This window comes from Zootermopsis nevadensis, unplaced genomic scaffold (assembly GCF_977971745.1).
Source record: "Zootermopsis nevadensis isolate Lab colony 2312 unplaced genomic scaffold, Znev_1.0 Znev_ptg000096l, whole genome shotgun sequence".
In the NCBI taxonomy this organism is placed as follows: domain Eukaryota; kingdom Metazoa; phylum Arthropoda; class Insecta; order Blattodea; family Termopsidae; genus Zootermopsis; species Zootermopsis nevadensis.
The window spans coordinates 1-56,695 of NW_028259227.1; the positions used below are offsets into that span (position 1 = coordinate 1).

Here is a 56,695-nt window from a genome sequence, read left to right on the forward strand (position 1 = left end):
CCAACGTTTCAGAGGTCATACTGCCTCCATCATCAGGGCGATGAGTATGAAGATTTCTGTCTTCTGGGTTGTTGCGCTGTGTAGTCTGGTCGATGTTAACCAACGTTTCAGAGGTCATACTGCCTCCATCATCAGGGCGATGAGTATGAAGATTTCTGTCTTCTGGGTTGTTGCGCTGTGTAGTCTGGTAGATGTTAACCAACGTTTCAGAGGTCATACTGCCTCCATCATCAGGGCGATGAGTATGAAGATTTCTGTCTTCTGGGTTGTTGCGCTGTGTAGTCTGGTCGATGTTAACCAACGTTTCAGAGGTCATACTGCCTCCATCATCAGGGCGATGAGTATGAAGATTTCTGTCTTCTGGGTTGTTGCGCTGTGTAGTCTGGTCGATGTTTACCAACGTTTCGGAGGTCATACTGCCTCCATCATCAGGGCGATGAGTATGAAGATTTCTGTCTTCTGGGTTGTTGCGCTGTGTAGTCTGGTCGATGTTTACCAACGTTTCGGAGGTCATACTGCCTCCATCATCAGGGCGATGAGTATGAAGATTTCTGTCTTCTGGGTTGTTGCGCTGTGTAGTCTGGTCGATGTTTACCAACGTTTCGGAGGTCATACTGCCTCCATCATCAGGGCGATGAGTATGAAGATTTCTGTCTTCTGGGTTGTTGCGCTGTGTAGTCTGGTCGATGTTTACCAACGTTTCGGAGGTCATACTGCCTCCATCATCAGGGCGATGAGTATGAAGATTTCTGTCTTCTGGGTTGTTGCGCTGTGTAGTCTGGTCGATGTTTACCAACGTTTCGGAGGTCATACTGCCTCCATCATCAGGGCGATGAGTATGAAGATTTCTGTCTTCTGGGTTGTTGCGCTGTGTAGTCTGGTCGATGTTTACCAACGTTTCGGAGGTCATACTGCCTCCATCATCAGGGCGATGAGTATGAAGATTTCTGTCTTCTGGGTTGTTGCGCTGTGTAGTCTGGTCGATGTTTACCAACGTTTCGGAGGTCATACTGCCTCCATCATCAGGGCGATGAGTATGAAGATTTCTGTCTTCTGGGTTGTTGCGCTGTGTAGTCTGGTCGATGTTTACCAACGTTTCGGAGGTCATACTGCCTCCATCATCAGGGCGATGAGTATGAAGATTTCTGTCTTCTGGGTTGTTGCGCTGTGTAGTCTGGTCGATGTTTACCAACGTTTCGGAGGTCATACTGCCTCCATCATCAGGGCGATGAGTATGAAGATTTCTGTCTTCTGGGTTGTTGCGCTGTGTAGTCTGGTCGATGTTAACCAACGTTTCAGAGGTCATACTGCCTCCATCATCAGGGCGATGAGTATGAAGATTTCTGTCTTCTGGGTTGTTGCGCTGTGTAGTCTGGTCGATGTTAACCAACGTTTCAGAGGTCATACTGCCTCCATCATCAGGGCGATGAGTATGAAGATTTCTGTCTTCTGGGTTGTTGCGCTGTGTAGTCTGGTCGATGTTAACCAACGTTTCAGAGGTCATACTGCCTCCATCATCAGGGCGATGAGTATGAAGATTTCTGTCTTCTGGGTTGTTGCGCTGTGTAGTCTGGTCGATGTTTACCAACGTTTCAGAGGTCATACTGCCTCCATCATCAGGGCGATGAGTATGAAGATTTCTGTCTTCTGGGTTGTTGCGCTGTGTAGTCTGGTCGATGTTTACCAACGTTTCAGAGGTCATACTGCCTCCATCATCAGGGCGATGAGTATGAAGATTTCTGTCTTCTGGGTTGTTGCGCTGTGTAGTCTGGTCGATGTTTACCAACGTTTCAGAGGTCATACTGCCTCCATCATCAGGGCGATGAGTATGAAGATTTCTGTCTTCTGGGTTGTTGCGCTGTGTAGTCTGGTCGATGTTTACCAACGTTTCAGAGGTCATACTGCCTCCATCATCAGGGCGATGAGTATGAAGATTTCTGTCTTCTGGGTTGTTGCGCTGTGTAGTCTGGTCGATGTTAACCAACGTTTCAGAGGTCATACTGCCTCCATCATCAGGGCGATGAGTATGAAGATTTCTGTCTTCTGGGTTGTTGCGCTGTGTAGTCTGGTCGATGTTTACCAACGTTTCAGAGGTCATACTGCCTCCATCATCAGGGCGATGAGTATGAAGATTTCTGTCTTCTGGGTTGTTGCGCTGTGTAGTCTGGTCGATGTTTACCAACGTTTCAGAGGTCATACTGCCTCCATCATCAGGGCGATGAGTATGAAGATTTCTGTCTTCTGGGTTGTTGCGCTGTGTAGTCTGGTCGATGTTAACCAACGTTTCAGAGGTCATACTGCCTCCATCATCAGGGCGATGAGTATGAAGATTTCTGTCTTCTGGGTCGTTGCGCTGTGTAGTCTGGTCGATGTTTACCAACGTTTCAGAGGTCATACTGCCTCCATCATCAGGGCGATGAGTATGAAGATTTCTGTCTTCTGGGTTGTTGCGCTGTGTAGTCTGGTCGATGTTAACCAACGTTTCAGAGGTCATACTGCCTCCATCATCAGGGCGATGAGTATGAAGATTTCTGTCTTCTGGGTTGTTGCGCTGTGTAGTCTGGTAGATGTTAACCAACGTTTCAGAGGTCATACTGCCTCCATCATCAGGGCGATGAGTATGAAGATTTCTGTCTTCTGGGTTGTTGCGCTGTGTAGTCTGGTAGATGTTAACCAACGTTTCAGAGGTCATACTGCCTCCATCATCAGGGCGATGAGTATGAAGATTTCTGTCTTCTGGGTTGTTGCGCTGTGTAGTCTGGTAGATGTTAACCAACGTTTCAGAGGTCATACTGCCTCCATCATCAGGGCGATGAGTATGAAGATTTCTGTCTTCTGGGTTGTTGCGCTGTGTAGTCTGGTAGATGTTAACCAACGTTTCAGAGGTCATACTGCCTCCATCATCAGGGCGATGAGTATGAAGATTTCTGTCTTCTGGGTTGTTGCGCTGTGTAGTCTGGTAGATGTTAACCAACGTTTCAGAGGTCATACTGCCTCCATCATCAGGGCGATGAGTATGAAGATTTCTGTCTTCTGGGTTGTTGCGCTGTGTAGTCTGGTCGATGTTAACCAACGTTTCAGAGGTCATACTGCCTCCATCATCAGGGCGATGAGTATGAAGATTTCTGTCTTCTGGGTTGTTGCGCTGTGTAGTCTGGTCGATGTTTACCAACGTTTCAGAGGTCATACTGCCTCCATCATCAGGGCGATGAGTATGAAGATTTCTGTCTTCTGGGTTGTTGCGCTGTGTAGTCTGGTCGATGTTAACCAACGTTTCAGAGGTCATACTGCCTCCATCATCAGGGCGATGAGTATGAAGATTTCTGTCTTCTGGTTCGTTGCGCTGTGTAGTCTGGTCGATGTTTACCAACGTTTCAGAGGTCATACTGCCTCCATCATCAGGGCGATGAGTATGAAGATTTCTGTCTTCTGGGTTGTTGCGCTGTGTAGTCTGGTCGATGTTTACCAACGTTTCAGAGGTCATACTGCCTCCATCATCAGGGCGATGAGTATGAAGATTTCTGTCTTCTGGGTTGTTGCGCTGTGTAGTCTGGTCGATGTTTACCAACGTTTCAGAGGTCATACTGCCTCCATCATCAGGGCGATGAGTATGAAGATTTCTGTCTTCTGGGTTGTTGCGCTGTGTAGTCTGGTCGATGTTTACCAACGTTTCAGAGGTCATACTGCCTCCATCATCAGGGCGATGAGTATGAAGATTTCTGTCTTCTGGGTTGTTGCGCTGTGTAGTCTGGTCGATGTTTACCAACGTTTCAGAGGTCATACTGCCTCCATCATCAGGGCGATGAGTATGAAGATTTCTGTCTTCTGGGTTGTTGCGCTGTGTAGTCTGGTCGATGTTTACCAACGTTTCAGAGGTCATACTGCCTCCATCATCAGGGCGATGAGTATGAAGATTTCTGTCTTCTGGGTTGTTGCGCTGTGTAGTCTGGTCGATGTTTACCAACGTTTCAGAGGTCATACTGCCTCCATCATCAGGGCGATGAGTATGAAGATTTCTGTCTTCTGGGTTGTTGCGCTGTGTAGTCTGGTCGATGTTTACCAACGTTTCAGAGGTCATACTGCCTCCATCATCAGGGCGATGAGTATGAAGATTTCTGTCTTCTGGGTTGTTGCGCTGTGTAGTCTGGTCGATGTTTACCAACGTTTCAGAGGTCATACTGCCTCCATCATCAGGGCGATGAGTATGAAGATTTCTGTCTTCTGGGTTGTTGCGCTGTGTAGTCTGGTCGATGTTAACCAACGTTTCAGAGGTCATACTGCCTCCATCATCAGGGCGATGAGTATGAAGATTTCTGTCTTCTGGGTTGTTGCGCTGTATAGTCTGGTAGATGTTTACCAACGTTTCAGAGGTCATACTGCCTCCATCATCAGGGCGATGAGTATGAAGATTTCTGTCTTCTGGGTTTGCGCTGTATAGTCTGGTAGATGTTTACCAACGTTTCAGAGGTCATACTGCCTCCATCATCAGGGCGATGAGTATGAAGATTTCTGTCTTCTGGGTTGTTGCGCTGTGTAGTCTGGTAGATGTTTACCAACGTTTCAGAGGTCATACTGCCTCCATCATCAGGGCGATGAGTATGAAGATTTCTGTCTTCTGGGTTGTTGCGCTGTGTAGTCTGGTAGATGTTTACCAACGTTTCAGAGGTCATACTGCCTCCATCATCAGGGCGATGAGTATGAAGATTTCTGTCTTCTGGGTTGTTGCGCTGTGTAGTCTGGTCGATGTTAACCAACGTTTCAGAGGTCATACTGCCTCCATCATCAGGGCGATGAGTATGAAGATTTCTGTCTTCTGGGTTGTTGCGCTGTGTAGTCTGGTAGATGTTAACCAACGTTTCAGAGGTCATACTGCCTCCATCATCAGGGCGATGAGTATGAAGATTTCTGTCTTCTGGGTTGTTGCGCTGTATAGTCTGGTCGATGTTAACCAACGTTTCAGAGGTCATACTGCCTCCATCATCAGGGCGATGAGTATGAAGATTTCTGTCTTCTGGGTTGTTGCGCTGTGTAGTCTGGTAGATGTTTAATAACGTTTCAGAGGTCATACTGCCTCCGCCATCAGAGTATGAAGATTTCTGTCATCTGGGTTGTTGCGCTGTGTAGTCTGGTAGATGTTTAATAACGTTTCAGAGGTCATACTGCCTCCGCCATCAGAGTATGAAGATTTCTGTCTTCTGGGTTGTTGCGCTGTGTAGTCTGGTAGATGTTTAATAACGTTTCAGAGGTCATACTGCCTCCGCCATCAGAGTATGAAGATTTCTGTCTTCTGGGTTGTTGCGCTGTGTAGTCTGGTAGATGTTTAATAACGTTTCAGAGGTCATACTGCCTCCGCCATCAGAGTATGAAGATTTCTGTCTTCTGGGTTGTTGCGCTGTGTAGTCTGGTAGATGTTAACCAACGTTTCAGAGGTCATACTGCCTCCATCATCAGGGCGATGAGTATGAAGATTTCTGTCTTCTGGGTTGTTGCGCTGTATAGTCTGGTCGATGTTAACCAACGTTTCAGAGGTCATACTGCCTCCATCATCAGGGCGATGAGTATGAAGATTTCTGTCTTCTGGGTTGTTGCGCTGTATAGTCTGGTAGATGTTAACCAACGTTTCAGAGGTCATACTGCCTCCATCATCAGGGCGATGAGTATGAAGATTTCTGTCTTCTGGGTTGTTGCGCTGTGTAGTCTGGTAGATGTTTACCAACGTTTCAGAGGTCATACTGCCTCCATCATCAGGGCGATGAGTATGAAGATTTCTGTCTTCTGGGTTGTTGCGCTGTGTAGTCTGGTCGATGTTAACCAACGTTTCAGAGGTCATACTGCCTCCATCATCAGGGCGATGAGTATGAAGATTTCTGTCTTCTGGGTTGTTGCGCTGTGTAGTCTGGTAGATGTTAACCAACGTTTCAGAGGTCATACTGCCTCCATCATCAGGGCGATGAGTATGAAGATTTCTGTCTTCTGGGTTGTTGCGCTGTGTAGTCTGGTAGATGTTAACCAACGTTTCAGAGGTCATACTGCCTCCATCATCAGGGCGATGAGTATGAAGATTTCTGTCTTCTGGGTTGTTGCGCTGTGTAGTCTGGTAGATGTTAACCAACGTTTCAGAGGTCATACTGCCTCCATCATCAGGGCGATGAGTATGAAGATTTCTGTCTTCTGGGTTGTTGCGCTGTGTAGTCTGGTAGATGTTAACCAACGTTTCAGAGGTCATACTGCCTCCATCATCAGGGCGATGAGTATGAAGATTTCTGTCTTCTGGGTTGTTGCGCTGTGTAGTCTGGTCGATGTTAACCAACGTTTCAGAGGTCATACTGCCTCCATCATCAGGGCGATGAGTATGAAGATTTCTGTCTTCTGGGTTGTTGCGCTGTGTAGTCTGGTCGATGTTTACCAACGTTTCAGAGGTCATACTGCCTCCATCATCAGGGCGATGAGTATGAAGATTTCTGTCTTCTGGGTTGTTGCGCTGTGTAGTCTGGTCGATGTTTACCAACGTTTCAGAGGTCATACTGCCTCCATCATCAGGGCGATGAGTATGAAGATTTCTGTCTTCTGGGTTGTTGCGCTGTGTAGTCTGGTCGATGTTAACCAACGTTTCAGAGGTCATACTGCCTCCATCATCAGGGCGATGAGTATGAAGATTTCTGTCTTCTGGGTCGTTGCGCTGTGTAGTCTGGTCGATGTTTACCAACGTTTCAGAGGTCATACTGCCTCCATCATCAGGGCGATGAGTATGAAGATTTCTGTCTTCTGGGTTGTTGCGCTGTGTAGTCTGGTCGATGTTTACCAACGTTTCAGAGGTCATACTGCCTCCATCATCAGGGCGATGAGTATGAAGATTTCTGTCTTCTGGGTTGTTGCGCTGTGTAGTCTGGTCGATGTTAACCAACGTTTCAGAGGTCATACTGCCTCCATCATCAGGGCGATGAGTATGAAGATTTCTGTCTTCTGGGTTGTTGCGCTGTGTAGTCTGGTCGATGTTAACCAACGTTTCAGAGGTCATACTGCCTCCATCATCAGGGCGATGAGTATGAAGATTTCTGTCTTCTGGGTTGTTGCGCTGTGTAGTCTGGTCGATGTTAACCAACGTTTCAGAGGTCATACTGCCTCCATCATCAGGGCGATGAGTATGAAGATTTCTGTCTTCTGGGTTGTTGCGCTGTGTAGTCTGGTCGATGTTAACCAACGTTTCAGAGGTCATACTGCCTCCATCATCAGGGCGATGAGTATGAAGATTTCTGTCTTCTGGGTTGTTGCGCTGTGTAGTCTGGTCGATGTTAACCAACGTTTCAGAGGTCATACTGCCTCCATCATCAGGGCGATGAGTATGAAGATTTCTGTCTTCTGGGTTGTTGCGCTGTGTAGTCTGGTCGATGTTAACCAACGTTTCAGAGGTCATACTGCCTCCATCATCAGGGCGATGAGTATGAAGATTTCTGTCTTCTGGGTTGTTGCGCTGTGTAGTCTGGTCGATGTTTACCAACGTTTCAGAGGTCATACTGCCTCCATCATCAGGGCGATGAGTATGAAGATTTCTGTCTTCTGGGTTGTTGCGCTGTGTAGTCTGGTCGATGTTTACCAACGTTTCAGAGGTCATACTGCCTCCATCATCAGGGCGATGAGTATGAAGATTTCTGTCTTCTGGGTTGTTGCGCTGTGTAGTCTGGTCGATGTTTACCAACGTTTCAGAGGTCATACTGCCTCCATCATCAGGGCGATGAGTATGAAGATTTCTGTCTTCTGGGTTGTTGCGCTGTGTAGTCTGGTCGATGTTTACCAACGTTTCAGAGGTCATACTGCCTCCATCATCAGGGCGATGAGTATGAAGATTTCTGTCTTCTGGGTTGTTGCGCTGTGTAGTCTGGTCGATGTTTACCAACGTTTCAGAGGTCATACTGCCTCCATCATCAGGGCGATGAGTATGAAGATTTCTGTCTTCTGGGTTGTTGCGCTGTGTAGTCTGGTCGATGTTTACCAACGTTTCAGAGGTCATACTGCCTCCATCATCAGGGCGATGAGTATGAAGATTTCTGTCTTCTGGGTTGTTGCGCTGTGTAGTCTGGTCGATGTTTACCAACGTTTCAGAGGTCATACTGCCTCCATCATCAGGGCGATGAGTATGAAGATTTCTGTCTTCTGGGTTGTTGCGCTGTGTAGTCTGGTCGATGTTTACCAACGTTTCAGAGGTCATACTGCCTCCATCATCAGGGCGATGAGTATGAAGATTTCTGTCTTCTGGGTTGTTGCGCTGTGTAGTCTGGTCGATGTTTACCAACGTTTCAGAGGTCATACTGCCTCCATCATCAGGGCGATGAGTATGAAGATTTCTGTCTTCTGGGTTGTTGCGCTGTGTAGTCTGGTAGATGTTTACCAACGTTTCAGAGGTCATACTGCCTCCATCATCAGGGCGATGAGTATGAAGATTTCTGTCTTCTGGGTTGTTGCGCTGTGTAGTCTGGTCGATGTTTACCAACGTTTCAGAGGTCATACTGCCTCCATCATCAGGGCGATGAGTATGAAGATTTCTGTCTTCTGGGTTGTTGCGCTGTATAGTCTGGTAGATGTTTACCAACGTTTCAGAGGTCATACTGCCTCCATCATCAGGGCGATGAGTATGAAGATTTCTGTCTTCTGGGTTGTTGCGCTGTGTAGTCTGGTCGATGTTTACCAACGTTTCAGAGGTCATACTGCCTCCATCATCAGGGCGATGAGTATGAAGATTTCTGTCTTCTGGGTTGTTGCGCTGTGTAGTCTGGTCGATGTTTACCAACGTTTCAGAGGTCATACTGCCTCCATCATCAGGGCGATGAGTATGAAGATTTCTGTCTTCTGGGTTGTTGCGCTGTGTAGTCTGGTCGATGTTTACCAACGTTTCAGAGGTCATACTGCCTCCATCATCAGGGCGATGAGTATGAAGATTTCTGTCTTCTGGGTTGTTGCGCTGTATAGTCTGGTCGATGTTTACCAACGTTTCAGAGGTCATACTGCCTCCATCATCAGGGCGATGAGTATGAAGATTTCTGTCTTCTGGGTTGTTGCGCTGTGTAGTCTGGTCGATGTTAACCAACGTTTCAGAGGTCATACTGCCTCCATCATCAGGGCGATGAGTATGAAGATTTCTGTCTTCTGGGTTGTTGCGCTGTGTAGTCTGGTCGATGTTTACCAACGTTTCAGAGGTCATACTGCCTCCATCATCAGGGCGATGAGTATGAAGATTTCTGTCTTCTGGGTTGTTGCGCTGTGTAGTCTGGTCGATGTTTACCAACGTTTCAGAGGTCATACTGCCTCCATCATCAGGGCGATGAGTATGAAGATTTCTGTCTTCTGGGTTGTTGCGCTGTGTAGTCTGGTCGATGTTTACCAACGTTTCAGAGGTCATACTGCCTCCATCATCAGGGCGATGAGTATGAAGATTTCTGTCTTCTGGGTTGTTGCGCTGTGTAGTCTGGTAGATGTTTACCAACGTTTCAGAGGTCATACTGCCTCCATCATCAGGGCGATGAGTATGAAGATTTCTGTCTTCTGGGTTGTTGCGCTGTGTAGTCTGGTCGATGTTTACCAACGTTTCAGAGGTCATACTGCCTCCATCATCAGGGCGATGAGTATGAAGATTTCTGTCTTCTGGGTTGTTGCGCTGTGTAGTCTGGTCGATGTTTACCAACGTTTCAGAGGTCATACTGCCTCCATCATCAGGGCGATGAGTATGAAGATTTCTGTCTTCTGGGTTGTTGCGCTGTATAGTCTGGTCGATGTTTACCAACGTTTCAGAGGTCATACTGCCTCCATCATCAGGGCGATGAGTATGAAGATTTCTGTCTTCTGGGTTGTTGCGCTGTGTAGTCTGGTCGATGTTTACCAACGTTTCAGAGGTCATACTGCCTCCATCATCAGGGCGATGAGTATGAAGATTTCTGTCTTCTGGGTTGTTGCGCTGTATAGTCTGGTCGATGTTTACCAACGTTTCAGAGGTCATACTGCCTCCATCATCAGGGCGATGAGTATGAAGATTTCTGTCTTCTGGGTTGTTGCGCTGTGTAGTCTGGTCGATGTTAACCAACGTTTCAGAGGTCATACTGCCTCCGTCATCAGAGTATGAAGATTTCTGTCTTCTGGGTTGTTGCGCTGTGTAGTCTGGTCGATGTTAACCAACGTTTCAGAGGTCATACTGCCTCCGTCATCAGAGTATGAAGATTTCTGTCTTCTGGGTTGTTGCGCTGTGTAGTCTGGTCGATGTTAACCAACGTTTCAGAGGTCATACTGCCTCCGTCATCAGAGTATGAAGATTTCTGTCTTCTGGGTTGTTGCGCTGTGTAGTCTGGTCGATGTTTACCAACGTTTCAGAGGTCATACTGCCTCCATCATCAGGGCGATGAGTATGAAGATTTCTGTCTTCTGGGTTGTTGCGCTGTGTAGTCTGGTCGATGTTTACCAACGTTTCAGAGGTCATACTGCCTCCATCATCAGGGCGATGAGTATGAAGATTTCTGTCTTCTGGGTTGTTGCGCTGTATAGTCTGGTCGATGTTTACCAACGTTTCAGAGGTCATACTGCCTCCATCATCAGGGCGATGAGTATGAAGATTTCTGTCTTCTGGGTTGTTGCGCTGTGTAGTCTGGTCGATGTTTACCAACGTTTCAGAGGTCATACTGCCTCCATCATCAGGGCGATGAGTATGAAGATTTCTGTCTTCTGGGTTGTTGCGCTGTATAGTCTGGTCGATGTTTACCAACGTTTCAGAGGTCATACTGCCTCCATCATCAGGGCGATGAGTATGAAGATTTCTGTCTTCTGGGTTGTTGCGCTGTGTAGTCTGGTCGATGTTAACCAACGTTTCAGAGGTCATACTGCCTCCGTCATCAGAGTATGAAGATTTCTGTCTTCTGGGTTGTTGCGCTGTATAGTCTGGTCGATGTTTACCAACGTTTCAGAGGTCATACTGCCTCCATCATCAGGGCGATGAGTATGAAGATTTCTGTCTTCTGGGTTGTTGCGCTGTGTAGTCTGGTCGATGTTAACCAACGTTTCAGAGGTCATACTGCCTCCATCATCAGGGCGATGAGTATGAAGATTTCTGTCTTCTGGGTCGTTGCGCTCTGTAGTCTGGTAAACATCGACCAGACAACAACCCAGAAGACAGAAATCTTTATACTCACCGCTGTGAAAACCCCAAATTATACAAGTCTTATGTTATTTTAAAAAAAAGATGGTTTTAAAAGAACAGTTTAAATTCAAAAGGGAATGATTTTTTACGTAAACTTCGAAAAAAAAATGAAATACCTTATTTCAGAATTTTTCTCATGCATATTTAAAGCATTTATATAATATTCGTAAGTGTAGTAGCAGTACCTGTGGTTGTAAAAGAGAAGTGCCATCTAGCTTTATAATTAGAAATTTAAATTTTCTGTGAACCCTAACACAGATGACGAATGTAATGGCTGACATTTCAACGTTGAAATGTACCCCAGACGACGGACAATGTGAAACATAAGATTAAGAGGTGTCGAAAAATTTTCGAGCAGGTTCATGCAAATTGTTTTCACCCTTAAACCAAGAATAATTTTCAAATTGGACCCAAGAGATACAAAACTCTTTCCGGCAATGTTTTTTTCAAAATTGTTAGAACGCTGGCCTTGTAATCCTGGGGGTCTCGGGTTCGATTCCCGGCGGTGCCCGAATTTATAACTTGTGTTGGGCAAGGCCGTGGTCTAGGCAACACGGAGTTTTCCTCCGTGGCATCCCAACAATTACTCCATTCACACACAGAAGAAGGCAATGGCAAACCACTTCTGGATCATCTGCCAAGAACGTATATGAACAGGTCCCAGTCCGAGAAAAGGATGGAAGGATCCTGTTCATATGGACCTGTCCTCAGACAGAACACTAAATAAATAAAATACTTATTCATAAATGATACTTATCATAATATATGATGAAATATAAATGTTGTTGAAATGTGCACAAATTACTATAGAGTTACATGTTATTTTTAATTTAATCTGGCAACAGCTTGTGTCTGACATAATCTTTACGTATAAAACCTGCCTTTTATGATCCGGCTATAAGGTAAATAACAGAATGTATAGTTCTTGTGCGTGAAACAGCAGACGAGATAAGAATCTTAGTTTTATCCATATACTTCTGAAAAAAACAAAATAAATGAACTTGTAATAACCAGTAGCAAGTGAAGTGATCTTTGGGGCTATTTATAAGTTGTCTCGGCCCGGATGTAACTCGCGAGTGCTCTAATTTCATTTTATAAAATCATGTTAATAGGCGTTACCCCGACTCTGTGTGTTTTAAGCAGTGTTGCGTGTGGATTTAGTTCATTAGAGCTGAGGTCAGAACCAAACATCATGATGTATGTTCATTACAAGGGAGTATTTACGTGGTGTGTGTTAACGACCTGTCAGGCACGCAGTGTTCATGTCGTAGGACTACTCTTTATTTTGTATGTGACCTGTTTTATAAAACAGATTATAATTTCCTCTTAATCGTCCTGATGATGGAGGCAGCAATGACCTCTGAAACATCGGTAATATATATTCTACCAGACTACACGGTACAACATCTCTTATGTACCATTTGTATGTGTTTCGCTCAAGGCAAACATTACTATATTTTGGAACCCTTTTTAAAAAAAATTTGATAGGAGGAATACGTGGGCCCCAGAACCGGAGGATCGAACCCCGGTCGACCAGTCTGATAGATGATATGTAATGTATTAAATTTTGTGTTAAATACATTTTGCTGTTAGTAATTTTTTAAAAATATTTGTTGTTTATGTCTGTAAATAAACTTACGTATTTATTAAATTTGTGTGTTTTTTTACCCATAATCTGGGGTATCGATTATCTGGAAAATATATTTCTTAACCAGCCCTGATAATACGGAATTTATACAGGTGCAGAAAATGAATGTTCATAACAACAAATGCATGATGCAGGCTGGTCGGTCTACAGGTGTACCGAAGTGCGTTGGAATTGGAAAGTTATGGAAGTGATTGCCATAATAAAATATCGTACAGATGCCATAAGACGAAATTCACCATCCCCGCCAAACATTTTACGATATTCTCTCTAGAACCAGTTGGTACAGCAGATGCGAGAATATTTGTAATTCAATTAATTCAATTTGTACAATTTTCTTCCTTAGATTCATAAGGTACGAGCTAAAAATTATAGTCTCCTTCTAATCGTCCATCACTCGAACCCGGTTGATCATCTTATATAAATACTATTTAAGAATTCAGTCCGTACCGCGAAGAAAACACTTATATTCACCATTACTTAGATCAACTGGTTAACGCTGTTTAAGGAAATATTTTCGTTTTACAGTGAGAATCATAGGAAACACAAATATAAACAGTTTTATTCATTATTACAGCATCTATTTCATATAATTCGCGTTAAATTTTGAAGGTTAGAGAACTTTCAGCACAGAAATCCAAATAAATGTATTTTTATTTTATTCAAATCAAAATAATAACAATTAATAGAAATACCTTGCTTCTTAACTCTAACGTACGTTATTTACCAGCAAGTTTCTTAAAATATACTGTACTGGAGAGATAAAAATGCTTATTTATTAAAAAATATTATGAATATATAAGATATTACCATTGGCCAACATTTTATCATCTACTGTCGTGGTGTTATATGTATCGATTTATGCGTTAAACAGTTAGTAAGCAACAAAACGGCGTGTACTAGTCACGACATATCTGAATGAAGAGATCGATAATAATCGAAGACTTGTTCCTGTCAGTGCGACCATTCTACTCCAGTCTCAAACGCACACAGACTGACAAAAAAAGGAATGCAGTCTGCATCAGCGTCTTATATGCATGGGCCCCTAAACACTCAGTCTACGTGAGGAGCTCACCTATAAGTTTAATATTACTCACACGAAATAATGAATTATTTTGTCTCTTTTGGGATTACAGTGATATTAATATAATTTAATATTATTTAAAATACATCTTATCACAAAGAGCCTACAAATAGCTGTTGTACGTTGCCTCAAAACGTTGTCTTGAACTAGGGATTTTCTTAGTTTTCTTAAGGTTGGTAATACCGGAGCAGGCCACAGTAGTGGAATTAGCCATTACGCCCTCGATTGTGAATACGTAGAAAAATGTGGTAAAAGATACCATTGACAAAATACTAATGACATTTTTTAAATTCTAAATTAATTTCTACTGTTCCCGTGACGTCATATTGCTCATGAAATCTGTTGGTTGTATCTGTGATATTGAGTGTTGAGGTGGGTGGGGTCTACATAACCTCGCTTCTAAATAGGTGGGCGGTGTGTGGAGTCATATTTCTCCAGGCAACTACACCACACCTGACGTACGTTGTAACAAGAAAACGTAAAGCCCTAATTTTGCTAATGAATTATTTGTGGGTTATATGGGAGCCCAGGGCAGAACGGGGAACTTAATCTTTACATTTGTTATTATTAAAATAGGACAACAATAATGTGTATTTTACATGAAGACTTACATATATTTCTTTGTGTATCTCAAGCGTAATTTAACTATTTGTCGTATCAAAAAATTAAAAGGAAAGTGTATAGAAGAATTAAACACACAATTTATAAGCATTATAGGATTATTTTTTAATTATTTTTAGGGTTTTAGAAGAATAAAATGGATTTTTATGCATTGATATTTTATAAATAGAGAATTGTTAGACTAATTTTGGTCAAATTGTGTGTTCGTCAGTTTTAAGATACTACCGTTTATCCTGTTAAACAATAGTTCCATTCTTGGAAAGTGGCGAATTAAAAAAAAATAATCACGTTATAGAAATCTTTAGTTCGTATGGAATTAATGGATTAGGGGTAGAGTAATAATTTCTGTGTAGTAGTTAGTCATGTTATTAATCTGAATGCACCACTTTTGCATAATACGTTATCATAATTTCATTTATGTTTCATTTTGTTAAATCTGTTTCCTTCATTTCAATAGCCTTTATCTAACACGCATCTCCAAACTTGTTTAAACTTACCAAATACATGATTAAGTTCGATTACAAAAAAATAATTTAAATCTTACTGAATCTTCCAATCGTAAAGAAAGCCTCTGTAATAACCATATAACCTTATAAAATAACAGTAAATTATTCACTTTATTTTTCTGAACAGAATTAAACTACACTTAATATTTGTTGGAATAATTTAATTTATATCTGTATGTGTCATACAAAATATTTGATTTATGTTACACCCAAATCAAACTTTGCAGTTTCCTCATTAACAGCTAATTATATAAGAAAATATAAATAAAATCTAAGACATTTACACTTTCATTTGAAGCATGTTTTGATTTCACGAATTTTTAACTGAATAAAATAAAAAAAATTATATATGATATTGAAGTTAAACTTTTAACATTATATTTGTATTTGAAATAAATTAATGAAGGTAAATGAGGTTTCGAAAAGTGTAAAATAAAGCACTTGTGGGATTAAAATATACTTGAAAAGAACACGTTCTAACTATTGTTTTCCGCACCGATTTACAAGCTCTACAACATAACTTCGGTTCACTTTATAACAAGACAGCTTTCAAAAGTTTCCAATCGCTTGACGTCCGAGTAGATACAAAGTACATATAGATACAACTTTAAATCAAGTCGATCATCCGATGTCATGGCGATGGTACAATCGATTACTTACAACGTACTGCGTGTACTAGGGTTTGTCGGTTTTTAAAAACCGGTTTTTTTTTTGGATAAATTTGTAAAATTCGAAAACCGGTTTTTAAAATTTAAAAAACCGGTTTTAGATACTAGAATTAATATGTAAAAATTAATTAATTATAAACGTTAATATTTTGACTTGAAATTTCCTCGGGCACAAGTATATTGTAGTAAAATTAATCTTCATGAGTCAGGCTGAAATTAGTTTTAAATTATTAAATTCTTTAGAAGTACGAATTCAAGAAAGAAGACAAGTTGGATTGGTAACCCTTTTGCTATATTTGCAAAATCCACAAAACATTTCAACAAATAAATCTAGTGTATTTCCACTAGCTTCAAAACTCGATATTATTTAAGTTATCTGGAAAAATATTGTCTCGAATATATCCAAATTCTTGTATGGAAACAGTTTCCAATGATGAATATATCGGAGACGGAGAAACTATTAATCAGGGCAATGCTCTAAAAGAAGCCATGGAAAAATCAATTCATTGGTTTCTTGAGGAACCTGAAGAAATAATATCAAATCCGAAGACACTGAAGGCTGAATTTTCAGTATTTGAGGCAACAAATAAAAGAACAAAGAATTTAGATTTATTATTTGATGCCCTGAAAACGATAAAACCAAATTCAGTAGCCAGTGAGAGAAAAATTTTCTATTTGAGACAATTTTGTATCTAGAATAAGAACAAGATTAAGTAAATGTTCAGTGGATATTTTATGTTTTTTGAAATCATATTTCCTGAAGAAAAATACTAAATAAAATTTTATAATTTATATTTTGTACGGGTTTTAGTTATTTTAGTTTTTTTATTTGGTTTTGTATGTAGTATATTTTATTTTGTTCTATTTTTGTAGTTTCATAAATATTAAGTAAACTGAATTTTTTTAAAATAAGTATAAATATTTTTTTACTCTTTTAATTTTTTTTTTGTAAAAATTCGAAAACCTTTTTTTTTTTTTGGAAATACTGGGATTCGAAAACCGGGTTTTTTCAAAAGTCGGTTTTTGTGTAAACCTTAGCGTGTACGATTCTGCAAAAGACAATGAATGAATTAGTGAACCCGTAATAATATAAATTAAAAAACAATTTATCTACAAATAACACAGAAAGAAAAAAGCCCGTTGCTAATGATTTAAAGGCTAATTAAAATATATGAGACTTCCAGATATCGAATTTCGGAAAATCACTTAAGCGGATGTTAAATTACATGCGAACAAACAGACAGACGTGGTTCAACCGACAGGAATATTTGCATGATTTTGTCGTGAACTCGTTTAAAAGGAAGAATGATTTAGCTCAGACATATAAATACATAAAATATTTAATTCAATACCTCACAAGCTTCCAGTATATAAAAATTAATTAAAGTTATATACCAAACCCGTTTCGAAATACAGAAAATTCTTTGTCAGTGATGTGATTCAGACATAAAATTGGCGCTTCGATTTTTACAGATTCAGTTAATTAATTCTGAAGACACATTCGTTAATATGCTAATTCTAAACGGTTATTTTTAAGAAATAAATAGACCTGCATAATTAAAGTGTACTATTTCTTACCAATTCTGTTTACGTATGACAACTACGTCCTTTGATTCAAAAATTAACGGTAGTAATATAAATTGTGACACTGATGGCGGTTGACCTGATGATGGAGGCAGTATGACCTCTGAAACGTTGGTTAAAATCGACCAGACTACAAAGCGCAAGAACCCAGAAGACAGAAATCTTCATACTCATCGCCCTGATGACGGAGGCAGTATGACCTCTGAAACGTTGGTAAACATCGACCAGACTACACAGCGCAACAACCCAGAAGACAGAAATCTTCAGATTAATAGATTTAATCCCATCTTGAAATAAGTTCCATGTAGGATGGCTGTCCATTAATAACTTACTTAACCTTTTATCCGCTCATGGCATTAGCTTCTTGACGTCACAATGGGTTCGGAGTATCAGCCGTAAATATTGCGGGGGGCACAATGATCACAAAAAAACCCCAACGCTCATCCACACACGTGGCAGGACGAGATAACATTTTATATAATTTATATATTGCGTGTGGAGGTTATGTCACACAACTCAACGATAAAATGGTAGTTACCCGAGAAAAACAAGGAGGGACACTTTTTTATATATTTATATTGATTTAATATGTTTTTATTATAGTTACTTTCTGTGTAACTTAAAAGTTTTCTTTTCTGTTTTGGAAGTGAATATTAAAATTTTCTTTGCAAACATGTCCGATTTTAATAATTGAATTAATAATTACGATTACTATTAGAGTTGGAGAATTTTTAACAGTTTAAATTAAATTATAAGTTGAAGTACTGATTCGATGGAATTCGAAATTTGCAGAAGCGTAGGGAAATTAATTTTTATTACGTTTGTATCTCCGGTGGAAATTAAATAATCGGATTTAACGTAATAATATGATTTATATTATATTGTAAGGTAACAGATTTTGAGACAGAATTACTTAAACACTTTGGTAAAAATCTGTGAAATATAAAATGAAAATATCACATAATTAAATTAATATTTTTATTTATTTGTTTGTAATACACTCGTATTGAAGATTTTTCTGTTCTTTACGGGAAAATGGAAAATGTACTCGCCGAGAAAATGTCTTGCCTTCTCAACAGCAGAACCTACTGTATATTTCTATTTATTTATGGTTTATTTAACGAAACTGTCTAATGACAGGATGAGTAGCTAATATTGGACTGGCAAGGATCTGGTAGGTATCGATTATGATCTGATTTAAGGTTCTATCCTGACGTTTCATGAAGGGACAGAATAAAATCTCGACGACAGGATATTCGGTCTTCGGGACGATATTTGAACTCGAATCCTCCGGAATACAAAGCAGGAATGCTAACCACTCGACAGGCTATTTTCATATATGAAATTAAACAGTGTTAAATGACACATTTGTGGTGTCTTTACATTTTTGTTTCCTTGTGTTTGGAGAGCTGAAGACAGGCAGATGATATATAATTTTACTTCGTTATTATAATAAACTTATTTTGCTGTCATAAATATTTTTAAATGTAGCATATTATGATCAAAAATCTGTGTTAAGTGTGTAGTACAGCATCCTATCGAGAGATGCAGGGTTCGTATCTCTGCATGGAAACCAATAATTGTGGTTGAAGATTTTTATGGATTTTATAAACTTTTGGGTAACATAGACACAATGTTTTACCTAAGCTCTATAAAAGTTACCATTAAATAATCCGTTTAGGAGTTTGAGGCGGTTATGATATATAACTCTGATAAGGAAATAAGAAATGTTTACAAAATTATCGTCATGAAACACCTAAACGGTAATTTGGAAAATCGAAAAAATATGTGGGTGGATAGCACTGAAGTGGGTTTTGGGATTTGGGACGTCGAGTCTTCGTGTTCTGATGCAAAATTTATTATCCACACATTTACGTCCAGATCTACAAAGTTACTTGTTTACTTTATGTTTTTAAACTAAAATTTTGTTTACATTTCCCATATCTTTTAAGATGCGTGCTATAAACTGTCTCTTTAATCCTCGTCAATTTTATAACTGAAATATTAACAGGATTATTTAAATATATCAAATAAAAACAGTTTTCGTTATTAAATGAGGTTAGATGTTATCAAAGTATACAATAAGAAATCAAATTTTATGTTAATTATCACTGTCTTTACATAGCAAAATATCTCTTCGTGGTTTGCTACGTGTTTCAATACATGTTTCGGGTTCACAGGTTTCATTTTCAGGTCTTCATTTATTCACTTTAAATTTAACAGTAGTGTTTTGTGTGCACTGGGTAATGTTTATCTTTATTTTGATTTGATTTGTAGCGTAAAGACTATAATAATTAACAAATAAGTTTTATCCCACAAAATTATGCTCCAATGAAATATTAAAATATAAGTTAACATATGTGTTTTTATACGTATTACACGATTTTCAATCTGTGAATCCAATTCGTCTGTCTTTAGATCGTAATAAACTCAGACATGCGAAATTACAAATAAGAAAAATAAACCTTACCTTTGTTTCGTTGTTGCAAGAAGGGACAGGATACGGCAACAAGCTCTGTTCGCGTCGGCGTCTCTTCCCTACAACTCCTGAAGCGTCGAAACGCTTGCACGATTCTTATATACATCCACGTTGTGACGTCACTTTCACTCTACGTCGTATCAGATATGACGTCAGTGCGTTACGAATTCAAAATGTGAGTACTTTGGAGATTTAACAGACAAAAGAAACGCGAAACGAGAATTATCGATATCGAACGTAACTTGTCCTGTGATACTCTTTCGATTGTGTAATTCTGAACATCGTAAAGTATTTATAAGGTCGAGAATTGACAAGTTAAAGCGTCGGTGATACATTTGGGGCTGAAGATGAAGGAGGTATGTTCTATGAAACTTTTGTAGTTACTCACCTATAAGACTTTGTGGAATTGTAGCTAATAGGCCTTCAGATAGCCAAAAAAAATCATTTTTCCATGAAAATCTAAGGTTTATTACCGTCTTAACAATTCGGTACTAGGCCCTTACCAATATCGGATAAAATCCGAAGTTTTATATTTTATTTCTTTAGGAACAATTTTAATATTATTCTCTCATCTAAGCATATTTCTCCGAATGTGTTTCTTAGATTTAGATTTTCACTCAGAAATTTTAGAAACATTTATTTTTTCTCTCATGCGTAATATACGACCTTGACATTTGCTGAAGTGTATAAATTAATACGGCCTTCATCATGCAGAATTCTTCAGGTTAATAAATCTATTCAGAATATATGAAAAGAATCATACTAGTCCCTTCTTTAAAATTCCTTAACTTAATAAAGTCTATTAGCCATAATTTCCTGTTTTATCTGCATAAATTCTGACAAAATTAAGGTTGTTCATGTTTAAATGTATTTTTAACTTAAACGTAATGAGGGTTCTGTACCTGAGCACCCGATTATGGCAAATTTCTGAAGCATGTAATGCATATATCTAACTATTTTATTTTATTTATTTATATATTTAGTGTTCTGTCTGACGACAGGTCCATATGAACAGGATCCTTCCATCCTTTTCTCGGACTGGGACCTGTTCATATACGTTCTTGGCAGATGATCCAGAAGTGGTTTGCCATTGCCTTCTTCTGTGTGTGAATGGAGTAATTGTTGGGATGCCACGGAGGAAAACTCCGTGTTGCCTAGACCACGGCCTTGCCCAACACGAGTTATAAATTCGGGCACCACCGGGAATCGAACCCGAGACCCCAGGATTACAAGGCCAGCGTTCTAACCGCTAGACCACCGTGGCTTTTATATCTCACTACTGCAATTAATATAATCATGTTGTTGTGTTGGCTGTATTTAAAAAAAAAATTATAAAGAAACATCGCTTTCCTCTTTAACTACACAGAAAATATGTGCGTACAAACATTCCGTCACTGACATACTTATTTTATATAGCGTGTCCCAAAACTCCCAATATTCAGAATTCTATGAGCTAGTTTCATTTACCTGTTGGGAATACCGACATCTAAGTCGAATTTGCCGGCATCTAGGACTTCTGTGTTCTATCGCCGTGTATTCAGCCTTGTAGAAGTTTGTCGACGTTTCAGAGGCGATTTCTGTCTCCATCATCAGGGCGACAAGTCTTCATAGCATAGTGCAATTCCATAAAAATTCTCATAGGGCCGTGTTGTCGCCGGTAATTACTTTTAAACTACAGTAATTAATACAATTAAGATAACCATTTTATTTATACGTTAAAACTGATAATATTCGGATCAAAATTATAATTTATCTCATTATTATAATTACGTTCTGGGGGCGTGGGTTCAAATCACGGTCAAGGCATGTTTCTATGTTGTGCTGCCCTGTCTAGGTAGGTGCCTTGTTGATCTCTTATCCAAGGTATCCTACAAATGTTTAAATAGGTAAGGAACCTCGAAGGTCCTTTAAGAACTGTAGATGATTATTATAATTTTGTAGTGGTTGGAAGGAATCTGCAATGCAATGCAACATGAAACTTGTAAGCTGTTATTAGAGACTGTTTTATTAAGTGCAATGGTCGTATTGCTTACCATTTTTAAGAAAATAAGTTGATGTCCTTATCAGAGATTGTGGATTTGAATATTATTAATATCCGAATATGTAGGGGAGGAAGGGGTAATGCCGGTCAGGCACTTTTCTGACGAACGGTACCAGATAGACGCTTCAAACTAGTGCTGACACCTAGTGCTTGATTCAGTGAAGTGCAACAGCGAATTCCGGCATTTGCTTCTGGTGCAGTCACAGAGATGGCTGCACGTGTCTGTTTTGTGCTCCTGTGATGTAATACTTTGCATTGAAATGTCTGACGTGAGTTTACTTTCTGTGAATTATATTAATTTTTCTTGTGGGTGTACATAACACGTGAGAGATGGATGTTATAACTGCGTAGATGGTTATGTATAAATATGTGCTATTTCACGGGAACACGCTTTTCTTTTGAGGTTATGCGTTTGGGGTAATGGCGGTCAAGGAATAAGGAAATAAGCCTCCAAGAGAGAATCTGAAGAAAAGCTGGACTTCATTAGAAGACGAAAATGAAGATGATGACATAGAAACAGATTTAGAAAAATGTTTAATTTTGTGAAACATTTGGGAAAGACGGAGAAATCTGGTATAAATTCACATGCTGTGGTATCTGGGCAAATGCAGAATGCAGTGGCTGGGAAATTATGGATGGTTATCTTTGTGTTTCGTGTTTGAGAAGGAGAAATATAAAATGAAAAAGATTATTGAAGACTCATATCTTAACATTCCGTTAGAATTTGTACGTTCAAACGATTTAGACCTGTACACATTTTGTAAACTACGATATATGCTTATTACTTTCTAAGAAAACACATTTTACCCACTCTTATTTATTTCAGTGACATCTTGAAGCTGAAATATTGAAAGTCATTACCCCTAAGGGTGGGAAATACCGGTCAGTTATCATTTCCTACAGAATTTTTGTTACGTTCAACTTATTTTATATTGCATACTTAAGAAGTAGACACTTCAGACTAAATGCCAGTTTATATAAAGTTTTAACTTTGCTTATAATTTTCGTTTTAACTAGTTTTTCCCTTAAGTAACCGCCATTTACACATTCTCCCCTTAGACAAATTTTGTTCCTAGTTTTACAAATCATGCAGTTTTAAAGTATTAAGCAAACCAATAGCGATGTATTAGCGTACTAGACTCGTAAGTGTAGGATCGATCCTGGTAAAGTAGAAATATATTTTTTTTATGTATCCGTCATTTTCATATTTTAGATTTTCAAAGAATTACTATACCAACGTTTCGTATTTGCAGAAAATTTGTGACTATACATTGTCGTATGACCCCTATTGGCCTTAGAGTCTACCTCCTCCCCCCCTTCAACCTCACAAATTTGTTCGTATGTCATGTTGGCATTCCTGATTGAAATTGAAAAGTCCCTAATGACATGAAGTCTATGCCACATTTCACCCAAATCCGTCCAGCAGTACTCGAGTTGAATCATTGTGGACAAACGGAAAACAGACAGATATGATAAGCTTTGTTTCCTTTAAATTTATTAATATCGTGCAAAGAACACGTGATAAACCAGTGTTACAGACTTTGGAGTAACTGAAGGTTTGAACACTTTTTTCGTCGACGAGACTGCTGTCAAATCTATAGACGTCTTTACACTGATGCTCTGAAGTATAGACTTCAAGGTCGGATGTTAAAAGGTTCTGAGAAATAATGTCACATTTGAGACTGCTTTAACCATCACATTTCTACGTTGTTTGTTGACATTACAAGGATTTCTTGTGATGATAAAGTTGCGTCATATTGTGATAAATATATATTTGTTTAAATCTTGTCAGTCTAATCATTAATCTACATTAGATGTAAAATCGAACATTTCGATAGAGAACATCATTTAATATATTTTAAATATTTAAATGTTAATTATAGTAATATTTTAATATTTAATAGGAATTTTATTGTGATTAGACTGACAAGATTTAAACAAATAAGGATTTCTTGTTAAAATTATTATCCGACATCCACCCGCACTTCTATAAAAGCAGTCCTACGTATTTTTCTTCACAAAATTCAAGTCAGTACCCAAATCGAAGGTATATATCGTGATGAAAGTCTAAAATTTCAAAAATTCAAACCACAGAGCTTGTGTAACGGATTTCAAAGATAATATAATCCCTAGGCTCTTCGCATCGGGTTGCAAACAAAGATCAGATAGTAACTGATAAATAAGTCAATTATAGAACATATATTTAGCCCGAAAATATTCTTATCATACCTTATATTCTACAGTTCAGAATAATTAATCATTGAATACTAACTTTTCGACATGGAATCTAAAAATAATTTGGTGTATGGATGACGTCATAATTCAGTCGTGTAGCATCCTGTCGTGTTTTCTGTCAACTTTCATAAAAACTTTGTTCAGTAATGCTGATTCTCTGGAACTGATTTATTTTTTAGTGTTCTAAAACAATACCATTTCGTTTCGGGAGCTATCTCTGCTACCATCTTCAGGTAAAACCTCCCTCCTCTGTTAGATATGACGTAAGGATATTGACCAAAATCATTGCTCAACAGAATTGTATTTTTTTAAAGAATATTTAACGATGTATCAACTGTTTACACTATAAATTACATTAGATCCATTAAAACACTGTGATTTATAGTGTAAACAGTTTGTTTGTATGCTAATTTTTATATTCCAATACACTACACGGTATGTAAAGTTTTATGATTGTAATGTGCCAAAGTTAGAACCCTCACTCATCGCCCTGATGATGGAGCCAGCAAGTACCTCTGAAACGCCTGTAAACTTCTACTAGACTACACTGCGTTACAACCTAGACGACAGCCATCTTGCTACTCTCCGCGCTGAGAATCTCAAGTCGAACTTGTTCTGCTTATTTCCAAGTCAAACAGTGACGGAAATTCGATCTGAGTTGGGCAGTTAATTGAAGCGAGAATTCTTCTCGAGTGTTGATGTTGAACCGAGTACGACTGCTGTATCGATCTCGTTCAAGCGTCACGAAGTGAAAATGTGTGTTCTGAAATGCTGTTTGAAGAGTCAGGTAGAAAGAGCCATGGACTAGCAGCCTCTCCCCCCCACACGTCGACTGTGCTCTCAGAGTTTTAACACTCCAAACCTTCTGTGAGTGGGTGGTAACCAACGTTAGGCAGACAAGTGTGTCCTTCATCTTCAAAGGCAGAAATGCAGGTAGGGTACCGCCTACAATTTCGGACCATTGACGTATTACAGTTGTCAGCTGAATTCCTTGCGTGTTAATCGATCTCACTGTTTATTGTTAATTCATTTTTGTGTGATGGCCGTGAAAAAGCACGTTGAATTAAGGGCTGTTTAATTTAAATTTACCGAGGAATACACTGTACCTTAGATACCTACCTAAGAGTAGCATTGTTTTATATCGATACATATATTTTACCTGAACAAATCGATTAATCATGAGCACACGAATAGGGTTGCGACTTCCAAGATTCAAAAAAACATTTGTTTAAGTTCATAATATTGTAATACCAGAAACCAAATCTAAAAAAAAAAGAGGTTAATTTAATTCTGACAGACCGAGAAAAACATCCACTCAAAATTGTTTTGAATGTGAGATCTGTAGACGAACGTTGTCATTTATATGACAACTCTACAGTGCTTTAATATTTTTTTCAAAATGTTTGCTATATTGCTAGGCTTACTATTATAGAGTCACATTAAGTTTATATTATTCTAAATTCTTTAATTGGCATGGTATGAAATTAATAGAAAATAAATCACGAAGAATTTAGTACGAGGTTTTCTAGATGTTTCGAGAAGAATCTTTGACGTTCTCGAAAATACATCACGCAATCAGTATCGCTGACGTAACGCAACACCAGCGCCAACTTCAGTGTAAATTTAACAACAACTGGAAGAAGTGTAGCCGAGTCACTGATCCACTCGCCTCAATAGCGAACGCTTCGTAGTTCTCTTCTGTTTCATTTGGCTGCTTTCCAGTAGGGTCGCATATCTACTCGAAACTGCGTTGAATGAAGATTAAAAAAAGTAGAGGGTTGTGGAAGATACAAGAAGACACTAACTGTGACCGCGACATTTGGATTAAAAATTCCAATATCAGCAAGAAACTTCAGAAGTTGGGCAGATTTTCTTGCAAATATTCAGTGATATTTTAACCCGTTAAAGCTGAGCTATTTCTAAATAATGCCTAAGAATTTATTTTATTCTCCAAAGAAAACTCAACGCGTCATTATTACAAGGATGAACTGATTAATTTTCACAGAACATCGCACTGCGTCTCTAGTTGTTACATGAGAACAAACTGACAGGCAGGCAACCGTGGAAAAACTAATATTCAGAACTCCAGGGGCTGTCTGTCGCTGTTTTTAGTTCTCGGAAGTTACTTCACTGAGTTCGGCTATAACTTTTGGCGTTCATACGGATAACTCAGGTGGAACACCACACACACTAATTGGCATTACATCCAACTACAAATTCCTAAACAATTCGTAATTTCCACATTCAATCAGAAATCGTAAAATTCGTTATAAACATTTGCAAACCGTGGACGGAAACATATATCGTGGAGTAAATGTTTTGAATCGTGGTTTTTTTTAACGTTTCCAATATTATTATTTTTCCTTCAATATGCATTTCAGATCAGTTGGTGTTTCCACGCAAAATTTATATTATTCTGTTTTTGTTGAGGTCACAGACGGACGCCTGATTGTTCTAGAATAGATAATGAGTTAATTTCCTTTTCCCTGGGGGATAAAGCACGCCCAGTTAGTACGGAATGCTGACAACTGACTCACATTCTGTGCCGAGAACAAAAATGAATAAGACCTGTATCAGCTCTCTTCTCCCCCTTCCCCTCGCCACAAACACGTCAAGGCGTGTAAGCGAGACAGCTATACTTACTGAGCTGATTTCCTTTGTTTGTGCAATGAGAAACTTCAAGATGTGGTGAGTTGCAATTTACAGGGTTATGTCTGTCCAGCCACTTCAACTCGAGAACCACTGGACGGATTTGGATGAAATTTAATGTGTAGGATATTGTAGGTGCGTCATATTGTGATTTATTTAAATAGTATTAAAAATATATTAAAATTGGCCGTCAATCACAATATAAGATAATTAAAAGATTAAAATATTATTTTTGTTTCCTTATCGAGTACTCGATATATATATATTTTTATATATATATATTATATATATATTTTTAATACTATTTAATGTGTAGGTTATGCAATTCTTCCCGACTTCAAAATCTGACTTTTGAATAATCTACGGGCGGTGATAACAAATTGACGGATGAGGAAATTCGTGACGTAGGCAGTGAGGTGCTGCGGTCTAGTGGCCAAAGTGGAAACCATTGAACAAGACGGATTCAATGCCTTTAATGTACGTGGACTAGTAGTTGGTATGCTCGCCACTGGAACCAAGGTTCGCGGGTTCAATCCCGGCCGAGGTCGATGGATTTTTAAAGGTGATAGAAATCCGTAGCACAACTTCCTTCGGAGGGGAAGTAAAGCAGGCGGCCCCATGTATTAGATTTACGGCATATGAAAGAACCTTACGAGCATGAATGAGATGTTCCATAAGTAAAATTCAGTGGCCATTTCTCACTCAAGTCTCTCCTGATTCTGTACTAGATGGCTCTAGCAGACAAAATCAGGATTGAGTAGAAATTGTGCAGAGTCAGTGAGCTGGTCATTCACTACTCGATAATGCACACTTCATCACCAAGAAACCTCCGACAACGGAAGTGGCTAAAACCTACAAACTGGCTGTACAGCCAAGAAACAACGACAACAAATGCACGTTGAAGGATATTGTGTGCTTTCCGGTATGGAATACACTTGAAAAAATTTTGTAACAAGAACGACGAAGTACACTTTGCTTACAGAAATGTTGTTTAGCTTACAGCAGTTCATACTCATTTGTTTATGCCATAGACGATTACTGGTCAATGACGTAATAAAGTAAAGTGAGTAACTGAGTCTTTCTTGGCAGGATGACAGGAGAGACATAGAGGAAGAAAACCGATTGGGCAAGTTATTGATCAGAGAGCTGCTACCTGATGACAGCTGTTGCTTGGATTACTGGTGTGGAAGACTGGCGTTTCTCGAGTTATGTATTTTCTCGAGACCCATCTCAGCGAGTTGTCTCTATATACATATATTTTTTTTTATTTAACAATTTTTATATTTCTCTCAATGTTTTTATCTAATACTTTGGCTTCTGTTAAATTTTTTAAAAATACAACTTAGAAAAGGAATGTATGTTTCTAAACTTGTAGTTTATGGAACCGAAAATATAAAAAAGTGTCGATTACAAGAGTCAGTTACTAAATTTATGCTTTACTTTTACAGTCTTCTCGTGGAATATGGGATTTTACCAACAACGAATGGTAAAACCCCGAAATAAGACGTGAATAATTCTTTTTTCGGCCTTTCACCAGCACTGTTTAGTAAAACCTAGGTTTGGCTGGTAAATCCTGGGTTATACCAACATTAGGGCTTTTAAAGTAACATATATCTAGTCTGTATACTCTGTGGTACAAACATTTATGATCGTTGCTAATTTTTTTCCATCCTACGGTATGCCAACGTTTCAGAATCTAACATTGTATTTCTCCTGAATATAGTTTTTATATATGCGTTTTCCACTCCTTCTCTTCGCAATGAACGTATGCTGTCTCTTTGATAATGGGGAAACTTCTTGTAATTCTACAATTTACGGATACCAATCAGCCTTTATTGATCGCTTTCAGGATGAGTTTCACTTCACATATTGGTATTGACGACACTCGGTTTTAAAAGATGGACATTATCGAATACTAAATACTATCGAATAGTAAATTATAACTCGAATAAATAGTAGCTAATGTCATTTTTTTGACCAAGTGTGTATGGCCGGCAAGAATTACGTTTTGCCGCATTCCATATAGTGATTGGAGACGGCATTGCACAAAATTGTGTCAACGTGGAATGCGTTCTGACAGATGAAACCAATCTCTTGGGTGTTCAGTTCCGGTATACAGTTTCTTTGTAGTGTCCACGCACCACTCTCTCATTATCGAAAGTTACACAGGACGTCAGTGTTTTGTATTAGTACGTGGGGGTCTAAGAAGAAACATCGAAAAGTCAGACTCCAGTTTACTGTTGACGGAATGGCAGATCCGAAAATGGAAGAGATATTGGCTCCTTTAAGGGCATCTGTTAAAGAACAGGTGTGTTGGTTTTGTCTGATATTGGTAATATTTTTGTCAAAGCTCATTAATTGAAACAAATATGTCATTCCATCTTGTGTTCCATGGTGTAAAATTATCCCCTTATGGTTAGTATTTTTTCACTATTCTATTTACAAACTTACCTTTGTTTGCATGATGGAATAAATAGATATTTTCCAAATTGGTTTTTATGGCCACTCATGGTATTCTGTTTTCCTTGTCTGAACTGGAGTTTGCCTTGCGTGCTTCTCATTAAACATTTCAAGCAACAGGTAATACATAACCTAATATTGCATTGTGTTCACTCTGCAGCCAAAGAATGTCTCATTCCCTGTTAGAGCTCCCTTTTCTTGGAGTTTTCCTCCTTGTATGGCAAGAAATTGTAATGATAACAGTATCTAAACTTGTTGCATGCAGTAGCTCATATAGGATGATTGTTTCAATGGCCCTTCATGCTTCATGTTGCAATGCATGATTAACCGTTGCCTTGTGTAGTTCTTAGAAGCATGTAAATAGTTTCCAGTAACACATACCAGCAGTTGGTCGTCTGTTAAACCTGTATTTGTATTTGAAATGTTTTCTTCCAATACCATGTTGCTGTTTCCTGTAATTTACAGAAGCCTTTGATATAATATTTTAATTTAGGAAAGACTTATAATAATATCTTTTAGGTTGGTATTCTTCGTGGGTCCTGAGAAGTAGTTTATATGCTTATAAAGTTTTATGTCTCAGTATGTCTTCAATTTAAGTCTTAGGGCTCTTCGATTTAAGACTTAGGGTCTTGGTACCTTGGTATTATAAGTCAGGAGATTGAAGTCCCTAGAAAGTATTGAACTCATTATCTGTTAAACATTTCAGGGTATTAAAAAACTGTACCAACTTGACGGCCATTTAATGTATCTATTTTAAGATGTAGATCACCCGAGAGACATATTAGGTTCATTAAAATGTGTTTTCATGAAGTGTAGTAAGGTTTGTGTAGCTAAACTTCTGTCTGAATTTCCAGTTTTCAATTGGCTCAAACAGTGGCATGTTTCATCTGAATTGCTTTTAACTTTTTATCTGGAATGTGCCATCAGGATAGTCCAAGAGAATGAGGAAGGGCTCTAACTGAATAAATGCCTTAATTGGGTAATTATGTATGCCAGTAACAATCAGCCATGTTGTTTGAACCCCTTGTCACCATGGAATGACGCATCTTCTGGTTGCAGATTGATTAGAAGGCCTCAGTCTATGTAGGATAGCTGTAAATGTACTGTATAAACTGTTGCAGACAGCCTACAAAGGGTGGTCCCCCACTTTGGTTCTTGGGTGGAAGTGTTAACAACTGTTCACTATAAAAAACCAAAATTTTAAGAAATGTTATAAGGAAACATGATAATGAACCTTTGAGTTCCATAAAAGGTGGGATATGCCTTGACTAGGATAGCGACTGTTGTCTTTTCAAGGATGACTCTTCCATGGAGTGAGGAAGGGAATTATTTTAGTTGGTTATTTATGGTATGATATTTTTCGTTAGAATATGTGTAAAGTAAGAAATAATGTAACAATTCTTTTACAGGTTAGAAAAGCAGACTTTCTTAGTAATGTTTAATATTAAATATATATGTATAAGAGATGAAACTCACTTTACATATGGTGATGTCATTTACATGATGTGTTATGAGTGTATCATCTTCAAGTGGGGGTCTACTTCATCCATTGTAGCAGCAGACTGCACGCCATTGTTAACAAATGCTATAACACGGAAAGTAAACCTTCACCTCGATAAATAAAAATAAAGCAAAAAAAAAAGGTAAATCTGTCCCACTACATGCAGTGTAGGCACTTGGGGGAAGAGGAGGTGAAGCTCCTACTCATTCTTAACCTCAGCACTAGATAAGGGTATGAGCCGGGATAGCTCAGTCAGTATAGTGACTAGCTACGGGCTGGACGACCGGGGTTCGATCCCCGACGGGGGCAGAGGATTTTTCCTCTAGCCTCTGTGTCCAGACCGGCTCTGGGGCCCACCCAGCCTCCTCTACAATGGGTACCGGGGTCCTTTCCCGGGGGTAAAGCCGGCCGGAGCGTGATGCTGACCACTCACCCCCATCTAGTGCCGAGGTCAAGGAAGAGAGGAGCTATACCTCCACTCACCCCAAACGCCTACATGGCGTATAGTGGGACAAACTTTACTTTACTTACTAGATAAGGGTGAATGGTCAGCGTCGCGCCCTGGCCGCGCTTTAACCCCAGGAAGGGGCCTTGTTATCCATTGGACATGTGGCTGGGTAGGCCCCAGTGCTGGTCTGGATGCAGAAAGTAGAGGAAAAATTGTCTTTCCCTGTCGGGGATAGAACCTAGGTCGTCCAGCCCATAGTCTTGCTTACTGAGCTGCCCTGGCTCCCAAGAACATGTCGATTAATGTCACACAACTTCATAGTAAAACTGAATATGTTAACATAACACTGAAATGACATCTGCAATAAACTAGTGAACTAAGTAAGTAAAGCTGTTTTACTAAATCCAATGTAGGCACTTGGGGGGGAGAGGAGGTATAGCTCCTACTCGTAAGTAATAAATCGTTTGAAGATGTTTCAAAATTTCAGGGAAATATGATAATGAACAAAACCAAAATTCTCGCTAAAATTGAGAGAAGTAAGACAAGTGACTTATTATGCACCTCTGAACTTTTTAACAGCCTGTGTATAGTAATTTTGGTGGAAGTTCTGCGTGGTTATGAAACTGCGTCTTTCCTGCAGGAAGATCATAAATTATAATCATTTGATAAAAGAAGTACTCTGGAAAATATAAAATACAACCTTGAAAAAGTAGGTTCTTAAGATGGGCTGGGCTTGTATTTCTGTTGGTAGAGACAAGAATTTGCAGAATTTTGAAAACAACTTGGAAAAGACCTCGTAGAAGGTGAGATTTTAGGTTCTAATGGTGGCGAGCTTGACGACTGTCATCTAGCAAGTTGCGCTGTGTAGTCTGATAGAGGTTTACCAATGTTTGAGAGGTACTTGCTGCCTTTATCGTCTGGGTGATGAGTAAGCAGCATGTGAGGAGTTGGTTGAGATGTGAGACCCTCTTCCTCAGTCGTCCAGCAAAGGTTCTACCTTATCTGACTGGTTGCTTTATTTCAAACCTATTCCTCATGCACAGTTTACTTATTGCCCTCAAGATGGAGGCAGAAAGCTCCTCTGAAATGTAAGGAAACTTCTACCAGACTACATGGCACAATATCTTGGAAGACAGTGATTTATAGCCTCTTGGAAGAATGAGGAGAATATGAGAGCGCGATACTGATTTGGATATTAAAGAAAAATGGGTTGTAGGAGTGGGAGATACATGATTCTGGCTCAGATTTGTGACTAGTAGTTGGCACTGATATAAGCAGTGATGAATGTTTAGTTTCTGGTAAAGATTTGAGATTTTCATGGCGGTGAGTCTGAAGATTTCTGTCTTCTGGGTTGTTGCGCCGTGTAGTCTGGTAGATGTTTACCATCATTTCCAAGGTCATGCTGCTCCGTCATCAGGGCGATGAAATCTACCAGACTACGCAGCGCAGCAACCCATAAGACAGCAATCTTCAAATTTGCTAGTTATACTTGATTAAAACTTTGTCAAAATGAGGTAGATTTCACTCTGTCATTGACTGCAAGATCCCAACATGCTGTTGTTACCCCGTACTTGTGGCATTGTTGCAGGGTGACCTGGTTCGAAACTTGAAGGCTGCTGGAGCTCCAGAGCTGGATGTTAAAAAAGCAGTGGCAGAGCTGAAGATAAGGAAAAAGACTCTAGAAGATAAGGAGCTGTCATTGGTTCCATCAGCAGTTACATTTGACAGAGCAAAGATGGAGGATTTACTGAGAAGAAGGTTTTTCTTTGACCAGTCATTTGCCATATACGGAGGTTATTCAGTTTTGTAAATCTTGTTACACTTATTGTTTTGTTGTTGTTTCTATGCTCTTCAACCCGGTTGTAGGTTTTCACCGCCTCCTTTTTGGAGGTTTCTTGAAGTGTGCATTTATGAGTAATGAGTGACCAGCCCACTGCCTCTGCACAATTTATATTCAATCTTTATTTGACTGCCAGAGCCATCTAGCAGTTAATCAGGAGACTTCGGCGAGAAATGACCATTGAATTTTGCTTACAAAACATCTCGTTCATGCTCGTAAGGTTCTTTTACATGCCGTAAATCTACGACATGGGACCGCCGGCTTTACTTCCCCTCTGAAGGAAGTTGTGCAATGGATTTTTATCACCCTTACAAATCCATTGATCTCAGCTGGGATTGAACCTGCCAACCTTGGGTTCAGTGGCTAGTCCATTGAGGGCGACACACTTATTGTTTTACTGTTTTATAATTTTTAAGCTTAACTATCATTCCATTATCTTACTTTGTTATGTTTTGTTAAATATGAGCAATATAAAGAATATTTTAATTGAAGTTACATTTAATAATGCTCTTCATACATTTGTTGCAGAGATTTTTATGTGGTCCGAGTCTTTGTAGGGAAACGTAATCAAATTTGGATGATTCTTACAGGCATAAGCATGCATCTTTTTTGCATTACAAACTGCTATTTTAACCTTTAAACGACTGGAATTTAAATGGCATAGTGGTAGCAGCCCTACAGAGTTTCTTTGCAGGTTTTTAAAATTTTGTGCACGCTGTACGGAAAACTTTAATATTATCTAAAGTAAACATGATAAATTGACGAAATAAAAGCCATATTTATTCGAATAGAACATAGAATACATAGGAGTTTTTTGAAATGCAGTTAATATCTTAATTGCCTAAATAGGCCTTAATAACTTTACTTTGTTCTTTTGAAGCTCAATCGACATGGTTGTGAACTAATGACCACACAGAAAAATTTGTTTCAGCTACTTCAGTGGATACACAAAATATTTCTCACCCATCATGCCGAGGAATGTGAGAAGCTTTGAATAGGGGGCCTGAAAATGAAGCCGAAACCCACTTGACAATAACAATGTTTGTTGCTGTTTATGGTTATATTTCCCTGGTCGACAGCTCAGGTTGAACTTGTCAGAACCCTAGGGAAAGTGATTCAATATTTGCAGCCCCTAAAAGAGGCCAAAAGACGTAGCCAAGTCTACTTACAATGTTGGAAGTTTTGAGGTCCCCTCCGGGAACGCTCATAGGACTGACTACACAATTTACGTTCCCAGGCCGGGAACACTAGTAAGATAAAGGTTAAAGTGTCACCACTTCTGTGTGTTTATAGGTATAACTGGGCAGTTTGACTTCGGCCCGATGGGATGTGCACTCAAAGCAAATATTCTGAATGCCTGGCGCAGTTTCTTTGTACTGGAGGAACAGATGCTGGAAGTGGACTGTTCCATTCTCACGCCTGAACCAGTTCTGAAGTAGGTTCATACAATCCGTAATACATGTTTTGAGGTTCTCGCAATAGTGAAGATGATGATATTTTGGTTTCTAACTTCATGTGGATCCATCTTGAGCCCTGAGTAAAGAAAGATGTAGTAGTCCCACATGGCATTACAACCTATAACACTTAGCTCAAGCCGTCCTCTTGAACCTATCGGTGTCGAGGGTTAAGGAGCGCCATTTCTTTCTATTCGTTGTGATTCTCTTTCCTTCTGTGAGACTGCGACCTTTCTCCAGCAGAGCGACCTATAACAGTAACATACATAATTAATGATAGATTGCTGTCTTCTGCGCTGCGTAGTCTGGTAGATGTCCACCAACGTTTCAGAGGTCCCTGCTGCCTCCATCATTAAGATGATTAATAAGCCATTTGAGTGGAAATCACAGAGTTGTAGAGACCAGATAGTTTGTGAATGACTAAGAAGCAGCACAGATCCTGGTTGTGTTCAGTACTTCAAGGGCCTTGAGAAAGAACATGATTACGTTTTCTCGTATCATTTCCAGCTAACAGTCATTTGTCACCTCTCATCTCATCTGACCTTACACATGTTCTGGTAGTTAGTATAGTCGCCTATGCATAATGATGGCAGTTAACAAGAATTCATGTCTCTTTTCTCCTCCCTTTTTCCGTTTTCTACATTGACTTTGTAATCTTCCTTTGTTTTTCATCTCCTCGTCCATATTTGGCACTAAACATTGTGATTGAGAAGACAGCACTCTTGTGCATTCAAGAGACCTGGGTTCAGATCTTGGTCCTGAGACGGGCTGTTCAGAAGCAGTGTGATCTTCAGTTAATCAAGGCAAATACTGGCATATTGGCTTGAAATAGGCCACAGCCATTTCTTTCCACATCATCTCCTATTCATCATTTGTAGTCCTGTCATTTATGCTGTGTAATATCAGTCCTTAGTAGGTATAATTTGCCTTTTATGTTTCAAAGAGTTGTATGAGTAGTGATGGATTCATGATTCAGACCTCTTTCAAGTCTGTAATTCTTTAAAACCTTTTCCATTGAAAGTGTGCTCCAAAAATCTATCCATATTTGTGATTACTTACAGTATTTTGTCCTTTTCTCTTTATGTTAATGATTGGTTCAGGTGGACTGTTATACGTAGGGCAGTCAAAAAGTTCCCGGAATTGTGGTATAGCACTGTAATGGTAGGAAATATGGCAATGCTTAGCTAATCATCTTCAAAGTAGGACCCTTGCGCGCGCGCACACACACTTCGACACCTCGCTGGTTGTGCAGCAATTCCTTGCCGAGAAAAGCATTCCTGTCATCACCCAACCACCATACTCTCCGGATCTCGCTCCGAGTGACTTCTGGCTGTTCCATACTCTGAAAATGGGCCTCAAGGGGACGCGTTTCGCAACCATGGAGGACATCAAATCGAATGCGACGGCCGAACTCCAGAAGATTCCAAACGAAGCCTTCCGCCGGTGCTTCCACCAATGGCAGGATCAATGGAGCAAGTGTGTGTGTGGGTAAGGGTCCTACTTTGAAGGTGATTAGGTAAGCGTTGCCATATGTCCTACCATTACAGTGCTATACCACAATTCCGGGAACCTTTTGACTGCCCCTCGTATGTTATAATTTGGGTGAGTGTATTTTTAATCTGAATGGAATATTTATTTGACCTATGAGTTGGGGCGTTCTGTCACTATGGTTGATGCCTCTGTTTCAATATTGTGAAGAATGTTTGTTCTTGAATAAAAATTTCCTTGGATATTATCCATCGTCTAGTAAATATAAAACGTAAAACGACGTTTCGGAGATGGGACTCTATCTCCGTCTTCAGGGTTCCTACACAGTTGGGCCCACTAGATAGAGCTAATCCCTATCTCCGGATTAGCTCTATCTAGTGGGCCCAACTGCGTAGGAACCTGAAGACGGAGATAGAGTCTCATCTCCGAAACGTTGTTCTACATTTTATATTTACTAGACGATGGATAATATCCAAGGAAATTTTTATTCAATTGACTCTTCACCATCGTCAAGAAGTTTTAGATTTGATAAATGTTTGTTCTGCTTCATTTTCCATACTTGCATATCCTAGCTATTTTCGATTGCTCTTTTCTCCTACCTTATTTTAGTGTTTGTTTGCTGTTTGCTGAATCTTTGTTTTGTGGCATTCTGTAGTGTTAATTATTTTATAGGTGATAACTATCTGCAAAAAAGGATTATGCGTATAAACATATTGGTTATTTCTTATTCCTTTTATGTTATTTGTCTTCCATTATCTTTTTGATTTTCCAACATATTCACTAAGGTAAATAAAATTTGTGTTATACCTCGACATTCTTAGATAATAAGAAAGTGGATAGTGACGATCATGCACAGGTGATCGTGTCTGTGAATACTAAATTACGGAACAGCTAAATATTGACTAAATAGGAACTGTTTCAGACAGAACTTTAGATACTGAGATAATTATTTTAAATTTTTAAAATGTTTAGTGCAAAATTTCATCTTTGCTTCAAGCAGTATCTACTACTACAAGGCAGCAGTTGCACTATGAAAGATCATAAAATATTTTGGAATTATCATAATGAAGACTAGATTTAGAAGTGTGTTTAATTATAGGATATACCTTTCTGCTCTTTTTGAATTCTGTGTTGTTTCTTCTTTGTTATTTTTTTATTAAATTTTCTTGGTCGTGTGGTTTGTCTCTAGCCTTTGAATAAAGAAAAATTCTGGAAAAACCTTCCCTCTGAATAATTTCTTCAAGCCTTGTGTTTGAATTGGATATGTCCTGAAAGTGAAAAATAAGCAGTGCCCCCATGTAGCGTGATGGTAACAGGTATCTTTAACACGATATAAGGCGGAACGCTGCCGTATCTCACTTCGTCCTTTTCGTATTAAAATCCCACATAGTTGGAATACGTATAGAAGTTTGTCTTGTCAGACCAGAGCGTTGTGTGTGCTTTCAGGGCATCAGGGCATGTGGATAGATTTGCGGATCTTATGGTGAAGGATGTGGTCAATGGAGAGTGTTTTCGCTTGGACCACTTGATTAAAGCTCACCTCGAGAAAGTCGCTGCTGACAAGAAAACTGGTCAGGCCGTCAGAGATGAGTGCCAGGACATAATAGTCAGAGTAATTACAAACATAGACTTTGTTTGCTTAGTCATTTTTAGAGTTTATCAAGATTTTATACAGGTATAAAGAATGCTTTAACATGTATGATTTGAGGTTTTCACAGTGGCGAGTATGAAGATTTCTGTCTTCTGGGTTGTTGCGCTGTGTAGTCTGGTCGATGTTTACCAACGTTTCAGAGGTCATACTGCCTCCATCATCAGGGCGATGAGTATGAAGATTTCTGTCTTCTGGGTTGTTGCGCTGTGTAGTCTGGTCGATGTTTACCAACGTTTCAGAGGTCATACTGCCTCCATCATCAGGGCGATGAGTATGAAGATTTCTGTCTTCTGGGTTGTTGCGCTGTGTAGTCTGGTCGATGTTTACCAACGTTTCAGAGGTCATACTGCCTCCATCATCAGGGCGATGAGTATGAAGATTTCTGTCTTCTGGGTTGTTGCGCTGTGTAGTCTGGTCGATGTTTACCAACGTTTCAGAGGTCATACTGCCTCCATCATCAGGGCGATGAGTATGAAGATTTCTGTCTTCTGGGTTGTTGCGCTGTGTAGTCTGGTCGATGTTTACCAACGTTTCAGAGGTCATACTGCCTCCATCATCAGGGCGATGAGTATGAAGATTTCTGTCTTCTGGGTTGTTGCGCTGTGTAGTCTGGTCGATGTTTACCAACGTTTCAGAGGTCATACTGCCTCCATCATCAGGGCGATGAGTATGAAGATTTCTGTCTTCTGGGTTGTTGCGCTGTGTAGTCTGGTCGATGTTTACCAACGTTTCAGAGGTCATACTGCCTCCATCATCAGGGCGATGAGTATGAAGATTTCTGTCTTCTGGGTTGTTGCGCTGTGTAGTCTGGTCGATGTTTACCAACGTTTCAGAGGTCATACTGCCTCCATCATCAGGGCGATGAGTATGAAGATTTCTGTCTTCTGGGTTGTTGCGCTGTGTAGTCTGGTCGATGTTTACCAACGTTTCAGAGGTCATACTGCCTCCATCATCGGGGCGATGAGTATGAAGATTTCTGTCTTCTGGGTTGTTGCGCTGTGTAGTCTGGTCGATGTTTACCAACGTTTCAGAGGTCATACTGCCTCCATCATCAGGGCGATGAGTATGAAGATTTCTGTCTTCTGGGTTGTTGCGCTGTGTAGTCTGGTCGATGTTTACCAACGTTTCAGAGGTCATACTGCCTCCATCATCAGGGCGATGAAGATTTCTGTCTTCTGGGTTGTTGCGCTGTGTAGTCTGGTCGATGTTTACCAACGTTTCAGAGGTCATACTGAATTCATCGCCCTGATGATGGAGGCAGTATGACCTCCGAAACGTTGGTAAACATCTACCAGACTACACAGCGCAACAACCCAGAAGACAGAAATCTTAATGCTCTAACAATTAGGCTTTAATGATTAAATGACCAATCATTGTGTTTACCAGTTTTTTAGTAGCTAGTTATTTTCTTAAATCAATTCATTGATTATCCACTGGCCATGATTGTCGAGCTTAAAATAAATATATTGCATCTTTGCAGATGTTTGTGCTAGCCTGTCAGTAAGAAAGAACGTTGTCAGATGTGTGCCTAAAATGAATTTATCCTTTAATCTTTGTGTCGTCTATTTATAAAATGATTTTAAACATTTTTTAAGAAAGCATGTGGGCTGTCTGTCTCCTGCTGCTGATGTCTTTTTGGAATTCTTTCATATTGGCACCATTGGAACTACGTGGCAGGGTCATATAATTTGTTGAGTGTTGTCAGGTATGGTTTTATTGCGTTTGGTAGCTTGATGGCATGACAAAAGATGAGATGAGTGCAGTGTTGGAAAAATACAGTATCCGGTCCCCACTCACTGGCAATGAAGTGACTGAACCCATAGAATTCAACCTGATGTTTGCAACACAGATTGGCCCATCAGGGCTTGTCAAGGGGTGAGTAATATTTATTGCTAAAGTAATTTGCCTTTTAATATATATTTTTAGCCTTCATTGCTTATTTTATAAGTGAGGTTGTAAAATGATATGTATGTTTACGTGTTTGTACCGTCACGCATACCCTGTCCCATTATAACTTGTGCATTAGTCCCATTTTAATGATTTTTTTGTTATTGAAGGTCGTCTTACCTCTACATGTTTCAATGCTATGCGTTCAACGATACCAGTAATGCCCTCTGAATTCTTAAGATAGTGGCAGTAGTGTTAGTTATTGAAGGAATATGTGATTTTTGTTAGGTTCACGTGTGAATGCAAAATAGCATTTTGGTGACCAGATAAAATGTATATTTATTCCTCTGTTTGATTACAATGACTGATGAATTATTGGAGATCGGCGTATGTAATGTACAACGGTCGTAAACATTTCAGCAGATTTGCGTGAAACTCGTTCCGTGTGGTAGAAATTGCAAATATGATGATGGTGTTAACATCGAAGTTAAAGACTTGTATTACAACTTTTAGGAGTGGAGATTATGCATTGCTACAGACCAGTAAATTGTACAGTCACTTATACTTACAGTACGTACAGTCACTTACAGTGACTTATATTTTATGATGACATATATACGAAGTGCGATCGGAAAGTTTCCAGACTGTGTCAATAGCGGGCGAACCGGATGTAGTACGAGCTTCTGCCTTTAGGGGGTGCGGCCTACATTCATAGTGAATCAGTGTGCCAGCCGGCATCATCGAATTAGCATTTGTTTCTTAGTTACGGGCGTTTTGGTAGTGCATTACACTGACCCTCCTGCGATTTCGGAATGGTGTGTGCATCAAATTTTGCCAAAGACCCGCCAAAACGGCTACGGAAACCTATGAAATGCTAAAGCAAGCATTTGGGGAGTCCGCAATGGGTCGTGCACAAACTTTTGTGTGGCATTCACGTTTTAAAAATGGCCGAACCTCTGTCGATGATGACGAGCGTTCTGGACGACCATCTTCAAGCACAACGCCCGAAAATGTTACGAAGATTCGGCAGGCCATTCACGAAGATCGACGTCGCACCATCAACGACTTGTGCGACATTGTTGGGATAGGCTATGGGACCTGTCAGCTGATTCTAAAGGAAGAACTCCACATGCGACGCATCATGACAACGCGCCAGCGCACACCGCCCTCAAAGTTCGGCAGTTTTTGGCCTCAAACACCATGGCCGTCATCCCGCACCCTCCTTAGCTCCGTGTGACTTCTTCCTCTTCCCAAAGATGAAAGTTCAGCTAAAGGGAAGGATATTTGAGACGATAGAAGAGATTCAGGCAGAATCGCAGATGGTGCTTGACAGGCTGACAAAGAAAGATTTCCAGGGATGCTTCCAGGCTTGGCAGCGGCGCTGGGATCGTTGTGTTCACTCCCAGGGTAACTACTTCGAGGGTGATGGATGAATTTAATACCTGAGATAAGTGTACGGGTTTTTATAGGCGCAGTCTGGAAACTTTCCGATCGCACCTCGTAACTGTCTCTTTTGGAAACAATTCTGCAGCTTTAAGTGTTACTCAAAAGTCACATTATCATTACTGCTGTGGTTTTGTCATGTGCGTATGCCTTATTTTATGTTTCTCCGTGATATCTTGGACCCATGCTGTAAATACCTTGAAGAAGAACAATTTATTTACAACCTTTCACATAGAGAATCCAGCTGCGCTTCTCTCATTCTCAAATGTGAGTAAGGAAGAAAGAAAATAAATACAAAGTGTTAGGAAGTAAAAATTTTACAGCCTCTAAAGTCATTATAGACATGGTGAAAAAAATCACCTCACTGGGAATCAGATCTTTGCCACCTGCATCGTAGGCAAATGCGCTACTAACTGTCGCATACAGCATAACTGCACCTAATTTTATGATTTTTATGAAGTGAAATTGAAGAAAGTCTAAAATAAATTTATGCGTTATAAAGAAACAATGGAGAGTCGACACCTAATATCTTCGATTCTGGATGATTTTGACAGTGGTATAATATAATATGGATTGCTAAGTTTTTGAATCTTGTCCATTGTCAGATGTTATAAAATACATGAACATTTGGAGGACTGGTTCTGTCTCGGTCTTCAGGCATAATGAAGGGAGCGTGTACTCTGTGGGGTCCATTAGAATGAGCTAATCTCAGTCACTGGTCCAGTTTTCCTCAGTCCCTCCAGACAAATGCCAGGATGGTACTTAAAATTAGGCCACTACCATTTCCGTCGTCTGACGCTTTATAGTCTAGATTCTGAAATTGTTGTTAAATAAACTATATGTAACTGAAATTCATGTAGCAAAACTGTCCAGGCAGGAGGAGAAGTTGGCCTTTTGGTACGACTTCTCCAGAATGGCTCATATCATTAGAAAAAATTATAGGTCATGCAATTGTATGTGCATTATGCATCAAATGAAGGAAAAAGGGCACTATCAGAACATGAAATTCAAACTTCCTACAATATTTAGTATTTTAAAGGTATTCTGCAAACATTTTACTGTTATGTATTTTACAGTTCTTTAGATACATTCTGTTTTTGGGAAGCTGTGCATATAATACACCAGATTTTAATATTTAAAGGGTCATTTACAGAAACTATTCAAGAGGCTTATTCAGTGTCAACATAAATGGGAACAGCAGGAGTTGAAGGAACATAACTGTCATAATTTCTTCCTGGAACTCATTTATACCGTGTTTTCTGCAATTTTACTTTGTTCCTTGGATCAGAGTGACAATCACCAGAGTTGAGCCATCATGTAGTTTTCATATGCATAATTTGTTTGCTATCCATCATATAAGCTTTATTTTACAGTTTCTTACGACCAGAGACTGCACAGGGGATCTTTGTAAATTTCAAGCGCCTGCTGGAGTTTAACCAAGGACGCCTGCCATTTGCTGCTGCGCAGATAGGGAATGCTTTCCGCAATGAGATCTCTCCGCGGTCTGGACTCATAAGAGTGAGGTCAGTATGATGTTACATGATTTGGGGATATGAGAACAATGAAATTGACATGCTAATTTCAGGTAATTAATGGGCGTTACATTTTAAAACATATTTAATTCGAAGCATTTTATCGTTGTTGGTAGAGAGTTCACGATGGCGGAAATTGAGCACTTCTGTGATCCGGCGGAAAAGACTCACCCGAAGTTTGAAAGTGTACAGGACACTGAGATGCTTCTGTACTCTGCTGCAAACCAGATGGACGGCAAGTCCGCAGAACTGCACTCTATTGGTCAAGCAGTTGACAAGGTTACACAATAACTTACTGTTTTTCTGTATCTTCTCACGGAGAAATCTTGAGAAACTGTGCTCTAAGTCTTAACACGTTTGTTTCATTGTCTGAGTTTGGTCCTTGGTCTTTTACTGTGTCTTTTTCCACAACTGGTATTCGAATAAGGTCTTCTGACATATCAAGGTTAGAATGATTCATACAGATTTAACAAGTCTGAAGAAATGTCCTCCAAGTCCACTTCTAAATTGAGAGTTTTTCAATATTGTGTTTTAGAATCATTTATCCAGTAGAAATTGAAAATATCTCCCACATTCAGGGTTTTATTAGATAATGAACATCTTTGATGTTTTTAGAGAACATTATTCTGTTTCGTAATCATCAGGTAATTAGCAGAATTTGTCTCGACACAGTCATATGTCATTCAGACCATATGTGTGCATAATATGTAACACAGCTAAGTTCTTTCATACGAAGGGATCGACTTGCATTACACTTGATTGTTGTGACAGGGTCTAGTCGCTAACCAGACCCTGGGCTACTTCATGGCCCGAATCCAGCAGTTCCTGATCCGTATCGGAGTGGACCCAGCCAAGCTCAGATTCCGCCAGCACATGGGCAACGAGATGGCTCATTATGCTTGCGACTGCTGGGATGCAGAGATGTTGACTTCCTACGTGAGTGTACTTGCAAATTTGTGTTAATGTAACTAACTACTTACAGTCAAATTTCCCACAAGGAAAGTTCTTCATTTAATTTGTTTATCAAATCTAAAACTTCTTGACGATGGTGAAGAGTCAATTGAATAAAAATTTACTTGGATATTATCCATCGTCTAGTAATAAAACGTAAAACGACGTTTCAGAGATGGGGCTCTATCTCCGTCTTCAGGTTCCTACTCAGTTGGGCCCACTAGATAGAGCTAATCCCTATCTCCGGACAAATTATTCAATTTAATTTGTTGGTCACTTTAGAAGCCATTATTATTTAGCGCAGTTTTTTTTGTGTTATTTAAAAACAAATATTTCCTTCTGATTATGTCCCGTACATAAAATGGGATAGTTTGTTTGTCCGTTTCCAGTTTTCTTATACTTTATTGTGGTACTGACTGAATTATTAAATGATAAGTAGATAAGCTTCAGCTTCAACAGTGTTAAACATAGATAAGCTAATATTTAAATGGATGTTAAAGACGTGCATTTTGAAGACGTGAAGTAGATTTAACTGGCTTAATATAGGAAGGAAGAGTGGAGTTGGCTGCTTGTCACTGTTTGCCGACAAATAACCGTAATACAAAATTCTTTTCAACCCAGGGCTGGGTCGAATGTGTAGGATGTGCAGACAGATCTGCGTTTGACTTGACGCAGCACTCCAAAGCAACGGGCGTACGGCTAGCAGCAGAGAAAAAGCTAGCTGAACCAAAAGTTGTTGACGTCATAGGTGAGAAACGAACCATTGATCTAGCTGCATGTTGTGTATCTTCAAAGATGCTAGTTTGAAGCTGTGTCTGTTATGCCCAGCGTCACACTTCACATGTTATGTTTATTCTTTTATTATCCTTTCAGTTGATCATGGACAGAATCGTGCTCTCGCATTATACACATGACAGTGAAGGAAATGAAATGTACAAGAACCCTTTATTATGCCGTTATAATGATTGCATTGTCCGTTGGGTCATTCACTGGTGTAGTTATGTGAGAAATATTGTTGGTAATGTTTAATAGTAAGAAGATATAGTACATATGTACAGGAAGGAGAGCTCGAAGTATATGATGTATAAAGTGAAGCTTTCACGGCGAATGAAGTTGAAGATAGACTCTCGGGCTATAAGCCACGTCAGGTGGCTGAGTGGGGAATAAATCATATCCTCTGCCAACGTTTCAAGAACAAACTGACAGTTCCCATCAGCTTCCTCGCAGCAAAGGAACCCAGGAGCCTTGAAGATGAGAACGGAGATTGTTCTCGAAACGGCAGAAGATGTGGTTTATTCACCTTTCAGCCACCTGACGGGCTTGAAGTCTGCGTCGTTCATCAAGTTGAAGTATCTCTTTATGGGCGCTCAGAAGTGTTTAAAAGCGTATTAATAACATTGAAAGATTGAAGTGGTCAACAGGATTTTTCTCTTCAGCTAAGCACAGGGTAAACCTACTTGAAGATCACTGATGAGGCTCTGTTATTTATATTTATACAGTAATTGGTTGAAGTATTACGTTGAGTAAAATCTTTTTGATTCCATTCCCTGTATAGACCATGTAACATGGACATCTTATACATTCCATGAATTTTATGTTTTTTTTGAACGGACATAAAGGAGATTAATTGCCATAAGATTTTTGTAGAAGATTACCTGATTAGACAAATGCAGCATGAAGTTTAAGAGAGCGTAGTATCAGATAGACTAGAAGTGCATTTGCTGTGATGATAATGCATTCATGATGACTTGTGAAGAATGATTAGAATCAATCACAGGTACAGATGTTGATAATGGTGCAGTAAAAGATGAGAATGAAGAAGGAGAAAGCAATGTGTGTGTCCATCACAGCGTGACACTACAGTGTGTAGACTACATGGGTCAGAGACAGTTCATAAACAGTGATATTACAGCCACAAATAAAATTTGTGCTGCTCTGAGGGGCGTAATGAGTTTACAAAAGCAAATGACCATTATACACTATTTCTGTAGCTCAGTCGGTATAGTGACTTACTATGACTGGATGACCGTGGTTCGATCCCCGAAAGGGACTGAGGATTTTTCCTCTAGCCTCTGCATCCTATCCAATGGGTACCGTGGTCCTTTCCTGGTGGGGGGTGAAGCGCAGCCGGGGAGTGATGGTGACCACTCTCCCCCATCTAGTGCCAAGGTCAAGAAAGATTAGGAGTTATACTGCCTCTCCCCCAAGCGCCTACATGGCGTATAGTGGGACAGCGAAACTTTTTTTAAGTTTCAGTTGTATAAAAAACGTAAAGTAATTTGTGTGTCCCCAAAATGAGTGTTGGATTTTTTTAATTATTTACGCATCTTCCCCCTTGATTAGCCCAGGTAATCGAGAGTTTACGTTGTTTTTAATGCTTACATCATGAAGAGCAAATTAGATATGACCACCAATAATTAATTAAAAATATGATTTTTATAACATATTTTAATGAACGAAACTTTGGGGAAATAGAATATGTGTGTGTATGAGGTGGTGAAACAGTGGTGACTCTTCATGCATACAGTCTGCTTAGGGCATTGCATCAATGAGTTGGACTGTAATAAGTGTATAATTTAAATACACTATAATTAACTAACAGCCACGGTGGTCTAGCGGTTAGAACGCTGGCCTTGTAATCCTGGGGTCTCGGGTTCGATTCCCGGCGGTGCCCGAATTTATAACTTGTGTTGGGCAAGGCCGTGGTCTAGGCAACACGGAGTTTTCCTCCGTGGCATCCCAACAATTACTCCATTCACACACAGAAGAAGGCAATGGCAAACCACTTCTGGATCATCTGCCAAGAACGTATATGAACAGGTCCCAGTCCGAGAAAAGGATGGAAGGATCCTGTTCATATGGACCTGTCCTCAGACAGAGCACTAATAATAAAAAATAATTAACTATAATTTGCTACATTGTATGTCACAGTGACCGTTTGACAGTAGGCAAGGTGGAAAATTAAATATTGTAGTGTCTATGGCATGTTCATTCTCTTGTTATAGAACCTCAGATAAACAAAGGTGTCATAGGAAAAGCCTTCAAGAAGGATGCAAAAATCATAATGGATCATCTGGCAGTACTTGACACACATGGATTGGCAGAGTTGGAGAAGTCTCTGGCAGCTAATGGGTGAGACGTCATCCTGTATATGCCTGCGTGTAGCAAGTTAGTTGATCATCCCTACCATGTACACATCCAGTTTTGTGAAGTGACTTCACTGTTCTTATCTTGTCCCATAACCGTTCATCCTGTTCAGTTTTGCTGGGCTCGGTCCGTTGTTCCGTGTACTAAAAACAAAACTTGAATTGGAAATAGCCACTTTGATTGGACAGAATAGAGTAAGCATTATCATCTGAAGACAGGAGCAAAGACAGCTTTGTTGTTGTTGTTGAAAATTGTTGTCTTCTGGGTTGTTGCGCCGTGTAGTTTGGTAGATGATGGAGGCAGCAAGGACCTCTGAAACATCGGTAAACTGCCAGACTGTGGCGCAGCAACCCATTATACAACAATCTTCACACTCACCGTCGTGAAAACCTCAAATCCTACATTCCTTGTTGTTCTTATAGAGAACGATGGAACAAGTCCAGAGAAACAACATCGCTGAATGCAATTCATCGTCATTAGAACACTCTAGAGTTACATTTCTATTTATTAGTAGCTTAACCCAGTAACGGGTCATGGCCGCCTCCTTTCGGAGGTTTCATAGTCTTTGGAGTTACATTTATCTTGTATTTGTTACTAATCTCTACTTGTTCTCTCTGTATTCCCTTCAATTTGCAACTTTATCATGTTCTAGGTCATAACTTTAATTCTGCATTTAATGCACTTTTGACATTGTCTGTTCATGCAATTTGACTAGACAGCTATGCTCTTTTCACTGCATCATCTCTTGTCTCTCTCCTATTTATTCCAGTCTCGCTTCCTTTATTATTGTTCATATCGCTGTTCTATTATTCAGTGGTTACGTCGTCAACGTTGGAGGTGCAGAGTTCAAGTTGACACCTGAAATGGTGTCCATTAAACAGCATCAGAAAACTGTTCATGTAGAGGAGATAATACCCAATGTGGTTGAACCGTCATTTGGCATCGGACGAATCATGTATGCCTTGTTTGAACATAATTTCAGAGTGCGCGAAGGAGACGAGCAGAGAACGGTAAGATTGTAGTTTTGTGTCTAGGTTACAGGTCTTTGTAAGAAATTGAAAGTTTTTTGAAGATTTCCGTCTTCCGGGTAGTTGCACCGTGTAGTATGGTGGATGTTAACCAACGTTTCAGAGGTCATACTGCCTCCGTCATCAGGGCGATGAATGAGCCAATTGAGTGGAGAGGGCTAGGTTTGTAGGGACCGGACGGTGAATGGAGTAACCTAATCCTAGCCAATGGGAGCAGGTGTTGAATCAGACATGGGTGGGGACCAATAGGAGTGCGTGGGCATGTCATGGAGGTATGAGAGAGACGGAGAGAAAGGAAAAAGGGCGGAGCTGTGCCCTGATGACGGAGTCGGTGAGACCTCCGAAACGTTGGTAAACTTCCACCATACTACACGGCGCAACAACCCAGAAGACAGAAATCTTCATACTCACTACTGTGAAAACCTCAAATCCTGAAAGTTTTTTATTTGACAAAATGTACAGAGTGGCCCTTCCTTTTCATCACAGTTTGCAAAGCAAAATTACAAGTTTATTTGATACAAAAAAAATTATGGATGACTGGTGGCCAGTTGGGAATCACTCATTATGATGAAAGTGCTGATTAAAGCCCTTGTATTGACGGTAACAAATTGACTGATGGTTCTGATTTATTTTGGTGTAATGAAGTTCTCGTTATAGGCCGTATTTGTTCTATGAAGGTTACAAAGTAAAGGACATGATATGAATTCTGTTTAAAAAGGTGTTTGGATTCAGTTTGGTTTGACTTCAAGAACTGTACTACACTAACTGCCTTGTGGAAGGATTCCTTGGCCAACTGATCGCAGCTGAATTCCAAATTATACTATAATAACAAATTTGAATGTAATTTTTAAGTGTGTTGTCCAGTCATGACTTATTACTTTATTTGAAGATGAAAGTTAATCAAGAAAAGTTGTAGTTCACCCAATTAAAAAATATCTGAGGAGTTTGTAGAACAGGCCTGCCCCAAGCTGTAGCTCACTGGCAACATGTTGCCCGCAGAGACATTTGAATAAAAAAATGTCCCTGGCAATGTGCAAAAGATCACTCTCAAGTTAAAATCTATGCAATAATTTTTTAAAAAGGTTATGAGCTTTTTATTTATGGAGACATACATTACATTACATTACAAATTCATTTTTTTAAAAGTTTGCTAAAAATAAACACACCGTAGCCTAGGTTGTGAATTGCATTTTTTACAATTTTTTCGCATCATTAGTGTATTTTTATTGTAGAAATATATATGTATTGAACTTCGTGTTGCCCGCATACAGACCAAATTTTGCCGAAGTTGCTCACACAACAAAAAAAAAAGTTTGGCAGGCTTGTTGTACAACTTGTTGAAAAGGAAATTTATGCTACGTACATTTCTTTTACATGACAACATACTTTATATGTAAGAGTGACGTCTGCTACTTTATTTTTGATGTAATGGTGTTCGTACACATCTGATTTGAATTTTGCAGGTGTTTTAAGGCTTAGTAGATAAAAATAGTGATAAGTTTGAAGTTTAAAATCAAGTTTGAATTCTTGTAGTTGGGTGTTTACACATTGCTAATACTGGTTTAACTGACATGCAGATTGTCATAATTTCCTTTGTAGTTCCTGTCTCTTCCTCCAGTGGTGGCACCACTCAAATGTTCATTGCTGCCGCTGAGTGGCAATGCTGAGTTCCAGCCCTTCATCAGACGGTTGTGTGAGTATCTTCGTAAAATATGTTACAAATGACGGGACATATTCTTCGGTTAAACGTTTGGCCTGAACTTGATAATGCAGTCAATGAGATTTGCTATTATAGCTTGGTGATCTGAACCCAGGACCGTTTAGTAGCTAACATGTCATACCATGTCATAAATATTTTGAATATTTTGTGCAATTTTTTTAAATTTTACAATTTATTCTATCATACTGACATTACCAACATTTGTTACCATATTTTGACATTTTGAAATTTTTAGTCTATCAATTTATAAATTTTACCTGTGGCTGTAATTAAGTAATGAAGGGATTATGTGCATGTCTATCTGAACTTTATTATATCATTTTGACTGAGGAATTATGCTGAATACTTTCTAAATGCAGTGTATCTCCCTTGGGGATGAAAGCAAGGCAAAGACATGATTTTCAGATTGTTTTCACTCTAATATCTCTGTTACAATGGGATCTGATTGATATTTATCATCCGACTTGGCTCTAGTTTTGCAGTGTGGCAGTAGATGCTCCTCTGACATCCTTGCCAAAATATTAGGTACAGGCAACTCTCGGTTTACGAACGAGTTCTGTTCCAAGACGTTGTATCTTGCATTCCTGAGCGTTTATGATATGTATCGTATACGTTAGTAGCCATTTTAAAGCATTAAAACCATGTACTAAACATCGCATGCAAGTGATGGTCCTGTTATATTATAATAGGGGGAATCACCGATTTCTTTCCCACGAGAAAAAATTCTACGCGGCGTGGCATGTAAACCAACGTTTTTTTTACTGGCTAGAACCAAGAACAGTTCAGTATAATTATCATGTAATAACTTTCTGATAATTGTTGTAATAAATACATTTTTTAAAAGTTTATTTATTTAAATCTTAGAATTATGTTCACTATACGTTTGGCATTTCTATTGGTGACTTTAAGAAATTTTGAATGAATTGTGATGTTCGTTATAGCAAATGTTCGTAAATTGAACGTTTGTAAACCGAGAGTTGCCTGTATTGACATTCCACCGTGTCTTTGTAATACATTCTTCATAAATCACCAGACATGGGTATTCTTCTGTAAGATTTGAGGTTTTCACAGTGGTGAGTATGAAGATTTCATCGCCCTGATGACGGAGGCAGTATGACCTCTGAAACGTTGGTTAGCATCGACCAGACTACACGGCGCAACAACCCAGAAGACGGAAATCTTCATGGGTATTCTTCCGTTGGCTAATAAAGCTCAGGAGGTGGCATGTTTACTTTCGTGCTGGTGACCAGGGTTTGATTCCTATGTTTAAGTGTGCATTTATTTATTTCCTTTATTCTTTATTCACGTTGAATGATGAGAGGAGCACAGCTGGTTTCTCGGCGTGAAAGGTTGAAAATATACCAATATTGCACAACAGTGAAGCTTTACACATTTCCAAATTATGATAAGGTATGCTGCCAAACTAATAACATTGTGTAAAGTTTTCTGTAACGTAAATTATGTTGCATTCCAAGGTGAAGAAGCAAGCTATGGTTAGGTGTTGGAGGCATCTAAATTTGTTGTGTTTTCCATGCAGTTGTGAGTACCAGCCAGAGTCCTACAAGCCTGTCACCCTAGTCTGATGTGTTCAAAACTATTTTGACATACCTAACTTAGGTTCCATGACAAAACCGCACACGAAAATTGCGCACAGAAAGAAGCTCACTGTCATGAATGCTCACACGAAAATTACTCACACTGACAAATGCACACACTGATAAATGCTCACACTGACAAATGCTCACACTGATAAATGCTCACACTGATAAATGCTCACACGTACGAATGCTCACAAGGACGAATGTCCATATTCACAATATTATAAGTAATCGGAAGCGTTAACTGGTTACCGTAGTAAACCGACGTTTCGGAATCAAATTCAATAAAATATTCTCAGGCAATCAGCCGCGTTAATTTTTTACCGTAGTACACTGACACTTCAGGAACAATTTCAATAAAATCATCTCGGGCAATCAGCCGCGTTAACGTTTTACCGTAGTACACATTCCGTAGTAAACCGACGTTTCGGGAAATTGTTCAATACAATCTTCTCGGGCAATCAGCCACGTTAACGTGGCTGATTGCCCGAAAATATGTTATTGATGCAGTGTTATTATTGACATGACCAAAGAATATGTTTATAGACGAAATTATAACACAGTTAACCTGTGTGAAACTTCACTGTTGTAAAATATTGGTGTTTTTGATGCTTTTCAATGTTGCTCGCTCATTCTCAAATTTTAATAAACGAATGAAAATAAATAAATGTAAAAACTTGGAAAAGTAATTGAAATTTTATAGTCTCTGAAGTTATTATAGAATTAATGGTTTAAAAAAAACTTAACTTGGAATTGAACACGAGTTTCCCCCACGATAGACACACTGCCGATTGAGCTTCTGCAGTCACGTGATTTATTTTATTAGAGTTATAATACAACGGTAAAGAAAATAAAACATATAAAATTGCATGTTACTAAGAAATGGAAGTATCAACACCTAATGTTTTAGCCGGGAAGTCTGGAGGAGGGTCGATTTCCATACTGCAAAACCGGAGCCAAATCAGAGGATAACGATTTACCAGGTCCCTTTGTTAGTTTGTTATTTAACAGGTTATATCAACTGCAGAGATATAGATATTATGATTTTGAATAATGAATTTGCAGTAAAGGGAAGTGACATATTTTAAAGTACTGTTAACAGCATTTTCCTGCAGAGACTAAAAGAATCTGTGAAATCCCCGGTTTGTAGTTAATATCATGGCCAAAATTTTAACCTGTATGTGAGACATTTTCATAGGTTGAGTCAACAGTACAGAAAAATCTGAATGGAGCAACAGTTGAATAGTTGATGCCTTTATTTCAGCTCAAGAATTAACAAGGTTGGACGTATCTCACAAAGTGGATGACGCTAGTGGTTCAATAGGGAGGCGGTACGCACGGACAGACGAGATAGCCATTCCATTTGGAGTTACGATTGATTTTGATTCTCTACAGTCTCCACATTCTGCAACACTACGTGAGCGTGATTCCATGGCACAAGTCAGAATACCTGTAAGTGTGGTCTTTCAGCCATTTTGTTAAATTGTAGTAGTACAATTTTTAACCTAATGAAGTAACTCGTGTAACACTGCGGTAAAGTTGCTCTGTTAATCAAGAATTTTTTGCTTTTATGGAACTTGAATGTTCATTCCTATGTAAGGAAGTTCTCACATCTGTGAGTATGAAGATGACTGTCTCCTGCATCAGTGCCTTGATAATGGAAGCAGCAAACACCTCTGAAACATCAGTAAACTTTTACCAGACTACACAGCGCATCAACCTAGAAGGCAGTTGTGTTTATTGCTATGTTTATGAAACCCTACTGTGGGACATACTACGTTTTTAATTTCTTGTAGATTTTCTGACCACGATTTTGTATGTGTTTCCCCATAAATGCTACCTGTCACGTCCCAAGCCTCGTCTTGATTTAAAAATCATGATGCTCTTTACGTCATTCCGTCTTCCACCTTCCTTGCATCCAAGTATTTTCCTCAGTAGTTTGTTCTCGAATGCCCACGGTACGTTCTTACTTAACTTTCATTATCTTGTAAGGAAAGATTGGAATATTGTTTTGTGACTGTGTGTTTCCTGCCTCGTTAATTTTTATACCAGTTGATGGATTTTCATGGGCGTTGACGTGAATATCATTCCGCTATTCCTTCTCTCACTGAATAACAATTCTGATGTAAACAAACAGGAGGGGCAGTCACCTACCACCCACCACGTGATTGGAGGGAGACCAGTGCACATATGTGCATTCAGAAGAAATAGTACCATTATTTAATAATCACTTCTGTGTCATTTTTTGACCAGGGGATTATGGAACCCATCGTATTACGTTTGCTTTACGTTTATGAATTTATTAATATCTTCCATGAATTAATTTTAAGCATGCTGGACGAAATGTGCGTTATCAGTTGATATTTCTAGTAGGTACTGTTCTGTACATAAGTCTAGTAGTATCTCAGCTGCCGAAACAGTCTTCGTGCCATCCAGCAATTGAATGAAGAATGATTTTGGATCGTCATAATTGATAAGGCCTTTGTTTTGTATCGCTGAGCTTGTGGAGATTTTGAATGCAGAGTATTTCACAGTGATTTTGCATTATTTTCTCCTGTTCTGCAAGACTACCAACCTGCACATATAAATGGTCACATCTTGAACTTAAAATTAATCAGTCTACTTCCATAGCTCTGTGAAAAGGAATACCTTACTGGACTGTCAGCTGTGCCAAAACATAAAAGAGAAAAATTGTTTAAAGATGTTGAGAAACAGATTCTGTGTTTTAATACATTAAGTGGCAGTGAATCAAGTTTTGTAGACAGTGGTTTGTCTCTCAGTAATATCCACGTGAGATTACGATGAAGAAATGGTGGGTGATGGCTAGTTTGCAGTACACATTCTAAAACAGAAGTTCACAATGTTTTGCCCACCGTTTTGTGTGCTGTATGTACAGTTTTTTTTTATCATATCAGTCTAAAAATTAAAACAGAAAAAATAGTTCCCATCTAAATTAAGCAGCCCGTATTTAATTTTAAGCAATAAAAATAACAAGCCATAATATATGTTCAGAAACACTTTGATATTAAATTAGTAGCGTTTTAATAAACTGCCATGAACTTTGTTGGTTGTTTCCGACAACGGCATTCAGGGCATTGTACAGAGGTGCTAGAAAATGAATGCATTTTACAGACCGTTATTTTACAACGCAGCTGAAGTAGGTCCAGGAACTATTTGTGACCTGTTGCTATTTACACCCACAATGTTAAAACTAAGCTTGTTCTGTATTGCATCTAATTTGGAACATTGTATGTTGGAGAAATTGATTGTGAAGAAATTTGAACGGATTCTTAACAAATTATTGGTTCTGTTTCATGGTTCGTACATTGTTCTTTATAAAGCTCCAGGTTTACGAGGTTATGGAATTCAGTTTTTAGTTGTTCAGTTGAAAGCCTTGTTCTTGATACTGAAATACGAGGCGCGTCCTTAAAGTAAGTTTCCCTGGGGCCGTTTACAGAAATAAAACACAATTTCATGGAAATATTTATTGCAACAGATACAGCAAGTGTCCAGCTATTTTTCAACATATTCGCCACCGGAATTGAGACATTGGTCATACCGTGGGACCAACTTTTGAATACCTGTGTCGTAGAAGTCTGCCGCCTGGGATTGGAACCACTGTGTGACAACCATCTCCGCCTCTCTGTCATTCTCAAAATGCTGACGCTGACCGGACAGGAATTTCTTGAGGTGTAGGAAAAGATGGAAATCACTGGGAGCGAGGTCCGGGCTGTAGGGTGAATGATTAAACACCTCCCAGCTGAACTCCTGCAGGAGACTTGCTGTCCGTCGAGCCGTGCGCAGCCTAGCGTTATCACTGACCGCACTTCACAGTCTGCGGGAGCTGGAATAAGAACCTCCATCTTCAACAGCTGCAACGATGCTAATGTGAGAACGCGGGAAGTGCCGTTAGTGCATGAGCCATGCTACGTCATTGCTCTATCACGTACGCACAGTCGCTTCGCGCAATATAAGGTTTGCTAGCTGTGGGACGAGTGGGAAACTTACTTTGAGGACGCGCCTCGTACTTACAGAGAGCTAACTGTATCTTGATGACTCTTTCAACATTTTGTCTTCAGACATGCAATGTGCCGTGATGTTATTTATATGGCATATAAAGAAATATGTGCAGACATCATCCAGTTAGCCATGGCAAAACACAGTTTTAACTTCGCCATCACATTCAGTTGTCGGGAACTAGTCTGAAGATGGCCATCTTCTGCGTCGTTGCGCCACGTAGTCTGGTAGAAGGTTACCAACGTTTCAGAGGTCCTTGCTGCCTCCATCATCAGACTGCACGGCGCAACAACCCAGAAGACAGCCATCCTCGGACTCACCGTCGTGAAACCCTCACGTCTTACACAGGAAACTCGTATCCTGTACACGTGCATGCGCATGCACACGTACATGGACCACATCATCAGGGAAGTAACAGAGATTCAATTTAATATTCTTTTGTCCGTTAAAGCTAGGAGTTATAGCACTGTACTGAACATAAAAAAACATTTTACTTTTGTAGTCAAACAAGGGATTCATTAAGTTGAATTCCTATATGATTCATGTGACCCATGAACCAACTTTGTATGACCCCCGATTAAGCAGAGAGATCTCGCCATGAATGGGTATAATTAGTGAAAATAAACTTGTACTAATGATTTAATTAGACAGCTGCTATGCTATCAAGTCAAGCACTGAATTGTAATCTGTCACACTAGTTTGTCTGTCGTTTCAGCTCGATGTCCTTCCGGAAGTCGTGCGCGACTTGGCATACGGGAAGACTGCTTGGAGCGCTGTGGAATCTAAGTTTCCGAAGTTTGAACAGCAAGAATCGGTAACAAAAGCTGCATGATTAGAGTTGTGACATAATGAGTACAAGATACTGTTGTAAAGTCTTAATAAACGTAATGTTGACAATATGCATTGCTTATTTCATTGCTTCCATCAGAGTGGAGAAGCTAGTGTATCTTATAACTTTATCTACAGTGTCTATATTGTGACATGACATAACAAAACAAGGATATTTTTGCAAAAGCAGAACGTTCATTTTGGTGTAGGCTGATGTGGCTGAAACGCTTGCCATTTTTAATTAAGGTTAACTGTGGATTTTTATGTGAAATCACACTTCATTAATTCTGGGTGGTTCGTTTTCCGTAATTTCTTCATTTTCACTCTCTTCGTCGGATGCCCCATTCATATTATTTTTTCTTTGCTGCAGTACCGTCATTATTTCTTCGTCAGTCATGTGATTAACGGCAGGAACTTCATCGTCATCTTGAATCCACGCATTGAGTTCTTCAACCGATAATTTTTCGCCAATAATATCTGAAGTTTCACGAGCGTCTTCGTCGGTGAAAAGTAAAACTTCACTTTCAGGACTACTGTTACTAGCAGTACAATTCGACCAACAGTTTCTTTCTTTCTTTCTTTCTTTCTTTCTTTCTTTCTTTCTTTCTTTCTTTCTTTCTTTCTTTCTTTCTTTCTTTCTTTCTTTCTTTCTTTCTTTCTTTCTTTCTTTCTTTCTTTCTTTCTTTCTTTCTTTCTTTCTTTTTCTTTCTTTCTTTCTTTCTTTCTTTCTTTCTTTCTTTCTTTCTTTCTTTCTTTCTTTCTTTCTTTCTTTCTTTCTTTCTTTTTCTTTTCTTTCTTTCTTTCTTTCTTTCTTTCTTTCTTTCTTTCTTTCTTTCTTTCTTTCTTTCTTTCTTTCTTTCTTTCTTTCTTTCTTTCTTTCTTTCTTTCTTTCTTTCTTTCTTTCTTTCTTCTTTCTTTCTTTCTTTCTTTCTTTCTTTCTTTCTTTCTTTCTTTCTTTCTTTCTTTCTTTCTTTCTTTCTTTCTTTCTTTCTTTCTTCTTTCTTTCTTTCTTTC

General features: G+C 39.2%; 1 protein-coding gene across 1 annotated transcript; it reads left to right on the top strand.

Annotated features, from left to right (window-relative positions):
• Positions 1-28,394: 28,394 nt before the first annotated feature.
• Positions 28,395-55,752, top strand: LOC110836937 (glycine--tRNA ligase). Its single transcript, XM_022078668.2, has 14 exons — positions 28,395-28,996; positions 32,686-32,890; positions 34,231-34,372; positions 37,326-37,491; positions 39,260-39,405; positions 42,234-42,383; positions 42,509-42,671; positions 43,164-43,328; positions 43,965-44,091; positions 46,349-46,475; positions 47,305-47,500; positions 49,118-49,211; positions 52,101-52,288; positions 55,569-55,752. The coding sequence occupies exons 1-14, from the start codon at positions 28,769-28,771 to the stop codon at positions 55,683-55,685; spliced, it is 2,214 nt and encodes a 737-aa protein (XP_021934360.1). The 5' UTR covers positions 28,395-28,768; the 3' UTR covers positions 55,686-55,752.
• The last annotated feature ends 943 nt before the right edge of the window (positions 55,753-56,695 follow it).

Bases quoted from the DNA above. Each gene is read 5' to 3' on its own strand.
- LOC110836937 (XM_022078668.2), top strand. From the start codon at position 28,769: ATGAAACCAATCTCTTGGGTGTTCAGTTCCGGTATACAGTTTCTTTGT. The intron at 37,492-39,259 runs GTAATTACAAAC...TGCGTTTGGTAG, and splicing joins GCCAGGACATAATAGTCAGA to CTTGATGGCATGACAAAAGA. The intron at 44,092-46,348 runs GTGAGAAACGAA...CTCTTGTTATAG, and splicing joins AAAAGTTGTTGACGTCATAG to AACCTCAGATAAACAAAGGT.